Here is a 72089-nt window from a genome sequence, read left to right as displayed (position 1 = left end):
CGGACAGTTACACGGGAAACCCTACTGACGATTACTACTTATACAACGGCTTGCTAGGGGAACAGACGATAGATGGTACCACTCAGAGAGCCAGGAACTCTGCCAGTCAGTACACGGTTATTTTGTCGTGCAGGACAACTTTAATGTAGTCATGAACTTAAAACTTAACATACTCACGAGGTTTCGAGGAATTCATATTGTTTTCGGTCTAACCTTGGTTCCTGTTTCTGTCTTTCGCATTGTTATGGCTTCTACTCGGTTTCATTTATCACTTCTATTACAATCTGTACTATCTTTCGTTTCGCTCTCACTATAGTTTCTGTTATTTAATTTCAGTTTGGTAATTTCTCGGTCTTGCTTTGCCTACCGTGTTTCATGTGTCTCTAGTTTCAGTTGTTTTCGGTACGTCTAATATTCCAGTTGTTGCCCTCTTCTTTAGGTGCGATAAAGTGTTGTTAAAGGAAGCAAGCTGGACCCTTTTTCTCGGCTTGAAAGACTCAAACAAAAACTGCTTTGTCATTCATTATGACTTAAATCGTCTTAAAATTGAAATTGTATTAACGAGCAACGAACATTCATTTGTACAATAATTTCAGTGGTAGAGAAGACAACGAATTGAAATGAGACAATGAAGAATTTCAAATGAAGCTGAATGTCTACCGAATGAATAAAAACATTGGACCGGTATATGATGTGAAATCACTACTACTACATTCATATTACTTATAAAACACTGCAGTGTGAAGAATTTAGTCTGCTTGGGATACAAATGTTGGATATTTTTCACAGAAAACTTCTTTTTATTTGTTGGAACAATTTCTTTGGGTTGATAATGTCAGCAGAATAGAAGTTCTTGCAACACAACCCGTAGAACATTAGAATGTGACGTTTCGATGACTACCCTATGTATATCTATGACCAAGTGTCTATATCTGTTTACCATATCGTCACACTAGTTTCGACCCCAGTGTACATAGGATTATAGTACAGCCGAAAAAGTTGGTCGATTCCGTACCATCTTGTACACTACGTACATCAGTGCTAGTACGATCCACACTTGTCATTTGTCTGATGAAGGTGACCGGGTAGACATCGAAACGTCACACTCTAATCTTCTACTCTTTGTGTTATATATGAACTTCTATTCTCTTTTAACAAAGTAATAAATGTCAACACGCTTCTGTGTGTGTCTATTGTGTTGTCTAAATGCAATTTTTCCATTATATTTCTTTTCAGATATGTACTATGCATCCAAACTCAAGTATATCGGAATCCGTATCAATACCACCTTAAACGTGTACAAGCTAGGCTATCCTGAAGGGAAGCCTGTTTATCAGCGATGGGAGAAACTTATGGCAGAAGAGGTAAGTAGAAAAGAATGTTGATCCTATCGTTTATAAGAGATATAAGAAATAAAACGACGGCAAAATAGGGAGGTTTTCAAACAGACATCTTTGAAAAAGAGCAGTGTTCTGCAGGTGTAAGTATGTTCAGCTCAAACGATGACACACGCCATATAAAGGGTGACGTGAAGTTCCCAAAATGAGAATCTTATTTATAACAAAGAAAACAGCAGGCATACAAACTAACATCGAACACCTCTAACTTTGTATCACACAACGAAACCAGCAGGCCAACAAACGAGTAAAGAACACATCTAAATACAGCTCGAGTTTTACAGTTGCCTTTTTTCATGATTTCATGTTGGGGAATGTATATCCAACTGACATGGTCAAATCGAATTTTCTAAGAGTTTTCAAAGTATCATACTCTCTTTTCTACTGTCTATCACCCTTACGTACACCATTTACAATTCCGCCACCAAGAGCAACATTAAACTTGTTAGAAAGAAAGTCACTTTATGCTGAAACAATTAAGTAGATAATGTCTGGTTATCTATAATCGATTGTTCTTCAGGCATTCGCTAACGGTATATGCTAATTCAAAGTTGTTTTCTCATTCTTGCTGGTTTGCTACTGTTTTGTCTCTTTATCATATATTGCTCGGTTGTATACTATCAAGTAAGTTATCAATATAAAGACTTTGGGGGGTTTTTTTCGTCGATTAACAATATTATAAGTTAACGTCGTTGGTGAAAGTTGTTTTCGATGGACTTTCTCTTGGTTGTTGCCGATAATGGTTAAATAATAGAATCCTTTACATTTCATCTTACTTTGAAACTTTTTTATCTTCTAATTTACCTGATAATAGTTGATGAAAATGCCAGACACGATGAAGAACGGTTTCCAATGTACAAAAAATACATGGAATTGGATCAAGGTTCAGGAGGTAAGTGGTATCAGTTATTATAGTATTTTTATCATTTAAGTCAATGTATTCCCCCTTATTGCTGGATTGAAATACAAATACCGTGTGTATTGAATGTGCATTCATTGTAAATAGCATTAATAATCTATAGTACACTATCCTTGCTCGTTCTGTTGAAGTCGCTAGCGGATTCTGCCGTACAGGGGGTAATCGTCGGCCTCGGACTCGCCCTACCGATCCTCATCCTCACAACGCTTAACGTTGTTATAGGATTTCTTGCCACAGTTACCATAGGCCTGGTCACCGCTTGTGTCATCGGCATCATCCCTTTGGCGGGCTGGAAACTCGGGGTAGGTACTCTACAAGTGTTGTTGACACTCTCATGTCTCTGTGTCGCCGTTTACATGTTATCAAATTAGACAAAATAATACACACCAAACGAACTCCTTACGAAAGCATTGCATGCCTGATCCACTAAAATAGATGTTTTCGTTGAACCCAGATCAGAGTAAGAATACGGTAACAGTTAGGTACAAGTCTGCAATAACTCCAACAAGACGTCAAGACAAGAGAAACTTTTCCTATATTTTTCTGCGATTTTCTTTATCGTTCTTTTTATTTTACTGAACTCAGTTGAAGTGTCTGTGATTACACAGTACAGTTCACACAATGAATCAAGTACAAACGATTATTATTATTGTCAAAGTACGGAAAAACAGGTCAGTGTCCATTTTTGTATCAAAATAAGTAGGGAGACACGTATGGTTAACATGTCTGGTTTAATTAAAATGTAAATATAAGGGAACACGACATCATTTGTCAATGATAACAATAGCTGTTATTTAAATCTTGTTCGTATATTGAAGAAAAAAAATCATTTCCGTTATTGATGACAAAAGAAATTGCTAATATAAAGACGCTACGTCATGAATCTTGCTTCTCCTTGTCATAGAAACGTAAAATGGAGGAAACTACTAGAATCCCAAGGAAAATGATCCCATGTTATATTGATTGAAAAAGTCGAATTTCTTGTTTTCACTACAAATATCAAACATCAAAATAGAATACTTACGGAGTGCCTTTTTTACCTGTGATTTACCATGACAGAGATACTATTCAATCTTGTTAAAAGGTCACAACAACCTAAACCGGGACGCTATTTCTGTTTGTTGTTGCACTGTTATCTGACGTCTCGGCATTGGTGTAGAGTAAGACGTGTTCATGAACGAGCAGTAAATCTCCGCACTAAAAGGACGTTGTAAACAGCAGTTTCGAGTCCCATTGATGACTGCTACGCTTCTAGAGCGAGTACTACCGCGGTATATACTGCTCGAATTGGCGATACTTTACTTATTATCCCCATTTATCTACGGCTTCCTTCCGTTTAAAGAATATTGTGATGACGCAAGAAAGTGTTGGAGACTATTACGAAATGTCAAATATAATCTTTGCAAATCATTCCGAATGAGTGTATGACAATTAGGCAAATGGTTTACATGGGTTTTTTTTATTGAATTGTTTATGTATTTTTTATATTATCATCGCCTATAGAAACATGGATGAATGCAAAAATGCATGTGAAGGATTAGTCCCGACTCTAAGCCATGTCGCCGATTCTCATATGTTTTAATACTTTCAGGTGTTGGAATCGCTCAATATGTGTATGGTGGTTGGACTGTCGGTGGACTATGTGGTACACCTGGCCGAGGCCTATGCAACCTGTCCCTCCCCCGACCGGATGGACCGTGTCCGTAATATGTTAGAAAGCATGGGCCTGTCCGTACTATCAGGCGCTGTCACTACCTTCGGCGCTGCCTCCTTTATGCTGTTTTCACAGATCCAGTTCCAGTATCAATTCGGAATCTTTGTGATGAGCACAATCTCAATATCACTCTTCTTTTCATTCTTCGCTTTCACTACCTTTATGTCGCTGTGTGGACCACAGGGTAACACGGGAAGCCTGGTAGCTTTCGGTAAATGGTTAAAATCAAAGTGCAGCAGCAACAATGGTGAACAACCTTCTTCATCGAGTTTCGGAGATCAAAGCAAGTTTTATATTGTTGAATGCACACCGCGTTCTCCCTGTTTTGATGATACAGACATCCGACACCACTCGTTCAGCACACATTCTATAAGAAATAGTACTTGACAATATTCTACGTATCGTCTTCCCTATAACAGCTGATTGCAATCTTCACTTGCACTTATTTCTTGTTTGAATATTATCCTCGCCACTTCATCACCACATATTGTGCACCAAAAGTACATGTGCAAAAATGTAATTGTGTCCGTTACTATCATGAAATCATAATTCAGATTGTAACTTAGAGTTACAGGCAACAGATGTTGGTCGGTTATTGGACCGATAGAATGAAATGACAATCATTCAATCTATATATAATATTTATTTGTTTAACTGTGATTTGCTGTGTAATGTTTTTGTCTAAAATAAGACACACGTTGGAAATCGATGTCCTCTGTACTTGCTAACCATTTTGTTACACGTTTTACTACTTTGTTAGTATATTAGAAACATGATTAATTGCTGGCATATCTTGTGTTGAAGGGACCACCATAGCCATTGGAATTGACACTAAACCTGCTGTGGATCCAACAGAAATGTCGCGAAGTACATCCAGAGTCAACTCCTCCCACAATTCTGAACGTCTCAGACTTTAACTTCTGGTAAAAAGGAATGATTTGCGCGACACCCACCGAGGAACCATTCGCTTTTCTTAAGAGTTATCAATAAATTAGTGAAGCAAATACGTACACCACGACATGTTTGCACCTTTGCCGTGTTCCGTGCTGAAATTCCATGTCACCTTCGCTGACTTCAGCATATCAATTGATGTGACCGAATTCATTATAAAGACGCCTTAACTATTACGGGTTAAGAAAAGTATTATAATTTATTCACAGAAACTTGAATTTTGAAATGAACGTGATCACTGAAGTCTTTTGCATTGTATAGTCTTCGTATCGGAAATAGGACCAAGCGTGATGAACGCATTCAGTCTTAAGGAAGTTGGGCTGTTTTGTTGTGAATATTATACACGTATAGTGTAGTAATAATCCAGAACATAGTTATGACATTCCAATAAGTTAACACCGATATATAAGATGTCATTGTAACTCTGTACACGAGGGGAGATGACTGCAGTTATCAAAAGCACAATACACAATGGTAACCTCTACGTTTTCTGTAACTGCTTTGTGAACCAATTAGTATCATCAACTTTTAACGTATATATCTTCATATTATTTATTCGTTGTTGTTATTTAATTGATGATTCGTTTAATAAACTTTGTTACTCGGAAAGATGTTTTCGAATCATTACACAATACCTGTAATAGGGTCGTTAAGCGCCAAGTGGACAGGGCTAAGTCAAGCTACAAGTAAAATAACACTAGACAAAAAATACACTACCTTCATTTTGCTTAGGATCACAAATATTTTACTTTGTTTATGCTACTTTTATTTTTATCGCGCATGCCTCGAATAACATTGTATATCTGGTTTTGGGTTATCGTTGGTTATGTGGGATAGCGCTGGTTTTGTGGGATGATAGCGTTGGTTTTGTGGGATATCGTTGGTTTTGTGGGATAACGTTGGCTTTGTGGAATATCGTTGGTTTGTGGGATAGCGTTGGTTTTGTGGGATATCGTTGGTTTTGTGGGATAGCGTTAGTTTTGTGGGATAGCGTTGGTTATGTGGGATAGCGTTGGTTTTGTAGGATAGCGTTGGCTTTGGAGGATAGCGTTGGCTTTGTGGGATATCGTTGGTTTTGTGGGATATCGTTGGCTTTGTGGGATGATAGCGTTGGTTTTGTGGAATATCGTTGGCTTTGTGGGATAGCGTTAGTTTTCTGGGATAGCGTTAGTTCATCGAGTGTCTTTGGCCGAACATTTCCTGACCAAAAAAGCTGTCTGCAGCATGTCCCATACTTGCTCAATGGAATTAAGATCCAGCTAGTAGTTTGGCAAATCCACTTATTGAACAGTCGTTTGATCTAGATACTGATCTGTAAAAGTAGAATTTGATAGCACAGCCAATAAATGGATTAAACTGCACCACAGACAGATTTCTTGATAATTATTGATTCAAACCATTCGTCGGATAAACACAGTGATTGATTAAAACGCTCACGTAGTTTTTAAGATATCTTGATTGTCTGATTCAACCCACACCTAGTTGGTTAGATATGGCTATTGTCTGATTCAACCCAGACCTCGTCAGATAGGTATGGTGACTGTCTGATTCAACCCAAACCTAGTCAGATAGATATGGCGATTTTCTGATTCAACCAACACCTAGACGGATAGATATGGCGATTGTCTGATTCAACCCACACATAGTCGGATAGATATGGTGACTGTCTGATTTAACCCACACGTAGTCGGATAGTTATGGTGACTGTCTGATTCAAACCATAAGTAGTCTGATAGACATAGTGACTAATTCAAATCAGATAGTCGAAAAGTGATTGTCTATTTCAACCACAGGTAGTCGGTTAGATGTGATTGTCTATTTCAACCACAGGTAGTCGGTTAGATGTGATTGTCTATTTCAACCACAGGTAGTCGGTTAGATGTGATTGTCTACTTCAACCACAGGTAGTCGGTTAGATGTGATTGTCTATTTCAACCACAGGTAGTCGGTTAGATGTGATTGTCTATTTCAACCACAGGTAGTCGGTTAGATGTGATTGTCTATTTCAACCACAGGTAGTCGGTTAGATGTGATTGTCTATTTCAACCACAGGTAGTCGGTTAGAACCACAGGTAGTCGGTTAGATGTGATTGTCTATTTCAACCACAGGTAGTCGGTTAGATGTGATTGTCTACTTCAACCACAGGTAGTCGGTTAGATGTGATTGTCTACTTCAACCACAGGTAGTCGGTTAGATGTGATTGTCTATTTCAACCACAGGTAGTCGGTTAGATGTGATTGTCTATTTCAACCACAGGTAGTCGGTTAGATGTGATTGTCTATTTCAACCACAGGTAGTCGGTTAGATGTGATTGTCTATTTCAACCACAGGTAGTCGGTTAGATGTGATTGTCTATTTTAACCACAGGTAGTCGGTTAGATGTGATTGTCTATTTCAACCACAGGTAGTCGGTTAGATGTGATTGTCTATTTCAACCACAGGTAGTCGGTTAGATGTGATTGTCTATTTTAACCACAGGTAGTCGGTTAGATGTGATTGTCTTTTTCAACCACAGGTAGTCGGTTAGATGTGATTGTCTATTTTAACCACAGGTAGTCGGTTAGATGTGATTGTCTATTTCAACCACAGGTAGTCGGTTAGATGTGATTGTCTATTTCAACCTCACGTAGGCGTATGAATAGGATAATTGCTTGATTTAATCCACAAAAAGTAACTAGATATAGAGAATGCCTGGTTATAACTACACGTAGTTGGACAGACATATCATGACTGACTTATTCAAATCACACATTACCCGATAAACAGATTAATTATTTTCTTAAACTAAAACGCAACGCTACTAAATATACCATGACTTATTTAGTAGATCATAACTTATCGGTTCACACTCCACACGTACACATTTTTGCATTCTATAAAAATCCTAACTTTTCGGTGCACACTCCACACGTACACATTTGTTCAATAACGATCATAACTTATTGATAGACGCCCTATACAACAGCCAGTGTCGTTGTGAAGAGAGGTCTCCTTGTAGTAGATGGCTATGATGACCTACCCACTGAATACGATACAGGAATACCATCACATGCTGGTCGATTTCTCAGCTTCCTATCAGACAAAAACGACCAGTGGTAGGGGGCGTCAACCAAACGCAGGTTTTATAATCAGAAATAAATTGTCCAAACTATACCACACACACACACTGGTATGAGGTAATAACCATAGTCAGGGTGCCTCCATATCTCAGACACGATATCTTAATAAAATGGTCATCACAGAGAAACCCTCAAAATGTCACAAATAAGAGGCTTGGTTGATAAGTTGTGAGCCTTGTATTGAAGAAGTTAAGCAGAAATGTTCTTTTTCAGCTCTACTATTCCCCAACTATCTAAGACTGTGTACCCGCATACTGGTGTCATTTTGTCAGTTTATGTCGAAGAGGTAGCACTCTAAAGTAAACAAGGCAAATGACTTTTGCTTAATGAATAAAATCACTGAAAGAAAGCTCTAGCACCTAAGGATATCCATACTGATATGGTAGCAACCATGAGGGTACAGTGAAAAGGTGGATGGCGGAATTTAAGCGTAGCAGACGGGGCCTTTGGGATAACGCTCGCCCTGGATGACTTCTTGCAACTCCAGAAATGGCCAATGAAGTCCATTATTTGTTATGGCTGACAGGCGACTTATAGAGATATATATAGCCAGTACAGTTGGGATTTCACAGGAAAGAGTACATTCCATTCTTACAGAAGATCTTGCAATGGGAAAGCTTTCAGCCCTTTGGGTATTAAGAATCCTGAGAGTTGATAAGAAGCACATCAAGCGGACTTTGTCGCTTGGTAATCTGAACCTGTTAGAGGCAGATCCTTCTAACTTTATGCAGAGGTTTGTGATTATGGATGAAACATAGGTCCATCATTTCACCCCAAAGGCACTTTAATCAATGAAAACACCATGGTGTACCCTTGCCAAAGAAGTCATGGACTGTTCCATCAGCTGGAAAGGTTATGGATTCGGTTTTTATGGGATGTTGATGGTATTTTGATGGTAGATTATCTGCAAGAGGGACAAACAACCAATGGCACATATTATGTATCACTTCTTCGGCAGTTAAGAGAAAATATTAAACTCAAACACAACGGAAATCTCAGTAAAGGTGTGTTGTTCCACCAGGGCAAGGCCCCTGTTCACAAGTCTATCATTGCCATGGCTGCCATTAACTTTGAATTGATGAGCATCCGCCTTACTCGCTCCGTCAGACTTTCATCTATTTCCAAAATTGAAAAAGACCGGTACCTACTTTCGGTCAGATGATGACGTCATACATGCAGTGGAGGACTTTCTGAACGGTCAAGAAAAGGACTTCTTTAATTAAAAATGGCAACGAGGCCCCTTAACATCGCTGGCAAAAGTGTATAGACTTTGAAGGATATTATGTTGAAATGTAATGCAATATGTCTGCCAAAAGTAAAACTCTTAAATATGAGGCTCACAACTTTTCAATCAGTCGTCGTATGATATCAAGGTCATTGGATATGGTCAGTTGGAATACACTTCAGACAACTACTATATAGGTATCACAAAACAACTTTATTTCCTTGAGAGTGGCCATCTCAATCCAAATAGGCTACAACTGTCACAACAAATATACACTCAATATATTTATTAACTAGGATCATCAAAATGGACAGTGCCATCAATTTTATCAATAATTAGATTAAAAAAGGAAAAAAGGAAAAAAATCACAAAATTTCAAATAAATTTCACAATGAAAGTTACATTTTTGGTATGTTAAATTCATCCTTTTTAATATTTCATTTGTTTAATTCTAAAAATATATTTAAAAAGCTTTTGGAAAAATACAGAAAAAGCTTGTTCATGGACAAAAAACACGTACAGTGATGCATGTCATCATCAGGAGGCGGCCTGGAGGGTAAAGTTACTGTATCTCAGCCAGGATATCTCATACTGACCACTGGTCAGTCTGATTACTGTGTCTCAGCCAGGATATCTCATACTGACCACTGACGAGTCTGATTACTGCGTCTCAGCCAGGATATCTCATACTGACCACTGGCGAGTCTGATTACTGTGTCTCAGCCAGGATATCTCATACTGACCACTCGCAAGTCCGATTACTGTGTCCCAGCCAGGATATCTCATACTGACCACTTGCGAGTCTGATTACTGTGTCTCAGCCAGGATATCTCATACTGACCACTTGCGAGTCTGATTACTGTGTCTCAGCCAGGATATCTCATACTGACCACTGGCGAGTCTGATTACTGCGTCTCAGCCAGGATATCTCATACTAACCACAGGCTGTTCTGTTAGTTGTATTATGACAGGATACTTTATTCTGACCCCTTGAGGGTTTGTTAACCATGTCTCAGCCAGGATCACATTTGACCCATGCGCCTCGGATAACTGATATTATCTGTGTATAAAAGATAAACCCAACATCTGGATATTTGGGATGAATCAAAAGGTTGGACATCAAAAGACAAACCAATTGACTAAATTTCGAAAGACAAACCAAATATCTGGGTGCCCAATAAATCACATTGTCTAAATGGGTATTTTGACAAATTAAATAGACTGGATACCACTACTGGATTTGCAGGTAAACCAAATGTCTAGATATTGAGGAAACTTTATTATCAGACTGGGTATCACAGATAAACCAAATTTTCAGATATCATAAACTGGATACAAGAAATGAATGACAGTTCATCTCTCATGGAATATTGCTGATAAATAAAATGTCTGGATATGGAGTGGAATTTTATCAACAGAAAGGATCTCATCAATGACTGGATATAAGAGGTAAGTCAAAAGAAATGATATTCCTCAAGACATATTGGAGCAAAAGAGAATGTCTGGATATTAGTCACCAAACTGCTGATTTTTATTTTGATAACCATGGTAAACTAAATGACTGGATATCTAATCAATCCTAAGTAAAGTTCCGCAGTGAAATATTTCTATGGTTCTGTAAATGTTTTTACATTACAGCATTATTAGAATCTATAATTCAATATTGATAAATCTGATTTGGTCAGTCTTTCTATATCTCTCACGCAGATACTCTATACCTACCCATCTGTACTACCTCTCCAATCAAAGCCACAGACTCCAATACGATGAATGATTTGGTCAGTCTTTCTATATCTCTCACGCAGATACTCTATACCTACCCATCTGTACTACCTCTCCAATCAAAGCCACAGACTCCAATACGATGAATGACATAAATAGCTACAACTACAGACATTAAACATTGAATATATGATTTGGCTAACTCTACAACACAGGCTAAATAAATAACCAGTGAATATTGGCTAATGTTACAACATAGGCTAAATGAATTATAGCCATGGTAAGTTGGCTAATGATAAAACACGGGCTAGGTGAATTGATACAACTTGGGCTGTGAATAGCCACAATAAGTTGGTTAATGATACAACATGGGCTAGGTAAATTGATACAACTTGGGCTATGTGAATTGACAATAAACTGGCTATGGTACAACATGAGCTAGATGAATCATAGCCATGACAACTTGGCTAATGATATAATGAAGGCTAAGATCAACAGTTAAAACACACCAGATCCTAGTAACATACTTCATGCTTCTAATGCTCAAATTTTCATCTGTATTTGACATTCAATTCAATCAGAAGGATACTGATAATTATAAGTATTTAACACCTAAATTCTTCAAGATATTAATGCAAAATGGCAAGACTTATGTCATTTACTTTAAATTGTCAGAACCAGATTAGAAAGATATATGACCTCAAAAATAGTATTCATGCAATAAATGCATTTTAGTTTTAAATAAAAATTCAAACTGATGAATATTTGATGTATGAAATATGTTTCTATGATATAAATATACATGTATCAAATAAGAATATACAAAGTTTATATGTAAAATAGGAGTGTAATACACCATTGCAGGAAAAAGAATTGTAAATCTGTGGTAACGTGTGGACCTACCATGTGGACCTACTATGTCTGTTAGTGGTAACGTGTGGACCTACCACATATATCTGAGGTAACATGTGGACCTACCATGTCTGTTTGTGATAACATGTGGAACTACCATGTCTGTTTGTGGTAACATGTGGACCTACCATGTCTGTTAGTGGTAATGTGTAGACCTACCACATATAACTGAGGTAACATGTGGACCTACCATGTCTGTTTGTGGTAACATGTGGACCTACCATGTCTGTTTGTGGTAACGTGTGGACCTACCACATATATCTGAGATTACATAGGGAACTACCATGTCTGTTTGTGGTAACATGTGGACCTACCATGTCTGTTTGTGGTAACATGTGGACCTACTATGTCTGTTTGTGGTAACATGTGGACCTACCATGTCTGTTTGTGGTAACGTGTGGACCTACCACATATATCTGAGGTTACATGGGGAACTACCATGTCTGTCTCTGGTAACATGTGGACCTACCATGTGGACCTACCATGTCTGTTTGTGGTAACATGTGGACCTACCATGTCTGTTTGTGGTAACATGTGGACCTACCATGTCTGTTTGTGGTAACATGTGGACCTACCATGTCTGTTTGTGGTAACGTGTGGACCTACTCTGGTAGTGGTAATATGTGTAAGTGTATATAAAGTACTATACATGTATATGTATATAATGTATCTTTAAGGGTGAAAAATAGGCACACATTGTTCTATGTACATGAGTGTAGGTGAAGTGGTGAAGTGTCTGTGTCAGGTAGATTTACATATGATTATCATACACTGTATTTCAAACATGTGTTTGTACAGAGTATGTATTGATATGAGAATGTATAAACAGTGTACAATGTATATGTAAATGAATGCTTGTACAGTATATTATAAAGAAAGTTCCATACATATGTGTTGGTTATATATATTTCAGCAGTTACAGCATCTGGAGCAGTTTGCATCCAGTTGTCATGGTTACAAATTATATACAATGTCCTAATGTTACTTTATTATTAAAAATTCCAAAATCAAAATTTCCTGAAATCATATATATATATATATATATGTACATGTTTTTGATAGTCCACAGTCCCCGCCCCACCTCCCTCTCCCCACCCACCACCCCTCCCCCCCGCCCCACCCCAAAAAAAAAAAAAAAATAAAGTTGTATTCAACCAACTTGGTATATATGTTAAAATATTTAATCTTTCCAAAAGTCCTAATTCATTCTATTAAAACAAAACCTGGTCTTAATTTCAAATGTGGACATTATTTTGTATAATCACAGTCATAGAAATTAATCACATCCTGCGTATCAGTATAACCAAAATATCACCATATCAGTTGTACCATTGAGAAATAGTAACATGTGTTCAAATTGGATGGAATCATTGTATAATAAACACATCACAAAATATTTTTCTGTAAAAAGTTGGCTCGGATTTCTGTATGGCAGCATAGTAATTGTAACTTCAAAAAAAAATCTAAAATTATTACACCTCTAATACAAATGTATTAATAAGCATCAGAGAAAATATATCATTTTCCTCTGATTAAAAACAACAAGTTCTCAATGATCCAACCCCTAAAAAAAATATCATAATTCAAAATAGAGAAAGAAATAGCGAAAAAACCAATTTAAAGATACAGAAGAAAAAAATAGATCTTTGAAATATCAAAAAGATAATTACCTCTTCATTAAAAATCAAATCAAATTCTTATCTCAATTCTTAATAAAAAAAAAAAAAAAAACAGAAACAAAAACTTGTCTAAACCTTCAAAGTAGCGATAAATCAAAGTATCCTCCTGTGATCCAATGAAACCTTACATTGAATTAAAATTCCGTATTAATTTCCAATTTTAAGGAAAACCGAAAAACAAAATATTTCAGAAACTATATAATCATTATAGAGGAACAAAATGTAGTAGAGAGTCTATGGCAGCAAAGGTTTAGACAAGTTTTTGAAATAAAGAAAATGAAAAAATTATATCCAAAAAATTAAAGAAAAAAAAAAAAGAAATAGATAATGAATGAAATATGTTTCTGCCATAGACTTTTCCATTTTTGTTCACAGGAGGGTAGACAACTCTAGACAAAGGACAGCAATTATATTCTTTCAAATATTTAATATCTTTTCTAGCATTGATCTTAGAAAATGGGAGTGCATCTTTCACAAATCTTAAAATAAATCCAGTGATGATTTAAGATTGCATTGGTTTGGTTTAGATCTTCGGAATAATCCAAAATAATGTAATTTTCAGCTGTCTCTACACAATTTGTTCAATCTTAGTGCACTTATAATAGAACTCTTTGATTAAAACTCATTTGCAGTTTTAAATAAAAAAAACATTCAAATGAATTTTAACAGAAAAATGCAGCTGACACAAAAAGTGCCGAGCAAATCAAAGAGATGTAAAATTAATATAATATATACAAATGTATAGCAGCATAAGCCAGCCAGAAACAGGCCTTGTCAAATAATGTATAATTATCAAGTCTATAGATGTTCAAAGCTGCATTTCCTCACTGGTTAAAAGCATGACAAAGCTGATATACAATGTTAGTTTAAACCCAATTTGCCACAATTTTGCCAACAACTGGTTGAGTCTGGTCTCAGAAAGCTCAGCCAATCAAACTCAAGGTTTCAGTGATGTCAAGTTTTACTGGCTAAACAAGGTAAGCTTTAAGATAAGCTAGAGTCAAGTGGGTTGAGGTAAACTCAAGCACTGTCAGGGAAATTGTGGCAAAGAAGTTTCAGGAATGGACGGAATACAGACGAAAGTCTGTTGTCAAGATTAGTATGTCATTGCCATGGCAACACCAGAAAACAGCTCCTAGTCCCTCTATGTCAAACTACACCTCCATTTGTTCTTGGTCCTAATACCAAAATAGTTTTTGATGCTTTTAAAATTTTTAAGATTTTGGTTAATTTTCAAAACAAGGAAACAAACATCAAATACAAACTTAAAGAACACAAATTCAAAAATTTAGAATTAAAAAAAAAAAATATAAAAAAATAACGAGTAATGAAGAAATCTAACAAAAGAATTTAACAAGTGAGTGTCATATCAGAACTAGACACTGTTTCCTGCTGCCTGATATAAACAAGTAGATAATATTCTCTATATATAACAAATAAAAACAGACTTGCACCAACAGAAAACTTAACAACTGTGTATCACAGTCAAGCTATCAACAACAACCTCCACAATGTCTTATGTAGATATATAGGGTGTATCAGATCATAATGACCCTCATGTAAGATATAACATGTACAATGTGTATATTCATTTGTATTGATCATCACTTGGTTTTCCAACAGTCGTTACTGCTGACGTTGTCATATTATGCACATGTAAGACACTACATATATCATAACCTGAGTCTAACACTCGACTCAGAAAAAAAATCATAAATAATGGAAGAATCAAGTCACAAACTCGACTGACACTTTATCTAAAGGCCTGCATTTCTATGTCAAACAATAATTACAATATATAAAATGTATATAAAAAGTTGAATAACTTGGATCAACTAATATGATCCGGGTCATGAGAAGCTCAGAAATGGCAAATACATGTATAACATAAAAAGCATGGAAGAGATGCAGACTCTTTAGTCAAAAATAACAAGTCCTATAAACTTTACTCACACTCCAAGCTAGTCATCCATAAAAAAGCCTTGATGTTTGTCAAATAAACATCTCGTGTATATATATATCTATCTAGAGTCTTCACCTTCTGTAACAAGAAAATATGTATATGATGAAATGAATATGACCAATGGAATAACTAAATGAACTAGTAATTGCAATTCCATCTTGACTGTCAACAGACAGTCTGGAACTTGTCAAAGTCAAAGTTACAGGTGTATATCTGGCACCATGTAGGCCTGGGTAAGGGGTCGGCATTCTGAGAGATCAATCACAGTTGTCTCCCTTGGTGACAGGATGTCGCCTGCGTTGCTACCTCACATATCTCTGGTTTTCCTTCACAAAACAGGCTCAGCGTGATCTATTAAATCAAGAAAAATAACATCCAGATCAAAATCAATCAAAAAAATCACACCAATAGTTTTATAAATAGCAGAGGCAAGAATTCTACACCAAGATCAGAAATGAGAGACAAGAGTATTCAGAAGTTTACATGAACTTAACAGTTCACAAAAAATTGTACTTACCTGCTAAACCCATCTGTAGTGTTGGTGTAAGTAGTGTTTGGATGGAGTCTTGGCATAGTGTTGGGAAACTCTGCCTTGATGATAGCTGGGTACTGTTGGCAGTCAGTGTGTTGGACTGGCTCCTGTGGGGGAGGGGAATACTGGCAACTGCTGTGGGGAGAGTCAGGGTACATACAAGTAGAGGGGGGGCTGGGAGGATATTGGGCAGAGTGGACTGGGGAGCTGTGGAACTGTGGCCCACTGTAGTGTGGGGAGTTGGCTGGGGAACTCATGTACTGGGTAGTACTACCTGGAGATCCTGGGCAGAGGTTGGAGTTACTTGGGGAGGGACAATACTGGCTAGCACTGCCTGGGGAGTGAGGATAGATAGGACTATGGGAAGGAGAGTTCATCTGATATTGGGATGAATTGACTGGGGATTCTGAAAAATTTGGATTGTTTGGATATTGTACACTGGTGGAGGAGGGGTCATGGTATGATGGGGAGTTGTGGTCAGTACTTGTCTCCACAGGCAAGTGCTGTGGTGGCACTGGACATCCACTCCTATCCATTATACATGGGGAGCGTGCAGAGAAGTTGCTTGGGTAGTAGTTGAAGTTTGGATGGGGCTGTCTGGAGGTGGGACAGGGAGCTTTGTCCTGAGATTGGATGTTCTGCTCGGTCTGGAGGTAGTCCAGAATTTCATCCATTTCTTCCTCCATGAAGGAGAGGGCAGTGGGCTGCTGAGCTGCTGTCTGGGTTTGGCCCATGTTATTGGAAGTGATAGGTGTCACACTGGAGGTCTGAATGGAGGTGGAGGAGGTGGTAGAGCTATGCCAGCTATTGATGGAGGCTGAGCTGGACCAGCAAGAATTGGCCTGGCTACAGTGAGAGGTACGCAGAGTGTTACTGCCCATTGAGCAGTGGTCAGACATTGGGGTAAGTTGGGTATATAACAGATCTGTAGGCATAGGCATTCCCTTGGCCTCAGTCTGCTCACAGGTGGAGTCACTTGACTCAGTCTTGATCTTTTTGCTTGCCACCAGGAAACCAATGTAAGATGTATCATCCACAGACTTAGAGTCTGAGTCTGGCTGGGACATGGGTGAGCTTGCTCCACTGTCATAGGAGGAATGGGGTGACATTTCACTCAGGGAAGAGCGAGGGCTGTTGCTTTCCTCAGACAGATCTGAGAGGTCAGCTCCAGGAGAACAGGACAGAAGGCCGTCACTGTTGTCGGATTTCTTGGGACGACCCATCTTGATGGCTGCAACAATGATATCAGTATTGAATTCTTCTTTTCAAAAATGAGGTTTCTTAAGATTAAACTTCACCAGGGACATGCCCTTATATCCTTAGAGACCTGTACTGGGACAAATACAAATGTTCAAAGACAATAACAGAGGGCCACTTCAAAAGGCCCATTATCTGCCTGTCCCCCGAATTGAAATGCACTAAGAAACAATCATTTAAAATTTGAGATACATCAGCCCGACACCTTTGAGCTTGGAAAGCTATTCATCCAGACAATTTTTAGCATGAAATTGATTTCCTGAGACGTGAAACCACTGAACCCTCCAATCCACAAATCCCCTAACGACAAATTGTAGGTAAATTAGGCAATCCTTTAGATAAGACCAGTCATAAGTCTCAGTTTTGTTGTCATGAAAACCGGTTATTTTTATAGATATGTAAGCAATGATAAGACATTAATTTAACTTAAAACCAAAGTTTTGATAAAATCCAAGGAAAAGGTCAAGAGTTAATGGTAATGTTCTTGAAAGCCTGAGTAAAGTAAACAGTTGTCATGGAAACCAAATATTTTCAGATCTGACTCAGAATCAGACTACAATTAGACGAAATCAACGATATTTGGGTAAAGTATCATTTGGATCTGCCCTGCAGTTTCTAAGAAACTCTGTACAATTGAAAAAGCTGATGGAAAGACACACAGACGGTTGTACAATCAGATAGGACAGTGGATGATGTGATTATTCAAGAGCAATATTATTATACCCTGAATTCTGTCAAACCACTGTCCTGATAATTCTTCAATGTACATCACACAGACCATGTCACTGACCTTACGTTGTAGGAAATGTATATTCTGTAAAACAGACATGGAGGAAGATTTCAAGCAAGAGCTGCTACATGTACATTTGTATACAGTACAAGACAACAGGAGTCATAAAAATCACACTAATCACCTTCTCTGGACATTCCAACTGTGATACATTTCTGGTAGCGACAAAAGCGGCAGTTGTTGCGGTTCCGTGGATTGATGGTACATTTCTTATCTCCCTTGCATACATAGCTCTGGTTCTCAACCAAACCACGTCTGAAGAATTTCTACGAAAAAAAAAAGAAATTGTTTACTATTAAAGATTTGATTTTTAAACAAGAGACCAAAATAACTATTTATTTTCTCAGGAGTTTAAGGGGCTAATTAAAAGGATAAGAATCAGAGGATAAGGTGATGAAACTTAAATTCTAGTCAGAGGGATATACTGATCACTTCTATCATTATTTTCAAATTAACAAAATAAACCAGACTCGCTATCTATATTTTAGAACTGGACACATACCTTGCAACCTTCACAGGTGTTCACACCAAAGTGAATGCCATTGGCAATATCTCCACACACCTTACATAACACCTGGCCCTCAGCAGGCTGTACAGTCTCTGGTTTTTCTGTTATAACACAACAGTGAGAATTTCAATCACAAAGTATTATCCTAGTTACTCAGTAGTACTGGAAATCAAGCAAAATCTAAACATATATCCTTGGACCAAAGAAGAATTAGACCTTACTTGAAGACCCTTCAAAACAGCACCTTCTCGTTTTCACAAGAAATAAGCAGAGCACTGAAAGAATTAACAGTGCCTGTGCATTGAACTCACCTTTACGGCACATCCCAGCCATGAGGCATCGCTGGTAGCGACAGTACTGGCATCGAATGCGGCCCTGTTTGGCAATGTCACAGTTGCCATTGCACTGGCAGGTAAAGGTTGGCTCGCCCTCTTTGGTGCAGCGGATGTAAAAGCTCTGTGAACAAGCAAAAGTGCAGCTTATTAGCAGGGAATCAAATACCATTCAGACAAGAGATGTTTGCCCTGACTTTTGCTGGAAATTATATATATGTATATATATATTGATGACAACTACACATTGTTTTCATTAAGTTAATTTATTTCATAGTTATTTATGATGGTGAGTTTACATCAGGTGGCAACAAATCGTATTATGTTGTTGACTTCTCTAACCTGAAATTTACTGATTCAAACAAAGCATGACATGTACTTATATAAATGTCACAGCCATTTCTGGTTTATGTTGTATCGCAGCCTGGGCAATGTTGTAGTTGTAACAGTCATAGCTAAATACTTGTTTACATATGATTATGTTGTAATGATTACAGGCCAAATTCTTAAGGTGAACATAAATGGACCTGTGGTGCTATATAAAATCCAACAATTTACAGGCCATTCTTCATAAAGTATACCAACTACACATTAGAAGTGAACAATTGTACTGATGAGATTGGTCAGGTACTAAAAAAGACAGATCATGTGTTTGCATACTAATCAGGTGATGACAGTGTAAAACAAATAGTGCATTCATGTAATGGATGTGAAAAGTCACAGCTGTCTAAAAACATTGGAAGAACTCATGGAAACCCACACACATATGTACATGTAGCAGATGTGGATTGGGTGGATAGGGTGAAGATAAAGGAGAGAGGAATATAGTGAAACTGAACTGGGCCAATTGTTGGCCACCAGGTAGCTCAGTTGGTTGAGAACCTGTCTAGAATTCACAAGGTCCCAGGTTCAAACCCAGTCTGGCCGCAAAGTATCTACTCCTTTTGCATTTTTTACCAGACATAGGAGAATAGTACTTATACATTTTCACTCAAACTTTAAAACCTAATTACACTTGCAATGCAGAGAACTGTCTGTGAATATCACAGACACTGAACATTACAGTGGTGCTAACTTGCACCTAGACAATTTGTAAGAGATCTACCTGTGTGTAGATCCCAGTCAATACGGATCAATGTCACGGCTCTCCACACATAAATCAATCTGCTTTAGAAAGATTGTAATAATGAATATAAATAGCAATCCTAATGCCTTCCCCCCATGGTGTCAACACTGGTGTTAAGTATTATTGTAACCCATCAAGGGCAAATTCAGAAAAAAAAAAAGAAAGGATCATATAATTGCCTAGATTTGATAAACAACATGTTTACTATTTACACCAGAACTGCAGTCTGGGGATACCAATAGCTAGAGCAGACAAGTGTTGGAACATTCTTAGCTTATGAGTAACAGGTCTCCAGTCAAAGGCTTTACTGTCATGATCTAAGCTTGCTGTAGTATGGGGGGGGGCTCCTATGTTAAAAGAATGAGGTTAAATGTAGCATGTGAAAACTCCTAGCTATAACAGATATAGGTTTACTGCAGTGTGGGGAAACTCCTAGCTATAACAGATATAGGTTTACTGCAGTGTGGGGAAACTCCTAGCTATAACAGATATAGGTTTACTGCAGTGTGGGGAAACTCCTAGCTATAACAGATATAGGTTTACTGCAGTGTGGGGAAACTCCTAGCTATAACAGATATAGGTTTACTGCAGTGTGGGGAAACTCCTAGCTATAACAGATATAGGTTTACTGCAGTGTGGGGAAACTCCTAGCTATAACAGATATAGGTTTACTGCAGTGTGGGGAAACTCCTAGCTATAACAGATATAGGTTTACTGCAGTGTGGGGAAACTCCTAGCTATAATAGATATAGGTTTACTGCAGTGTGGGGAAACTCCTAGCTATAACAGATATAGGTTTACTGCAGTGTGGGGAAACTCCTAGTTACTGCATGTTAGGACAGCAGTAGATCTGTTGAAACTCCAGGCACATTAGACTGGCAGACGTAGCATACTGAGACCTCTCTAGATATAGGTATGAGTCAACATAGTTCATTAAGCTATTAGTGCTTCAATTAAAAAGAAACCGGATTGAACTTTTCTACACATCTGAGGTCTTTCACCTCTCTTGACATCATTATGTTTTCAGCAACCTTCACCTCAAGTAACAGTGTTTATGTTCAATCAATACCCACTAATCAATAAAGTAATTATACCCAGTAACAACCTTCAATCGGTTCACTTAATCCAGATCATTGTCACACTATGTATGCTTCTTTGATAGAAAAAATATTGATGTCACATCTTTATTATTATTTAGAAATCCTTTAAACATCTAGAACAGTTTAATTTTTGATAAAAACAAAGTCAGTTACATTGTAGAATTACATTCAGCTGATGAATTATAGTTTGATTAGCCAGACCACTCTAAAGCAGTCCAGAAGTGTGCCTAAAACCCACTCCAGAAATACAGAGAAACCAGTCAGTTCAAAAGTGTATGCCTAAAAACAGCAACTTATAAGTACTACAGAGAAACCAGCCTGTCTCAAAAATGGCAGCTCAGAATCGAAGCAAGTTCCTAAGTACAGTTTGCCGTTCTAGAAGTACACCTGAACCTTTCAGTTTAGTGGTTGATGTCTGTTTGGTGACTACAAGACCAACAGGAATCGTCCTCCTTTATTTCTTGGGTTTTCTCTTTGAAATTTGATTGTTGATAAGAGTTTATATATTGGTGTGGTTATGCCTTGTTGTTGCTCACACCTGAAGCCTGCAAGCATTCACAGAGATCTCCATGAGCCTTTAGAGTGCTAATGCTTTACCTATTTCCAATAGCCTGTACAAACCTAACAACTGGAACTGAAAAAAAAACCCAACAGTTTGTTCTATACCTGATCAAACGTCTGATCAATTTAATATGATAAAAATATTTGCAAACTCAATGTCTGGTTCACTGATTGAACACAAAAGCCAATAAGCTGAATGAAATTCTGTTAAGTGATTTTAATTCTACTGGGGAATTGTTAAAATCACCTCCATACAAATTATTATGGTTATAAAAACCCTCCAAGCCAGGCAATGGTTGAAAATCTTCTTGTTAATTATATCTAAACAAATGAGAATTATTTTAATGGGAACAAAACCTGCAATGCTACGGTATTGACTATGAGTTGTGACAGCATTATTCCTGAAGGCTCGGTCACCAATACACATCATAGCCAGCATGTTTACACATGCTTTTTTCAGCCATTTTTAATTTTTTAGTTGACATACACAGTCTGCGTTAACATGACAACATGAGCCTTCTGTTTTTATTCACACTGTGTAAATATATACATGGAAGTATGTGGGTGTTTATAGAGCTTACTCAAACAGCTATTGACGTTAATACACTAGAAACTAATTATTAAATTACAAATTTAAAATGACTGACAATTTCAATAGGACTATAACGTTTCACATAAAATATGCTTGTGTCACTTCCGAGAGTAATTCTATCTGTAGGAATAATGACTGATCAGTGATATGCAGGAAATCCATTTCATTTGAATAAAGCTGAGATTGAAAAGTAGATAAGTATGTCCTTGTATCCAAACAAACTTGTCCTTTACCTACAAAAGTGTTAATGTAGGTGTTCTTATTTTGTAAATTTGGAAGAGATTTATAGCTGACATTATCTCTTCTATACCTGGAGACACTAACAACTTTAAAAAACAAATTCCAAATCACCTAATTCTGCTGTTATATCACCATTAACCACCATGTTAGAACTCTTTCATCAATGATGATTATCTGTTATATTGGAAAATAATTCTTATCTAACCAATGTATATATAAAAGTACAAGGTAGAAAAACGACAGTGTCATCCTAGACCTATCCTGGCCTACACCTTACTCAAAACGACAGTGTCATCCTGGACCTATCCTGGCCTATACCTTACTCAAAACGACAGTGTCATCCTGGACCTATCCTGGCCTACACCTTACTCAAAACGACAGTGTCATCCTACACCTATCCTGGCCTACACCTTACTCAAAACGACAGTGTCATCCTGGACATATCCTGGCCTACACCTTACTCAAAACGACAGTGTCATTCTAGACCTATCCTGGCCTACACCTTACTCAAAACGACAGTGTCATCCTACACCTATCCTGGCCTAAACCTTACTCAAAACGACAGTGTCATCCTACACCTATCCTGGCCTACACCTTACTCAAAACGACAGTGTCATCCTACATCTATCCTGGCCTAAACCTTACTCAAAACGACAGTGTCATCCTACACCTATCCTGGCCTACATCTTACTCAAAACAACAGTGTCATCCTACACCTATCCTGGCCTACACCTTACTCAAAACAACAGTGTCATCCTACACCTATCCTGGCCTACACCTTACTCAAAACGACAGTGTCATCCTACACCTATCCTGGCCTACACCTTACTCAAAACGACAGTGTCATCCTACACCTATCCTGGCCTACACCTTACTCAAAACGACAGTGTCATCCTACACTTATCCTGGCCTACACCTTACTCAAAACGACAGTGTCATCCTACACCTATCCTGGCCTACACCTTACTCAAAACGACAATGTCATCCTAAAGCTATCCTGGCCTACACCTTACTCAAAACGACAGTGTCATCCTACACTTATCCTGGCCTACACCTTACTCAAAATGACAGTGTCATCCTACACCTATCCTGGCCTACACCTTACTCAAAACGACAGTGTCATCCTAAAGCTATCCTGGCCTACTCCTTACTCAAAACGACAGTGTCATCCTACATCTATCCTGGCCTACTCCTTACTCAAAACGACAGTGTCATCCTAAAGCTATCCTGGCCTACACCTTACTCAAAACGACAGTGTCATCCTAAAGCTATCCTGGCCTACACCTTACTCAAAACGACAGTGTCATCCTAAAGCTATCCTGGCCTACACCTTACTCAAAACGACAGTGTCATCCTAAAGCTATCCTGGCCTACACCTTACTCAAAATGACAGTGTCATCCTAAAGCAATCCTGGCCTACACCTTACTCAAAACAACAGTGTCATCCTAAAGCTTTCCTGGCCTACACCTTAACCAAGGTTCTTTCAGGTGTCTCAAATAACTTTTTAAGCAAGTTCAAAGAACTCTACAAAAAGTTTGTATTGATGCTGCTGTGCTTCATCTTATGATAAATATGTACAAATATTAGACATTCTTTCTGAATTCACCAACTATAAAGCCACATTCAACACAACCTACAAAACAACACATTACCATCACAACACTGTAACAACCATATCTGCTGGAAATGAGAATATTGGTCTAAGATGAAACAATGTTGGGATATTCATAAGACACAGAAGAGGTACAAGATATATATTGAATTGAAATTTATTACTGGTTTTGAGACAGGTCTGATGGAAGATCAGTTGTGAAACCAAACCTCATGTTTATCGATACATTGTATCACATTTACTCCTTAACTACATAAATGTGATCTTGTAAACAGGGTCTGTTGTTTACCAAGCTAGTAACAAGTAGGAAAGTCATGGGAAAAAGCACCAGTTGTCAGCTGACTTTAATACACTGATATTTGTTGACTTTTTACTTCAATTTTTTTTATCTTTTGATCTAGCAATAGGCAAATATGTAAATATTGACAACACACATATCTAATTAAATCAATATCTCTCTTAACCTCTGTCCAGGAAACATGCACTCATTCAAGAACAAAAGTTCAAAGTCATAAGTTAAAGGCAGCATGTTTAAACTCAGAGACAAGCAAACTCCAACAAAAACAGCTATGATGAGCAAGCATCAATAGAATTAAAACACAAAACGACAGTTAACACTAAAAAATAAATAAGGGATTTCAATACAGGTGACAGATTATTCCTATTTTCCTATAGGACAATAGCTTGAATGTAAAATTGTGGTGATTCCAATACAGCAGAATTCAAAAACAGTCATATATGATTGTGAAAAAAAATATCAAAGAAAAATATATGAAATAGAATCTTTACAATTATGAATTCGGTCAAGTATAGCTTTCAAAGAACAGCAGTCTTTTTTTCTATGTTAGCATTTCTCAATACTTTTCTGGATAATGACTGTCAATCGATTGTAAAATATTAGTCTTTAAACTTGAGAAGACTGAAGTAGACAAATATACACATATTTTCAATACTAAATCAACATTGCCATACAACAATTATATCAGACCTTTCCTTTAATATTGGCAAAACATGTCAAAACAGCCACCTCACCACATGCAGTCCAGTCCATACCTCCAGTTTAACATTGATTCACATAGATTTTCATTTTCTTAACACCTGCCAAAGCAATAATACCTCTAAGCAGGCTGGGGTAAACAACTCATCAATGCCCTGTTTATGATAATATCATACAGACAACTGCAAAACCGATCATCATGTGAAATAAGCCCACTTCTTACATTTTGTCAATATTTGTGACCTTGACAGAAACCTGTCAATATGTTAAGAACCTGTGACCTTCTCATGAATTATCAAAGTTAGAACCTGTGACCTTGATATGAATTTTTCCTTATGGTAAGAACCTGTGACCTTCACATGAATTATCAAAGTAAGAACCTATGACCTTGAGAGGAACACTACCGTAAGAACCTGTGACCTTGACAGGAACTCTATTGTAAGAACCTGTGACCTTGACAGGGACACCATGGTAAGAACCTGTGACCTTTACAGGAACACTATGGTAAGAACCTGTGATCTTGACAGGGACACCATGGTAAGAACCTGTGACCTTGACAGGAACACTACAGTAAGAACCTGTGACTTTACCAGGAACTTGTCAATATGGTAAGAACACCTGACCTTGAAACTTGAAAGTTGATGCATGTATGTTAAAGCACCTGTTGACTGTGTGTAATGAATTTTGAATAAAATTTGATTTTGGGAAAAAAAATAGTCTTGACAGGAACTTTATAATCTAAGTAAGAATTTGTGACTCATCCAGACAGGAAATTGTGACCATGATATGAACTTAACATCATGAAAAAAAAATTATTGATTTGTTTCAAGAGATGAATGCCTTGAAAATGTGTTGAGGTCTGAACTACATTTTGTAAGCAGTATATTTCAATGTACACTTTGTGTAAAGGGGAGATATATAACAACTCATATTTCACCCATTCAGGTATATACAAAACTGTTCATTTCTATAGTTCACCAGGAAAGGTTACAAAATTGCCTGTAGTATAACAGATGATTGACAACGATCATCTGATTTTCTGTATTAAAGCCAGTCCTAGGACACTGGCCTTCACAAGCTAAATAATATAGAAACAGCTAGGGAATTCAAAATCAATCAATATCTGTAATTGAATCTTGGCTTCTATGAGAGTCGAGTGTGGTAACCTGTACAGTTTTGTTATCTGTTATATCATAAACAGGTCTATCACATCCTGTTGTCCAATGTTATCAATCTAACTATCCCAAAACCTCTAACCCCTTATCTCACAGCTACGTCATCCACTGTCAATGGAAGCTAGAGTATATCTAATTTGATATCAATTTTGATTGACATATCTGTATGCCTTCAGCACAGCAATATTTTAGTTAAATGATATTAATACCGAACAAAACTTGATATACTAGCTGTCCCATATGTCACACCCTAAATACAAAATGGTAGGGCTGTTGCTAGGAGAATATTTGGTTTAAACACTGGGCAGCATTAAATAACACAATTAATGTGAGGAACAGACATGATTCCAATACCTATATGGCATACATAGTTACTCACAGGAAGTCAAATTCATTTTGGCTGTATACCTGTACAAAAATATGTGGATAGTCTATGACAATATCATTCTTGTATAAGTGCTGTTGGTGTGTATATACAGGTGTTCTGAGTATGTATGTATGTACATACAGGTGTTGTATGTGTGGTTGTTCAGGTTTTGTAAGTGTACATGTACAGGTGTTGTAGGTGTGTACATATAGGTGTTATAAATGTGTATGTACAGGTGTTATAAATGTGTATGTACAAATGTTGTTGGTGTGTAAGTACAGGTGTTGTAGGTGTGTCTGCACAGGTGTTGTAGTTGTGTACATACAGGTGTTGTGGGTGTATACATACAGGGGTTGTGGGTGTGTACACACAAGTGATGTATGTGTGTACATACAGATTTTGTAGGTGTGTCTGCACAGGTGTGTATGTACAGGTGTTGTAGGTGTGTACGTACAGGAGTTGTAGGTGTGTATGTACAGGTGTTGTAGATGTGTATGAACAGGTGTAGTAGATGTATATGTACAGGTGTTGTAGGTGTGTATGTACAGGTGTTGTAGGTATGTACAGGTGTTGTAGGTGTGTACATACAGGTGTTGTAGATGTGTATGTACAGGTGTTGTAGGTGTGTATATACAGGTGTTGTAGGTGTGTACATACAGGTGTTGTAGATGTGTATGTACAGGTGTTGTAATTTGGATCCTACAGACATATGTTAACAGATAAAGGTAACTTTTCCAGGTGAACCACACATGGGTTTGAACCTTCTCAAAAAAGGTTAGCACAGACTGTTGTGATAATCAGAGGCCTGGGAAGCCAAGGTCTACTTATCTAACAGCTACCTCCGTTTGTCATAGATCAAATAAAAGTTGTCAGTTTTGTTTTTAAATGGTACAAGAAACCACCCACCTGCTGAATACAGACCCAGTCCCAATCTTATCAACAGCTCCAACAATGAATCACCTTTAATATTTAACTGAGGTTTATGGCTAAAGCTGTAATTTTGCCATATTTTCCCTTCAGTGTCCAATTAGAAACAAATGGTCATTTATTTTCTTCAGTTTTGGTCCTACACCTCCATTTGAGTGAACATTTCATACTCAAACTGTGTCCCTAATAATGGTGACACTACTCAGAACACGAAAGTTACTCAGAAAAATAAGGTTATTACTACTCAGCCACCCAGAATCTAAACAATCAGGAACAACTATAAACGATCTTATAGATTTCTAGAACCCTGTAGAATTCACTCAAGTATATGTCATTCACGTTGACCTGAATAGAGTAGTGTGTAATATTCAAAACATCCTGTAATGGATTACCTTTAGTGATACATTATCTGAGAATGACTTTTTGTGAGAGTCTCCTATAATGACTGGGTGTGCATGGTGAATTTGCCTATATTGACAGAGCAAATTGTACCATGATTGATCACTTTATTGGTGATATATTAAATTCTGTGAAAAAAGATTTTAATTTGTAGATAGCTAGGTAAATTGGAACCAAATTCTAGCTGGCACATGTCTTATAGATAGACTAAACAGAGACTGAAACACTTCAGATCATGTGTAAAATGGTTTTCTCTGTTAGATCTCTGTGTCAACATGTTTTTATGGTAGAAAGTTGAACTTGTAACTCCTCACATGAAGAAAATCTCTGAAAATTTGTTACCTATTTTAAATGTGATACCCTGACTTCAAAATTCATCATTGCTTTATGTGAACGAAGCAGATAACAAACAATATCATGATTTTCTTTTACATTTTTCTTACAATAAATTGAAAAATAAATTGTTCTTTAATGTCTCCAGCCCATTTCCTAGTAAGAAATCACTGACTTAATTCTGGTGTAATGTAAAAATGATCTAGTACCTAATTCATGTTTTTACTGCTTCTCCAAAAAAAGTTACTGAATGTCACTAGAATTGGAACTTTGCTCTACTTTATAAATATTTTATTTACAAGACAGTCAATCCCTAAATAATTTTGTTACAGTTGAATAACACATATTAACTATTTACTCTACCCCTTCAGTCACCACAAATTACTTCTGTATAATTAGCCCGAGCCTGGTATAATATCTTAGCCAGCATTTCTCTGATTAAACTTCATTATTTCAACAACAACATCATTGTTCATCATTATGATAATGAATATCAGAATTGAAATGTACAGTATGACATAAGCCTAATCAGTTGTGTGATTGGAATCTATGTTAATGACTTGTTCACAATACAAATAGTTTTAAAATTGATCATGTTACTTTTAATCAAAATATAACACACACACAAAAATTTTTTATTTCATATAAGATTAAAAGAGCCTAAAAGATGTTTCATTTCCTACTTCATACACCTCTTAGAGATTACAGAGTGAAATATTTGTGACATTTTCTGTGTCATGAAACTCTTTTGAATTCTTTTTTTATCACAGGCCTAGGATCCATTGGGTTTTTTTTTTTAACTGTCACTATTGTGATGTTATAGTGTAAACTACATGTGCCGGAAATGTTATTTCATCATATACTCCTGGCATTACAACAGGCGTAACATGAAAGCATGTCCAAGAGTAAAGCATGGGATAGCGTGACATTCACATGGTAAACTGATATCAACACATCAATTAGTATCTATCATAAATACAATGTGGTGTTCAAACAAAATAGTTGACTCTAACTTGAATAAAGAGTTTGTGGTCTTAGAATTCAGTCTGTTTATAAATACAGAGTTTGGGATCTCAGAATTCAGTCTGTTTATAAATACAGTGTTTGGGATCTCAGAATTCAGTCTGTTTATAAAGACAGTGTTTGGGATCTCAGAATTCAGTCTGTTTATAAAGACAGTGTTTGGGATCTCAGAATTCAGTCTGTTTATAAATACACAGTTTGGGATCTCAGAATTCAGTCTGTTTATAAAGACAGTGTTTGGGATCTCAGAATTCAGTCTGTTTATAAATACAGAGTTTGGGATCTCAGAATTCAGTCTGTTTATAAATACAGAGTTTGGGATCTCAGAATTCAGTCTGTTTATAAAGACAGTGTTTGGGATCTCAGAATTCAGTCTGTTTATAAAGACAGAGTTTGGGATCTCAGAATTCAGTCTGTTTCTACAGTGTGAGTTTTGTTTATAAGACAGTGTTTGGGATCTCAGAATTCAGTCTGTTTATAAATACAGTGTTTGGGATCTCAGAATTCAGTCTGTTTTCACAGTTTAGGATCTCAGAATTCAGTCTGTTTATAAATACACAGTTTGAGATCTTCTGGAATTCAGTCTGCTTACAAATACACAGTTTGGGATCTCAGAATTCAGTCTGTTTATAAATACACAGTTTGGGATCTCAGAATTCAGTCTGTTTTCACAGTTTGGGATCTCAGAATTCAGTCTGTTTATAAAGACAGAGTTTGGGATCTCAGAATTCAGTCTGTTTATAAAGACAGTGTTTAGGATCTCAGAATTCAGTCTGTTTATAAATACACAGTTTGTTTGGGATCTCAGAATTCAGTCTGTTTATAAATACAGAGTTTGGGATCTCAGAATTCAGTCTGTTTATAAATACACAGTTTGGGATCTCAGAATTCAGTCTGTTTATAAAGACAGTGTTTGGGATCTCAGAATTCAGTCTGTTTATAAAGACAGTGTTTGGGATCTCAGAATTCAGTCTGTTTATAAAGACAGTGTTTGGGATCTCAGAATTCAGTCTGTTTATTAATACACAGTTTGGGATCTCAGAATTCAGTCTGTTTATTAATACACAGTTTGGGATCTCAGAATTCAGTCTGTTTATAAATACAGTGTTTGGGATCTCAGAATTCAGTCTGTTTATAAATACACAGTTTACAGTTTCTGTTTATAAATACAGAGTTTGGGATCTCAGAATTCAGTCTTTTTATAAATACAGAGTTTGGGATCTCAGAATTCACTCAATTTACAGTTTGGGATCTCAGAATTCAGTCTTTTTATTAATACACAGTTTGGGATCTCAGAATTCAGTCAGTTATGAATATGTTTGAGATCTTCTGGAATTCAGTCTGCTTACAAATACACAGTTTGGGATCTCAGAATTCAGTCTGTTTATAAATACAGAGTTTGGGATCTCAGAATTCAGTCAGTTTATAAATACACAGTTTGGAATCTCAGAATTCAGTGTGCTTATAATGCCTATGATTGTAAAATGCTTATTGTCAGTGAAATTACCAGGATGAAAAATTCTGTGATCAAACATTTAAGGAAAGCTGATACTCTATAGATAAAATTCTATGATTAACAATTTATTCTTACTTTTCCTTAACCTGTTCAATATTTTAGTACATATACCTCCAACCTGCTGATTTTACTCAGCAAATTCAAACTGGTTTTGATCTTTTCATGTTTTTGTTTTTGGTTACCTTTGAATGGATTTTTGTGAAAATAATGATAACGCTTTATCTACTTTCATACACTGCTGAAATACTAATAAGTTGATATGTACTCTATATTTCTGCCTTATTATGTAAGCCTTAATTAGATTCCCAGCCATGTATATGACACAGCAGCTAAGTTTCTATATAAATACTTGATATAAACCTATATAGATTCAATGTTTTGAATTGCCTTCATCTATTTTTATCACAGTAATTCTTAGCCTTGACTAATTTCTTAATTTTCTGAAATGGGATAAGTTTGAAAAAAAAAACCCTTACAGTATATAAGTCAGGTTTAAAAATACCTTTTCTATGTTATTGAGATATTCTAAGATCAAAACATTTACTCTGTATATCCATATATATACTAGTAGATAAAACAAACATCAGACAAAGTGTCAACAGCAGGCTCTAGGATCAAACATCAGATGACAAAACATTCATTCAATACTGAAAAAAAATTTAATTGATGAATTTCTTTAATTTGAAAATCATTATCTGAGCATTTCATCATCAAAGTAAACTAAATATAGACATCTAGAAATTTCCTGGAAACACTACTATCACATAACACCTCCGAAACACAAACTAATAAACTCTATATGTCGGAAACCTTACACGAGGAAATGAGGATGGGAAAAAAGGCAAACTGCATCACATTACAAAAATACACATGATAAAACTCTAAACCATAAAGTATGATGTATTTACAACTTACCTTACAGGGCAAGCAGACCAGAGCACCGAAATAGTACCCAGATGCTTTTTCTCCACAAACTACGCAGATTTTCTCATCTTTGTCATCGTCAAGTAAACAATCTTCACTAGCTTCTACTTTGATATCAGCGGGGAAACCCACATCGTTGTCGAGTTTAGATGGAAAGTTGTATGAGGATGCTGAAATAAAATAGAAATAAAATGTATTATTAAAATTCAATCAGTGTCAGAGGCACTCAAAATTCCAAGAATCAAGCACTCTTCAATAGTTCAAAGTCTTTCAAAGAAAATCTCTCTTTTGACCTCTGAATCTGGAATTAAACATTCCAGCCGATCACGGGTAAGTGATGAAACAAACACTGAGTATTCCCACATTCTTATTTACCAAAATTTTTGGGTTATTGTTTGGTAGACTAATTTAGTGTATTAGGAGTTAAGAGAATCCTATTTTTTATCTAAAATGCAAAAACACCATGATTCAATGGTAGTTAAAATATAACTGTAAACATTCTTATATGAATGTTCACATTGAATTAGATCAATCAATTTCCTCGTTTATCTGATATGGAAACACTTTAAAAGCCATTAAAATTCAACCAAAAGCCAGGTATCACAATATTTAGTTAAAATATCTAAAGAATAAATTTGAATTCACTGCTGTTATAAGTAGTAACACTGCATAAATTAACCCCCAAAAAATATCAGTTCCTGTTTTTGTACAAAACATACACTGAAAATTCTCATACAAAACACATACAAAATGGAAAAAATGTCCTTGGAGTAATTCTATCCTGGTGTGCAAGATTTGCAATGCTCTAAGATAATTCCACAGCATCAAAAATCAAGTGAATATAGGCTTATCTCAAAACTTTAAACAACACATATTTAAACAGTATGGTGATATTTTTTGTTATAACCAAAACTGGTAATGACCGAATGTTGTGTTTTGATTTGATTACGGGTATGACGTGTTCATTCTGATATACTATTAAAACATCAGCTGTATTTATTAGTGGTGGTGAAAGGATATTGACATAAAAATATTGTATAATGTATCTTCAAATTTATGTGAAATTTGAATTAGACATAACTTAAAGGGTAAAAGCAGATTTTGAAGCAAGAAAATGTTTAGTAACCTAATTGGGATTTGAATCTAAAACTTCCAAACCTGAGAAAGTAAAACTTTCAAACTTTATGGTTCAAATCTGGCCAACATGATTTTTCAAAACATGAAAATATACTTTAAACACAAATGATAAAAGAAATTAGGCATAGAAATGTTCCCTTCAGTTCCTTCTAACCAACTGGCATTATCATATACTTTTAAATAAATGAATATAACTATGTTCTTTCAGTCCTTGTAAGTTGTTAATTTGATAGATCAATGGCTAACAGCGTTTATGTGTACCTGAGTGGCATTTGAACACCATCAGAACAAAATACTAGTTATGTCAGAAATCTGGCACCATCCCAGTGACCAGCTCCACTGGACTATCAACCTAGGACCAAAATGTCTCAAGAGCATTATTCCTTGAGTAGGTTTGGACAACAGAGTACACATTATTCCTATAGCGGGCTTTACACTCAATAGCATAAGCCCTATCAATCCAGATTACAATGGGCAAACACAGCGAGATTACATCAGGTAAAAATAGCACGGAATGGTAAACCCGTGAATCATACACCCAACTAGAGGCATACAGAAATCAAAGTAATACTAAACGTGAATGTTATTATTCAAATACAAAACAAAACCAGGCATAACCTTTTATCATGAAAGCATGAAATTTTAAATAGAAAGTCACTGTTTCTGATAGGTATGTTGTAAGTGAGATTTTGGAAGAAGTTGAGCACCTGTGAGGACTCTGAGACAGGACATGGATGGTCCACCCACGTATCCCACAGCGGATAAAAACCCAATCAGTGAACGCTTGTAGGAAGTCATCAAGTCTATACGTAACTTGATACAATTATTTACACAGTGTGAAGACCAACTTGGTTTTTCCTATACCTATAGATTTCTTCGAACAGGCGATAGTTTCAGGACAAAGAATTACATCAACAACATGTAAAATATACATTAAACAAAACATAGAAAAAGGCTAACCATTCCAAATATAGACTAAAAAATTACTAAACATTGACTAAAAATTGTCCTCCCATACAAAACATTCACTCAAGATTGACCTCTCATACAAAACATTCACTGACGATTGACCTCTCATACAAAACATTCACTGAAGATTCACTCTGGTCAGTCTGGATAGCGATATAGGGATGTACTACCCTGACCCTAACACTCCGGTCAGTCTGGTGGTGATGCAGGGGTGTACTACCCTGATGTACTTCCCTGACCCTAACACTCCAGTCAGTCTGGTGGTGATGTAGGGATGTACTACCCTGACCTTAACACTCCAGTCAGTCTGGTGGTGATGTAGGGATGTACTACCCTGATGTACTTCCCTGACCCTAACACTCCGGTCAGTCTGGTGGTGATGTAGGGATGTACTACCCTGTCCCTAACACTCCAGTCAGTCTGGTGGTGATGTAGGGGTGTACTACCCTGTCCCTAACACTCCGGTCAGTCTGGTGGTGATGCAGGGATGTACTACCCTGTCCCTAACACTCAGGTCAGTCTGGTGGTGATGTAGGGATGTACAACACTCCGTCAGTCTGGTGGTGATGTAGGGATGTACTACCCTATCCCTAACACTCCGGTCAGTCTGGTGGTGATGTAGGGACCCTACACTCCGGTCAGTCTGGTGGTGATGTAGGGATGTACTACCCTGTCCCTAACACTCCGGTCAGTCTGGTGGTGATGTAGGGATGTACTACCCTGTCCCTAACACTCCGGTCAGTCTGGTGGTGATGTAGGGATGTACAACCCTGATGTACTTCCCTGACCCTAACACTCCAGTCAGTCTGGTGGTGATGTAGGGATGTACTACCCTGACCCTAACACTCCAGTCAGTCTGGTGGTGATGTAGGGATGTACTACCCTGATGTACTACCCTGACCCTAACACTCCGGTCAGTCTGGTGGTGATGCAGGGATGTACTACCCTGTCCCTAACACTCCGGTCAGTCTGGTGGTGATGTAGGGATGTACTACCCTGACCCTAACACTCAGGTCAGTCTGGTGGTGATGTAGGGATGTACTACCCTGTCCCTAACACTCCAGTCAGTCTGGTGATGTAGGGATGTACTACCCTGATGTACTTCCCTGACCCTAACACTCCAGTCAGTCTGGTGGTGATGTAGGGATGTACTACCCTGACCCTAACACTCCGGTCAGTCTGGTGGTGATGTAGGGATGTACTACCCTGTCCCTAACACTCCGGTCAGTCTGGTGGTGATGCAGGGGTGTACTACCCTGATGTACTTCCCTGACCCTAACACTCCAGTCAGTCTGGTGGTGATGTAGGGATGTACTACCCTGACCTTAACACTCCAGTCAGTCTGGTGGTGATGTAGGGATGTACTACCCTGATGTACTTCCCTGACCCTAACACTCCAGTCAGTCTGGTGGTGATGTAGGGATGTACTACCCTGACCTTAACACTCCAGTCAGTCTGGTGGTGATGTAGGGATGTACTACCCTGATGTACTTCCCTGACCCTAACACTCCGGTCAGTCTGGTGGTGATGTAGGGATGTACTACCCTGTCCCTAACACTCCAGTCAGTCTGGTGGTGATGTAGGGGTGTACTACCCTGTCCCTAACACTCCGGTCAGTCTGGTGGTGATGCAGGGATGTACTACCCTGTCCCTAACACTCAGGTCAGTCTGGTGGTGATGTAGGGATGTACTACCCTGTCCCTAACACTCCGGTCAGTCTGGTGGTGATGTAGGGATGTACTACCCTATCCCTAACACTCCGGTCAGTCTGGTGGTGATGTAGGGACCCTACACTCCGGTCAGTCTGGTGGTGATGTAGGGATGTACTACCCTGTCCCTAACACTTCGGTCAGTCTGGTGGTGATGTAGGGATGTACTACCCTGTCCCTAACACTCCGGTCAGTCTGGTGGTGATGTAGGGATGTACTACCCTGTCCCTAACACTCCGGTCAGTCTGGTGGTGATGTAGGGATGTACTACCCTGATGTACTTCCCTGACCCTAACACTCCAGTCAGTCTGGTGGTGATGTAGGGATGTACTACCCTGACCCTAACACACCAGTCAGTCTGGTGGTAATGTAGGGATGTACTACCCTGATGTACTACCCTGACCCTAACACTCCGGTCAGTCTGGTGGTGATGCAGGGATGTACTACCCTGTCCCTAACACTCCGGTCAGTCTGGTGGTGATGTAGGGATGTACTACCCTGACCCTAACACTCTGGTCAGTCTGGTGGTGATGTAGGGATGTACTACCCTGACCCTAACACTCCGGTCAGTCTGGTGGTGATGTAGGGATGTACTACCCTGACCCTAACACACCAGTCAGTCTGGTGGTAATGTAGGGATGTACTACCCTGATGTACTACCCTGACCCTAACACTCCGGTCAGTCTGGTGGTGATGTAGGGATGTACTACCCTGACCCTAACACTCCGGTCAGTCTGGTGGTGATGTAGGGATGTACTACCCTGACCCTAACACTCCGGTCAGTCTGGTGGTGATGTAGGGATGTACTACCCTATGTCTATTTATACCCAATAGCAGTAAAAGATGGCATGCCACAATCACATGAAACAGGGTTGTGAAAAACAAACTGTGTGATGTTACTGTTCCATGCTGTTACTTGTACAATAGTAATCACACAAACTTAGTAAAAAGTTTTGAACAATAAGTTAGATTAGTGTGACCACTTGTGTCAAGCACTTGTTGCCGTCTCTATACAGTAAACTCATTAGACCCTGATGTCAGAAAGTAATATATTCAGTCAAGAGTATGAAGTTATGGTTAAATATCTCAAAACCAAATTATTAAGTATTGGTGTATCGATTTAGCTGTGGTCTAATACTACAACAGCTTTTTATTTTCCTTCAGGACTTTTTACTGATTTGATATTTATATTTCTAAGTGATGTAGATTTTAAGACAAAAGGTTTAATTGTAAAGGAGGCCATATTGTCCTGATACTTCCTTTATCTCTAACTGTGAAATATATTTGCTTAAATTTCAAAATAGAGGATTTACTTTAAATGATGAGAAACACCTTTATCAAGGAAAGAGAAAATATATGTATGTACATATTATAAATCCATAAATACTTACCACACAGAAAGAACAAAGATATATAAAAAATATATAAAAAGGAGTCCTACAATAAAGTGTTATAGGGGTCAGTGAAATCTGATCAGGGTGGAACAACTCTCACTTACATGTGATTTAACAATAAAACATAATCACCAATTCAACTGGAAAGAGAAACCGAATACTGTAACGACCTCAGAATTAGACTTGTATCAACTGTGAGATTTCACCAGAGATTTCACGAGAGAACAGGACCTTAAACAGGTCACCGATATCTGAAGCATTACCGACTAAGGGTTCCCCAATATACCAGGAATGTTTCGTTGGCACCTCGCAGTATTTAGAGACACTTTGAGAAGGGAACCACGTCCAGAGGAACAATGGAATAGACTTCAGGGTTCATCAATCTGTCTCTCCCACATGGCAAAAATATAGGAAGGCTGAAGGTCAACCGTTAAATACACTAGCACTTAAAGTCATATTAATGGCAGACACTTTAATGCGTGATATCAGTTGGGTACAGTGTCAAAATCAGTGTTAACTGCACCACGACTGTTATAATTCCACGGCCTCATTATTGTAATGCTATTAACAATCTGAAGTTGTTAACCACCTAAACATTTATCTATCATATAGATATCCACAATTGGTTTGTTTGAATTATTAAGTGTTTGTTTTATGTTTGAAAAATCCTTTTTGAAAATTTGTGTCAAGAAGATAGGAGACTGACACTGAAACTTAAGGATTATGCAACTAAAAACCAAAATTATTTTTCTTGAATTTATTTCTAATTTCACTACAGCTTCATTGCCATACCAGTGTTTCCTTTGAAATGTTTAAAGCTTGAATCAGTAATCAAAGTACTAAACACAAGCACATATCTCTACCTACATTTTTATGTTTAAAGTACAGCTGTGATACTTAATCCTAATATCTTACTGAGCAGGATAATACAGTCTTAAATGAATCCTCTTTTAAAGCCAAATGCCAGTAAGACATTAATTAAGACAAGTGAAAAGGACTTTGTATAGTTCAACTTTTCGTGGTCGCTGTATCCCATCAAATTTAAAACCCATAATTAGCATCTAAAATCACTGTATTTCTAGTTGTGAATACTTCCCTAATACAATACTAATAATATTTATTTGATGTTTCACCTATGGTTGTCATGGCAACCATCCCAAAATTTGCTTGAATTGGAGTGATTTTACTAGTTTGTCAATTTCGACTACCGGTAGTTCTCGCATAAGTTGAAAATTCAGCGGTTGGAAACTACATAGTGCATTTTAAGAGGAAAGCTAAATTGAAAGTTAAAATTTCCCTGATTCATGCTAAATTTATTCATGCAAAATTTAAGTGGTTACCATTGCTAAAATTAAATGAGAAATATTCGTAAATTAGCATCAGGAAAGAATAAATTTAAATTACAGTGATTTGAGAGTAGTTATGAGCTTAAAATTTTAAGAATTTGGTGGTCAGAAACAAAGGCAACATAAGAGCATGTGAAAGTTGCTTCCATTGTGAGGAAACAGATAAACCATGTGTACATGGGAAGGGTGTCTCCATTGTGAGGAAACAGATAAACCATGGGTACATGAGAAGGGTGTCTCCATTGTGAGGAAACAGATACACCATGGGTACATGAGAAGGGTGTCTCCATTGTGAGGAAACAGATAAACCATGGGTACATGGGAAGGGTGTCTCCATTGTGAGGAAACAGATACACCATGGGTACATGAGAAGGGTGTCTCCATTGTGAGGAAACAGATAAACCATGGGTACATGGGAAGGGTATCTCCATTGTGAGGAAACAGATACACCATGGGTACATGAGAAGGGTGTCTCCATTGTGAGGAAACAGATAAACCATGGGTACATGAGAAGAGTGTCTCCATTGTGAGGAAACAGATACACCATGGGTACATGAGAAGGGTGTCTCCATTGTGAGGAAACAGATAAACCATGGGTACATGAGAAGAGTGTCTCCATTGTGAGGAAACAGATACACCATGGGTACATGAGAAGGGTGTCTCCATTGTGAGGAAACAGACAAAAAGATAGGTAGGGGTACCTGCACTATTTTTGGAAGTCAGACTAAACCATGGGAATATGTAAAATTCAATGTGCCTGCACTTGAGAAAAAGACCCAAAATTAAAGTTATCGAATAATTTCATAACAATTATCACAAAGTTTCATTTGTTGTGTGATCAATATAATATACAGAACAGACTGATATCAAAATGAATTAAATTAAGTGGAAACCCCTATTTACCCTCTTTAATTAACTGACAATTAATTAGTCTAGCTTTTGACATGATTAAATTGAGTGTAATGCACCCCCTATACCTGTGCAGACCTTAGTGATCCTGTTCTTTGAGACAGTATCACTCACTGTTTAATAACGTACATATCCTTGATTAAATGATAACTGATTTTTTTATTTAATACGCACTGATTCACCTAATTCTGAAACACTACAAAATTACAGGTGTATACAAACTATTGAATATTGTAAATTTTAGAATTTTGAAAATCTACCAGACTTTAACTATATGATGACATTCCTTTTACCTATTCCAGCACTATAAACAAATTATACCTCACATATCTATTATACCACACCTGTGAAACAACCAGTACACTACACATTCAGGTGTGTACGTTCTATACAGGTGAGATACATAGGTATGGTAATGAGTACAGGTACATAAGTGATGTAAGGTAGAATTTACAAGTATGTACAGGTACTATCAGATGCACAAGTACATGTAAGGTATGCACAATTTATAAATGTACAGAAAAATTTCAAAGCTTTTATGTAGAGGTAAGGTTCACCAGAATAGGTAATAGCTGAGGGTGATTAATCTATCATGAAAATTTACTATCCAAAAACATGAAGGATTATATATGCACAATCAATATAAGACCAGTACTTGGTGCTGCCCAGTATGAAGCTGGCCTCTAGAAACAAAGAAATACAAGTCAGGCCACACAACGTTACACTTATTGCAGGTTAGAAATGATACCAGATACCTAGTTCTGGATACAGAAATTTATCATTGAAAATATATCTGGTGTTGAAAACACATAGATAACCCAGGTTATCTGGTGCTAGGGACGAAAACTTCAATAATCAATAATACCAGACATGTGTCTTATAAAAGACATAGGTATTGATCAGCGACATCAGTAGAGCCTTTGTATATCCTGTCCAATATCTAGTTCAACTTTTCATGAAAATGAGTTGGATAACAAGAGCTATGTTTGTATATCTGTCATCACCATCTGAATAAGAAACATTAAAAGGGAAGAAACAATACAAGAATGTTAAAATCTAAAGGAGAGAGAAAATCAATGGCCACTTTTTCTCCTTGGAAGATTTTAAAAGGTAACAGAATAGTTTGTCAATATTCATGTTGTCTTACAGCATTCAGTGTCTCCCACTGCAAACCTAAAACAAATCACTGATTGCTTGACTAAAGCTGTCAGGTCAATGTTGGCATGATTCTAAATACAACAACAGAAAAGGTGCTCTGAATCAAAGTGTTGAGCTGAGTCATCTGACAACCCACCACACCTCTATAGAAGTTCAATAACAAAGACATGAATTGCAAAGTAAATGTATCCGATGATGTATCATTAATAACCATTGTCTTTTATCTGATAATGGTATTCCACTGTATTCTCCATCCAGCAAAACCTTTATATACCAACTTTCAGATCGGGAAATTCATTAATTTCAACCAATCAGAACTCTCCTTTGAGTTGGCATGGTAACAGTTTTGCAAAAACTTAAATTGTCAAATCATAATTTTGTTTAGTTCAACAATTTGGCCAAGTTAAATAAAATTAATTAACAGGTTGAGGACTTATGGCCTTTAATAGGAGAACTTGTTTATAGTGATCAAGTTACCATGGCAACTAAGTATTTTAGACTATGTATGGTCCTTAATTGATGTTCTTGAGAAGTTTCATCAAAATTGGTTCCCAAATTCAGGAGTTTCCGAGGAAGAGAGGTTAATAATTTTAGGTGTTATGATTAATTTGAGTGTAACGTGTTTCAAAATAAAAGAATGGAAAAAGTTTGTAAGAATGAACAGCAACCTGGCCGTCTACATGTGTTCAGTTTCAATTAAAATACTCTTTCTTAGACAGATCAATTTGAAATCCTATTCATTCAATCCTAAGCTAATATTGTAAATATTATTTTAAATCATACTGAATTGATAATCAGTGTTCTTGTTGAAACTTGAATACTTATGATAACAAATGGTACGTCATCGCCCACACCAGCAGGACACAAATCAATAAATGTAAGCTGGAAATGAATTAAAGTCATCAATGGACTCCATTTGTATCTGATACTAACATGATAGAATACAGACAGGTGTGGACTACAACACCAAACACATCTAAAAACCTGAGTCCTTACATCAGGATCTAGGATTCAAACTGGCCGTAGTCAAGCAAGATTGAAGGTCAGCAGACACATGCTTAATAGAGACAGGAAGCAAGATTTAATTCCACAAATTTACAATTTAATTCTTGAGTTGTCAAATGGACCAAGTTAAATGACTTTATAATACACATTTGTAAAATTCCACAGGAAGTAAGCATGCTTGTGTAAATATTGGAACACAGCTACAGAGATCCAGGTGAGGGACAGGTAATTCACAATCCTACACAGATAAGGTTGTGGAGTGGTAATAGAAACAGCACAGGCATCTATACAGATACAGGTACACACAATATAACTCAGGTACAGGTACAGATACAGGTACACACTATATAACTCAGGTACAGGTACACAATATATAACTCAGGTACAGATACAGGTACACACTATATAACTCAGGTACAGGTACACACTATATAACTCAGGTACAGGTACACACTATATAACTCAGGTACAGGTACACAATATATAACTCTGGTACATGTACAGGTACACACTATATAACTCAGGTACAGATACAGGTACACACTATATAACTCAGGTACAGGTACAGGTACACACTATATAACTCAGGTACAGGTACAGGTACACACTATATAACTCAGGTACAGGTACACACTATATAACTCAGGTACAGGTACACACTATATAACTCAGGTACAGGTACACACTATATAACTCAGGTACAGGTACACACTATATAACTCAGGTACAGGTACACATTATATAACTCTGGTACAGGTACAGGTACACACTATATAACTCAGGTACAGATACAGGTACACACTATATAACTCAGGTACAGGTATACACTATAAAACTCAGGTACATGTACAGGTACACACTATATAACTCAGGTACAGGTACAGGTACACACTATATAACTCAGGTATAGGTACAGGTACACAATATATAACTCAGGTACAGGTACACATTATATAACTCAGGTACAGGTATACACTATATAACTCAGGTACAGGTACAGGTACACACTATATAACTCAGGAACAGGTACAGGTACACACTATATAACTCAGGTACAGGTACAGGTACACACTATATAACTCAGGAACAGGTACAGGTACACACTATATAACTCAGGTACAGGTACAGGTACACACTATATAACTCAGGTACAGGTACATGTACACACTATAAAACTCAGGTACAGGTACACACTATATAACTCAGGTACAGGTACAGGTACACACTATATAACTCAGGAACAGGTACAGGTACACACTATATAACTCAGGTACAGGTACAGATACAGGTACACACTATATAACTCAGGTACAGGTACAGGTACACACTATATAACTCAGGTACAGGTACACACTATATAACTCAGGTACAGGTACACACTATATAACTCAGGTACAGGTACACAATATATAACTTAGGTACAGGTACAGGTACACAATATATAACTTAGGTACAGGTACACAATATATAACTTAGGTACAGGTACACAATATATAACTTAGGTACAGGTACACAATAGATAACTCAGGTACAGGTACACAATATATTACTTCAGTTATATATATATATATATATATAACATGTACAGATACTGTATTACTCATGTGCAGTTATACAATTTAAACAAACAATACCATAAACTTGACACTGTAGTCTAAAACTCTGACAATAAAAACAAACAACCTAAAACAATAATTAAGTACCAACATGGCAACAAAACACATAAATGATTGATGGTTTTTCCCCTTCAGTGACTTTTTGGATTCTTTTTAATTACTTAATACGCAGGTTGTAATAACCTTCTCCAGTCTTTATCACAACTAATTTCTGTAACTTGGAATGAGTAACAAATGCCTATAATGAAGTTAAAACCACCAATTAGTAACAAATGCCTATAGCAAAGTTAAAACCACCAATTAGTAACAAATGCCTATAGCAAAGTTAAAACCACCAATTAGTAACAAATGCCTATCATAAAGTTAAAACCACCAATTAGTAACAAATGCCTATAGCAAAGTTAAAACCACCAATTAGTAACAAATGCCTATAGCAAAGTTAAAACCACCAATTAGTAACAAATGCCTATAACAAAGTTAAAACCACCAATTAGTAACAAATGCCTATCATAAAGTTAAAACCACCAATTAGTAACAAATGCCTATAGCAAAGTTAAAACCACCAATTAGTAACAAATGCCTATAGCAAAGTTAAAACCACCAATTAGTAACAAATGCCTATAACAAAGTTAAAACCACCAATTAGTAACAAATGCCTATAGCAAAGTTAAAACCACCAATTAGTAACAAATGCCTATAGCAAAGTTAAAACCACCAATTAGTAACAAATGCCTATAACAAAGTTAAAACCACCAATTAGTAACAAATGCCTATAGCAAAGTTAAAACCACCAATTAGTTACAAATGCCTATAACAAAGTTAAAACCACCAATTAGTTACAAATGCCTATAACAAAGTTAAAACCACCAATTAGTAACAAATGCCTATAACAAAGTTAAAACCACCAATTAGTAACAAATGCCTATAGCAAAGTTAAAACCACCAATTAGTAACAAATGCCTATAGCAAAGTTAAAACCACCAATTAGTAACAAATGCCTATAACAAAGTTAAAACCACCAATTAGTAACAAATGCCTATAGCAAAGTTAAAACCACCAATTAGTAACAAATGCCTATAACAAAGTTAAAACCACCAATTAGTAACAAATGCCTATAACAAAGTTAAAACCACCAATTCGTAACAAATGCCTATCATAAAGTTAAAACCAAAGAGTTCAAACCAATAGAAATTGCTATGATCCACTGTAACACACTATTTTGTTTTAAATTTAATTCATGTAAATGAAGACAAGAAACATCCCATGTAAAGTGAGGGAATAACATCAAAAAGTTCACTTTAAAAGTCTGCTGTATCTCATGACTCCAAAACTCACTAATCTAATATCAAGTTTACTTCCTTGTCTCAAAGTTCACCAATGTTGTCTAAGTATGAAAAGTCTAGAGTATCTCCTGGTCTCAAAGTTCACCAACATAAAGTCTTTTGTATCTCCTGGTCTCAAAGCTCACCAATGTTGTCTAAGTATGAAAAGTCTAGAGTATCTCCTGGTCTCAAAGCTCACCAATGTTGTCTAAGTATGAAAAGTCTAGAGTATCTCCTGGTCTCAAAGTTCACCAAAGTAAAACCTATTGTATCTCCTGTAACTAACCAATATACAATCAATGTATCATGTGTGGAGTTAAAACCATATATACCTGTATATATAAGGCATTGGTAACAGATATATAAACAAATTATAGATTTGTACACTGTGCCAGTGTAAAACAAAAATCTCTGTCTTATATTATAAGCCGGGTCAGTACTTGTGTAAAACAAAAATCTCTGTCTTATATCATAAACCTGGTCAGTACCTGTGTAAAACAAAAATCTCTGTCTTATATCATAAACCTGGTCAGTACCGGTGTAAAACAAAAATCTCAGTCTTTATATCATAAACCTTGTCAGTGTCTTTATAAAACAAAAATCTCAGTCTTTATATCATAAACCTTGTCAGTGTCTTTATAAAACAAAAATCTCAGTCTTAATATCATAAACTTTGCCAGTACCTGTGTAAAACAAAAATCTCTGTCTTATATCATAAACCTGGTCAGTACCGGTGTAAAACAAAAATCTCAGTCTTATATCATAAACCTGGTCAGTACCGGTGTAAAACAAAAATCTCTGTCTTATATCATAAACCTGGTCAGTACCGGTGTAAAACAAAAATCTCTGTCTTATATCATAAACCTGGTCAGTACTGGTGTAAAACAAAAATCTCAGTCTTAATATCATAAACTTTGCCAGTACCTGTGTAAAACAAAAGTCTCTGTCCTATATCATAAACCTGGTCAGTACCGGTGTAAAACAAAAATCTCAGTCTTTATATCATAAACCTTGTCAGTGTCTTTATAAAACAAAAATCTCAGTCTTGATATCATAAACTTTGCCAGTACTTGTGTAAAACAAAAATCTCTGTCTTATATCATAAACCTGGTCAGTACCGGTGTAAAACAAAAATCTCTGTCTTATATCATAAACCTGGTCAGTACCCGTGTAAAACAAAAATCTCAGTCTTTATATCATAAACCTTGTCAGTGTCTTTATAAAACAAAAATCTCAGTCTTAATATCATAAACTTTGCCAGTACTTGTGTAAAACAAAAATCTCTGTCTTATATCATAAACCTGGTCAGTATTTGTGTAAGACAAAAGTCTCTGTCCTATATCATAACCCTGGTCAGTACCTGTGTAAAACAAAATCTCTGTCCTATATCATAACCCTGGTCAGTACCTGTGTAAAACAAAATCTCTGTCCTATATCATAACCCTGGTCAGTACTTGTGTCAAACAAAAATCTCTGTCCTATATCATAACCCTGGTCAGTACTTGTGTCAAACAAAAATCTCTGTCTTTATATCATAACCCTGGTCAGTGTCTTTGTAAACAAATTACTACACTCATTTACAATTACTCCAACTTTTGTTTACCAACTTTTTGTCAAGTATCCCGAGTAAGTCAGATTTAAAATCCTAACTTGTTTCAGGATTCTGTTCCTCTGTATTGGTGTAATAACATAAACTTGGAATGAAAATCCAGCTAAAAATAATATCAAGTCATAAAGAAAGTAGTTTGTTTTCATTCGTTTCAAAACTTAATTATTTCTTTATCAAATCACTGGCTAGTAAAATGTGAGTCTTTCAGATGTCTGTTTGATTAATCCTTCAACAGGAGATGAAAAATTAATCTGATAGAACAAGGACTAATTATTTTTTGTGAGAAATTGAAATCAGTGTAATTTCTTTCCCTTTTTTATGTGATTTCCAAATCAAAATCAGTAAATATATTCATGTAATTGTGTCTGTTAGTGGTAGAGTTTTTATCAAAAGTTTAACAAATTAGAAATGATAAACTTATTTGTGACATCGAGTTGACCAGCTAGTGGAAGACTTTTTTTACTCAAAAAAGAAAACTTATTTAGAGTATTGTGTTGGTCAGTATGAGATCTGTTGAAGACTTTATAACCAAACTAATTTACGACCAAACTCAGTGTACATATCTTATTGTATGTTTACAGTCAAAAACTCAAACAAGAAATAAGCAGCAGCTTTCAACAAATAGATCTGAGAACTCTGTAACGATCGTCACTATAATATGCCTTACCTGGGTAGTATGGAGAAACAGATGACCTCTTCTTAGGGAAGTAGTAAGGAGAGAAGAAATGATGATGGTGGTGAGAAAGGGGAAGAGGTCTGTGGTGGTAGGCCCCTGTCCATACCGGCTGCTGTACCAGACAGTCCATGGTTCAGGTGAGAATGATGAAGGAACGAAAATATAACAGTCGTTACAGGTGAGGTGAAGTATCTTGGATCCGGCCAGCGATTATAATAAGGACAAATGCATGGCCACCGTCGTGTAGTCTGGGTGTGTGTTTCTACTCTTGTTGAGAGCTCGTCAATACTAACCAATCTACCTGTCTACCTCACCTTACCTACCTGGGGAAATCCAATAATACACCTGGTCACGTGATCACCTAAAGTCTCTGGCAGGCACAACACCTATTTACCTACCGTTATTGGGTATTTGAATAGACATTGGTGCGTTTAGTGATTGGGACAATACACAGTCTGTTCTCTGTACAGGCGTCACCAATCAACCATTACCTCGTTGTTTTGGCACCTAGTCAAAATTAACCAATATTTCAAGTAGATGACTAGTGTAATAGTGATCTGCATGAATGAACACTCTAAGTATAAATGATATTAATTGTTAAGCCCTGACAGCTCTCCTTTCATTATACCCATTCTTATCAGTGGAGTGTTTCAAAAGAAGATCAAAGATTTGGGGATTATGTTCAAGAGATGGGCAACACTCCTTCATTATGTTTACAAATTAGGTAACAGAACTGTAATCCTTAGCCTGATAGGGACAACAAGGTCATTACTTCACAGGTCCTACAGCTGATGTCCTGTAACACACTGGTCCTACAGCTGTCATCCTGTACTACACAGGTCCTACAGCTGATGTCCTGTAACACACTGGTCCTTCACCAAGTATACTGCCCTTCAAAGGTCCTACAGCTGTCATCCTCTACTACACAGGTCCTACAGCTGTCATCCTGTACTACACAGGTCCTACAGCTGATGTCCTGTAACACACTGGTCCTACAGCTGTCATCCTGTACTACCAGGTCCTACAGCTGATGTCCTGTACTACACAGGTCCAACAACTGATGTCCTGTAACACACTGGTCCTTCACCAAGTATACTGCCCTTCAAAGGTCCTACAGCTGTCATCCTCTACTACACAGGTCCTACAGCTGTCATCCTGTACTACACAGGTCCAACAACTGATGTCCTGTAACACACTGGTCCTTCACCAAGTATACTGCCCTTCAAAGGTCCTGCAGCTGTCATTCTGTACTACACAGGTCCTACAGCTGATGTCCTGTAACACACTGGTCCTACACCAAGTATCCTGCCCTTCAAAGGTCCTGCAGCTGTCATTCTGTACTACACAGGTCCTACAGCTGTCATTCTGTACTACACAGGTCCTACAGCTGTCATCCTGTACTACACAGGTCCTACAGCTGTCGTCCTGTACTACACAGGTCCTACAACTGTCGTCCTGTATTCCATTGGTCCTACACCTGTCTTCCTGTATTACACTGGTCCTACACCTGTCTTCCTGTATTACATTGGTCCTACACCTGTCTTCCTGTATTACATTGGTCCTACACCTGTCTTCCTGTATTACACTAGTCCTACACCTGTCTTCCTGTATTACATTGGTCCTACACCTGTCTTCCTGTATTACACTAGTCCTACACCTGTCTTCCTGTATTACACAGGTCCTACACCTGTCTTCCTGTATTACACAGGTCCTACACCTGTCTTCCTGTATTACACTAGTCCTACACCTGTCTTCCTGTATTACATTGGTCCTACACCTGTCTTCCTGTATCACATTGGTTCTACACCTGTCTTCCTGTATTACACTAGTCCTACACCTGTCTTCCTGTATTACATTGGTCCTACACCTGTCTTCCTGTATTACACAGGTCCTACACCTGTCTTCCTGTATTACATTGGTCCTACACCTGTCTTCATGTATTACAATAGTCCTACACCTGTCTTCCTGTATTACACAGGTCCTACACCTGTCTTCCTGTATTACATTGGTCCTACACCTGTCTTCCTGTATTACATTGGTCCTACACCTGTCTTCCTGTATTACACTAGTCCTACACCTGTCTTCCTGTATTACACAGGTCCTACACCTGTCTTCCTGTATTACACTAGTCCTACACCTGTCTTCCTGTATTACACAGGTCCTACACCTGTCTTCCTGTATTACACTAGTCCTACACCTGTCTTCCTGTATTACATTGGTCCTACACCTGTCTTCCTGTATTACATTGGTCCTACACCTGTCTTCCTGTATTACATTGGTCCTACACCTGTCTTCATGTATTACATTGGTCCATCATCTGATATCCTAATCTACACCGGTCCTATACCTACATACACCTGTATTATACAGGACACAACAGTTCATTTGAGAAATAACCTATTATCTGTTTCAAATTACTGTAACTGTGGAAATGCCTTCAGACATTTTGGAGATGCAGGTTTACTACACATCTTATATAGATATATTACAGATCAAATTTTCATGATTATATGAATGTCATGTCTATACTTAAGTAGCAAAGTTACACATCTAAAACGAACATTTTTTCTTGCCTCTTAAATTTCACATTTTTCAGCTACGAACATTTTTCAAGTAATGAATCCTTTAATAAAACAAGTGTAAAAATACGTTCTAAAAAAGAATTCTCATTTAACAAATATATTTCTTCCAAACAGAGTTCTCTAAAAGTAAATTTGTCCCAAGCAAGATAGTAAAGTATACTTCTGTCTCATGGAGCAGGTTTATAGTGTTCCATTACAGACTACTAATGGTTTTATTCAATGTTTCCCATACAAAAATGTTCATTAATCTGTTTAATGTCTTCCAAGCAATATTGTTCATTAATTGCTCAATGTTTCTTTTACAAGCTAAAATTGTTTTTATTTTTTTCAAAATTCCCATACAAGGTGGTTAAATGTTTTGTTCAAAGGCTCCTACCAAAAACATTTGTTCAACATTTTATTCACCTTCTTCCAGAAGAAATCTTCATTGTTTTGTTCACTGCCGCCTATAAACAGGTTTTGTTTTATCTATGATATATTAAGGACAGATAGGTCAGTGAGTTTCATGCCATTGTGGGTAAATAACAATTAACGGTTCATTGAGTGTGATCCAATGTATTATCAATGGTTCAAATATGGTTGCATACCAATTTGTGGAAATGAAAGTTAACATCCCAGTTGTGTTCAATGTAACCCAAACAAGACTAGAATCAGCCATGTGGTGTAGCTACCTGGTGATCTCTATCACGATTAAATATGTAAGGAAAATTTCCAACCAATTAGTGCTAAAACTGACTTACTCTAATGTAATATAGAGGAGACACCAAACGATCTCAATATATTTACCACTGAAATATTGCTCCTTAATTACACTTTTCTCCAGGTAAATACACCCAATAACAGTAAGTCAATTGTACTTTTCAATTTTCCTCTAAAGTGCAAATCCATCCAGCTTATTCTCTGACATACCAGATATTTCGTACAGACACCTTTGTCCAATATTATCTTGAGCTGAATGTTGTACTATTCCGTACCTTGATCTGAAGCTGGTGACAAAAGTTCTGAAATAAAATGGAAGACAGTGATCATAGGAATATACTCACATTACTGTGTGTTAATTTTACTCTTTATACCCATAGATCACTGTAACCTCCGTGTTCAAGTTTACTCTTTATACTCACAGTTCACACTAACCTCTGTGTTCACTTTTACTCTTTATACTCACAGTTCACACTAACCTCAGTGTTCAAGTTTACTCTTTATACTCACAGTTCACACTAACCTCTGTGTTCACTTTTACTCTTTATACTCACAGTTCACACTAACCTCAGTGTTCAAGTTTACTCTTTATACTCACAGTTCACACTAACCTCAGTGTTCAAGTTTACTCTTTATACTCACAGTTCACACTAACCTTTGTGTTCACTTTTACTCTTTATACTCACAGTTCACACTAACATCTGTGTTCACTTTTACTCTTTATACTCACAGTTCACACTAACCTCTGTGTTCACTTTTACTCTTTATACTCACAGTTCACACTAACCTCTGTGTTCACTTTTACTCTTTATACTCACAGTTCACACTAACCTTTGTGTTCACTTTTACTCTTTATACTCACAGTTCACACTAACCTCTGTGTTCACTTTTACTCTTTATACTCACAGTTCACACTAACATCTGTGTTCACTTTTACTCTTTATACTCACAGTTCACACTAACCTCTGTGTTCACTTTTACTCTTTATACTCACAGTTCACACTAACCTTTGTGTTCACTTTTACTCTTTATACTCACAGTTCACACTAACATCTGTGTTCACTTTTACTCTTTATACTCACAGTTCACACTAACCTCTGTGTTCACTTTTACTCTTTATACTCACAGTTCACACTAACCTCTGTGTTCACTTTTACTCTTTATACTCACAGTTCACACTAACCTCTGTGTTCACTTTTACTCTTTATACTCACAGTTCACACTAACCTCTGTGTTCACTTTTACTCTTTATACTCACAGTTCACTGTAACCTCTGTCTTCACTTTTACTCTTTATACTCACAGTTCACTGTAACCTCTGTGTTCACTTTTACTCTTTATACTCACAGTTCACTGTAACCTCTGTGTTCACTTTTACTCTTTATACTCACAGTTCACTGTAACCTCTGTGTTCACTTTTACTCTTTATACTCACAGTTCACACTAACCTCTGTGTTCACTTTTACTCTTTATACTCACAGTTCACACTAACCTCTGTGTTCACTTTTACTCTTTATACTGTTCACACTAACCTCTGTGTTCACTTTTACTCTTTATACTCACAGTTCACACTAACCTCTGTGTTCACTTTTACTCTTTATACTCACAGTTCACTGTAACCTCTGTGTTCACTTTTACTCTTTATACTCACAGTTCACACTAACCTCTGTGTTCACTTTTACTCTTTATACTCACAGTTCACACTAACCTCTGTGTTCACTTTTACTCTTTATACTCACAGTTCACACTAACCTTTGTGTTCACTTTTACTCTTTATACTCACAGTTCACACTAACCTCTGTGTTCACTTTTACTCTTTATACTCACAGTTCACACTAACCTCTGTGTTCACTTTTACTCTTTATACTCACAGTTCACACTAACCTCTGTGTTCACTTTTACTCTTTATACTCACAGTTCACACTAACCTCTGTGTTCACTTTTACTCTTTATTTCACACTAACCTTGTGTTCACTTTTACTCTTTATACTCACAGTTCACACTAACCTCTGTGTTCACTTTTACTCTTTATACTCACAGTTCACACTAACCTCTGTGTTCACTTTTACTCTTTATACTCACAGTTCACTCTAACCTCTGTGTTCACTTTTACTCTTTATACTCACAGTTCACTGTAACCTCTGTATTCACTTTTACTCTTTATACTCACAGTTCACACTAACCTTGTGTTCACTTTTACACTTTTACTCTGTTTCACTTTTACTCTTTACAGTTCACACTAACCTCTGTGTTCACTTTTACTCTTTATACTCACAGTTCACACTAACCTCTGTGTTCACTTTTACTCTTTATACTCACAGTTCACACTAACCTCTGTGTTCACTTTTACTCTTTATACTCACAGTTCACTGTAACCTTTGTATCCACTTTTACTCTTTATACTCACAGTTCACTGTAACCTTTGTATCCACTTTTACTCTTTATACTCACAGTTCACACTAACCTTTGTCTTCACGTTTACTCTTTATACTCACAGTTCACACTAACCTTTGTGTTCACTTTTACTCTTTATACTCACAGTTCACTGTAACCTCTGTGTTCACTTTTACTCTTTATACTCACAGTTCACACTAACCTCTGTGTTCACTTTTACTCTTTATACTCACAGTTCACTGTAACCTCTGTGTTCACTTTTACTCTTTATACTCACAGTTCACACTAACCTTTGTGTTCAACTCTGTGTTCACTTTTACTTTTACTTTATACTCACAGTTCACACTAACCTTGTGTTCTCTTTACTTTTACTCTTTATACTCACAGTTCACACTAACCTCTGTGTTCACTTTTACTCTTTATACTCACAGTTCACACTAACCTCTGTGTTCACTTTTACTCTTTATACTCACAGTTCACACTAACCTTTGTCTTCACTTTTACTCTTTATACTCACAGTTCACTGTAACCTCTGTGTTCACTTTTACTCTTTATACTCACAGTTCACTGTTACCTCTGTGTTCACTTTTACTCTTTATACTCACAGTTCACTGTTACCTCTGTGTTCACTTTTACTCTTTATACTCACAGTTCACTGTAACCTCTGTGTTCACTTTTACTCTTTATACTCACAGTTCACTGTAACCTCTGTGTTCACTTTTACTCTTTATACTCACAGTTCACTGTAACCTCTGTGTTCACTTTTACTCTTTATACTCACAGTTCACACTAACATCTGTGTTCACTTTTACTCTTTATACTCACAGTTCACTGTAACATCTGTGTTCACTTTTACTCTTTATACTCACAGTTCACTGTAACCTCTGTGTTCACTTTTACTCTTTATACTCACAGTTCACTGTAACCTCTGTGTTCACTTTTACTCTTTATACTCACAGTTCACACTAACCTCTGTGTTCACTTTTACTCTTTATACTCACAGTTCACACTAACCTCTGTGTTCACTTTTACTCTTTATACTCACAGTTCACTGTTACCTCTGTGTTCACTTTTACTCTTTATACTCACAGTTCACTGTTACTCTTTATACTCACAGTTCACTGTAACCTCTATGTTCACTTTTACTCTTTATACTCACAGTTCACACTAACCTCTGTGTTCACTTTTACTCTTTATACTCACAGTTCACTGTAACCTCTGTGTTCACTTTTACTCTTTATACTCACAGTTCACACTAACCTCTGTGTTCACTTTTACTCTTTATACTCACAGTTCACACTAACCTTTGTCTTCACGTTTACTCTTTATACTCACAGTTCACACTAACCTTTGTGTTCACTTTTACTCTTTATACTCACAGTTCACACTAACCTTTGTATTCACTTTTACTCTTTATACTCACAGTTCACTGTAACCTCTGTGTTCACTTTTACTCTTTATACTCACAGTTCACTGTTACCTCTGTGTTCACTTTTACTCTTTATACTCACAGTTCACTGTAACCTCTGTGTTCACTTTTACTCTTTAAATTCATCCTCTTGAAGTGACACAGATCTCTCAGACAGCTCATTTTGCTACATAACCAGTCGGAGATGTCCTTTCTTTCAAGTCTTGTTTTGTTCTATTTTTACTTGATAATTGTGTATTATCTATGTTTTTATTGTGCTGTTTACTATATGATACAAAATCATTCAATTCAAATTTTTAGCTGATTAGAATTTTAATTGTTTATCAGGTATAAAGCATGTGATAGAATTTAAAAGACCAATACATAATGCTGCTAGCACATGGTTTCAAATGACTCAACAATATTTATGACTGTGAAGTAATTGTAGCATTATTGTTCCATGTTACCGTACAGTGTCCCCAGTACCTAGGATTGGTGTATCAATGGATGTCCAAAGTAAACAGCCAGTACACCAACCTTCACCTCATAATTCTGTTAAGTACTTCTAAAATGTTATTATTGATGAAATGTGTACTTCTTTTGGACCTTGTATTGAATCCTTACAATGAAATTCCTATTTCAGATTACAATGGTATGGATCTATAATGGAAAATACGTATTTACAGTATACTTCTCTGGTAGCTACGTGACAACCATCAACTATGTGTTAACACAATTGTTTTGTTAAAATAACAGATCACAATGGTGCTATGAAAACATAATAATCTATAACTCATTTTAAGTAACCTGAAAAACATTCACATATAACAGACTTTATTTTTAAGTTAAAAATCAATTTTACATAATTAAATGGAGTAATAATAGGCTGTTATTCTGGAAACAAACAAAACAATACAATATCAGGTGAGAAAATTTTGCAGGTGGAACCAGCATGTTGGTACCTGTCCACAGAACATACCTAGATGCTTAGTAGCATCAAATGGAACCTATAAATTGGTACTGATGGAGGTACAGACCTGTAGTGCAAGGTAGTACATAGAACCTCTAGGTTACTCTTGTCTCTATGCAAACTTGCCTAACAGTGTCAGGTGGAACCTGTAAGCAGTTACTTGTCCACGGAAGACACCTGCCTAGCAGTAACAGGTGGAACCAGTAAGCTGTTACCTTTTCCATGGAAGACACCTGCCTAGCAGTAACAGGTGGAACCAGTAAGCTGTTACCTTTTCCATGGAAGACACCTGCCTAGTAGTAACAGGTGGAACCAGTAAGTTGGTACCTGTCTGAGAAGGTGACCTGCCCAGCAGTAACAGGTGGAACCAGTAACTTGTACCTGACTGAGGACTTACAGCTTACCATTGTCCCATAGTACCTGTACAATGGTACCTATCTGCAGTGCAGACTTGGCTAAGTGCAAGGCATAACAGTACAAACGTGTCTGTCTGCACATGTCTGGCAGTGTCAGGTGGAACATGTAAGCTATTACCTCTCCATGGAAGAGACCTGCCTAGCAGTGTCATTTAGAACCTTTAAGCTATTGCCTGTCCACAGAAAAGACCTCTCTCCATAGAGTGTCAGGTAGACCCTGTAGGCTATTACCTATCAGTGAAGAGACCTGTCTAGCAGTGTCAGGTGGAACCTGATACTGGTACCTGTCTGAGAAGCAGACCTGCCTAATAGTGTCAGGTGGAACCTGATACTGGTACCTGTCCAAGGAGCAGGTCAGTCTAGTAGTGTCAGGTAGTACAGCTAACGGCAACGTGCCACTTCTAATTAATGATCCAGTATAATGCCAGTAACATTCCACACCAACAATATACACCTCCTAACCTTGTAACACTTAGTATATGGGGAAATACATAATGTCTTCATACACTACTTATATGTAAAAAATACCATTCTAATGATAAAGTGATTTGTATATCTTGCCAGTAGTTTGGCCATGACTAACAAGGTCTGGAGAAAGTATTGATATACACAGGATTCCTGCTTTAACATTCGACCTGTCCTGATTCCAGCAGGGTATTGTCATTTCTTACACTAGTTTCAAAGGAAATAACACAATAGATATTGTCAGGTAATTTTTTTGTAATTTAGACATAACAAAACTTTTCGTTTCTTCTTTTAAATGTTTTTGTTAGTTTCTTTTTAACTATTTCTTTATTTCATGTTGTAAGCCTTGCAACATTACCATTCATCAATGACAAATAGCTTTTTCAACCCTTGACCCATTTCTTTTATCATTATTATCCTTACCCCTGGATCACACTCGTCAAAGGGATGACCTTTGACCTTTAACTTTGACCTATGAGTGCCAAAAGGTTTACCTTGGTTGGAGATATGTGGTATGATGCTATAGTGTGAATATGAACCATATATCTGTTCAATATGTTGTACACCAGATTACCATGAATGCACACACTCACATACACACAAACCTACAATGTATACTCAAACCCCTTTTTGTAAAGGGAGGGTGAGGGATAAAAACAAAAAAAGATATTAACTTTCTATTATTATAATTCTTGGTAAATTCTGATGGATGATTTATGGAAGTTACGAAAAATTTCAGTGTTAAATTGTCACAGTCTATATCACCTTCTGATCTCAATATCAGAGGCTGAAAGTTAAATCAACACATCAGCAAACACAAAGGCCAAGAGTGCAGGCAACATGTCAACAAACACAAAGGCCAAGAGTGCAGGCAACATGTCAGTGCAGGCAACATGTCAACAAACACAAAGGCTGTGAATGCAGGCAACATGTCAACATATACAAAGGCTGTGAGTGCAGGCAACATGTCAACATACACAAAGGCTGTGAGTGCAGGCAACATGTCAACATACACAAAGGCCAAGAGTGCAGGCAACATGTCAACATATACAAAGGCCAAGAGTGCAGGCAACTTGTCAACATACACAAAGGCCAAGAGTGCAAACAACATGTCAACATACACAAAGACTGAGAGTGCAGACAACATGTCAACATACACAAAGGCCAAGAGTGCGACAACACGTCAACATACACAAAGGCTGAGAGTGCAGGCAACATGTCAACATATACAAAGGCTGAGAGTGCAGGCAACTTGTCAACATACACAAAGGCCAAGAGTGCAGGCAACATGTCAACATACACAAAGGCTGAGAGTGAAGCCAACATGTCAACATACACAAAGGCTGAGAGAGCAGACAACATGTCAACATACACAAAGGCTGAGAGAGCAGACAACATCAAGAGTGCAGACAACTTGTCAACATACACAAAGGCCAAGAGTGCAGGCAACATGTCAACATACACAAAGGCTGAGAGTGTAGGCAACATGTCACAAAGGCAACAACATTTCTACACAAAGGCCAAGAGTGTCAACATACACAAAGGCCAAGAGTGCAGGCAACATGTCGACATACACAAAGACTGAGAGTGCAGACAACATGACAAAATACACAAAGGCCAAGAGTGCAGGCAACATGTCAACATACACAAAGGCTGAGAGTGTAGGCAACATGTCAACATATACAAAGGCCAAGAGTGCAGGCAACTTGTCAACATACACAAAGGTCAAGAGTGCAGGCAACATGTCAACATACACAAAGGCTGAGAGTGCAGGCAACTTGTCAACATATACAAAGGCTGCAGGCAACTTGTCAACATACACAAAGGCCAAGAGTGCATGTCAACATACACAAAGGCTAAGAGAGCAGACAACATGTCAACATACACAAAGGCTGAGAGAGCAGACAACATGTCAACATACACAAAGGCTGAGAGTGAAGCCAACATGTCAACATAAACAAAGGCTGAGAGTGAAGCCAACATGTCAACATACACAAAGGGTGGGAGAGCAGGCAACACATCTAGATAAACAAAGGCTTATAATGGAGATAATACGTAAACAAACACATAGGCTCATAATAGAAGCAACACATAAATATACACTAAAGCTCATAATGGAGATAAACATACACATACACTAAAGCTCATAATGGAGGGAACACATAAACATACACTAAGACTCATAATGGAGGCAATACATCAACTTACACTTAATTGAATTTCAAGCATTCATTGTGTATGCAATATGTAAATCACAGCAACAGCTATAGACTCATATAAGGAAAAGGGTCTAAATTCAATGGCTACTAAACAACAGTTTTTAATATAGAAATGAATATTAATTAACAACTCACTTTCTTCTCAATTTAATATTTAGGTTTCAATGTTTCTTAAAAGTCAAAATGAGCATATTAACATGTGTTATGATAAATATTTGATAGCCCGAAAAACTAATATCTGAAAATATTTACTTGTAAAACAGTGATTACCTTAAAATTCACAGAAGGACAACGATAGACTGATTACATACTAAAAAGGAAAAAACAAATTAACATTACTATGTTATCAAATTATCTATGCATTTTGATTATTACCATAATCATTATCATGACCTGTTGCCGTCTGATATATATTTAAATCTGGGATCACATAGGTACAATTTCTAATAACTCTCACCAATTTTTTTTATCGTTCCATGTATTATTTTTATTTCCTCTGCATTTTCTCTTTAAAAATCAAATCAAAATCCATTAGCTATTATCGGTGGATACAACTTTCCTATATCCACCAATACACATTTTATAAGGTTTCAAATTCGTAAAAGCAATGAATATTAGTGTTGTGGTTATTACCTGATGAGGTGCATTACTCAAAATTCTGAAACCGAGTCCCCTTGTCTTTCACTTGACAGGCCATCCTCTGAATCCGGAACTTCTTTTACCGATAATTGGACTCCATATTATAATATCTAACCGGAAGTACTCCACACGTTGTCGGTGTAATTCTCTTTTCAGCTACCTTTTGTGATTTTCTATTATGCATGCAAAAAGTTAGGACTTCCACTGTAAAAATATGAGACCAGACGAACATAAAAAGAAGAGGAGCGCCCAATACAAAAAGAAGCATGGCATGAATAAAGATGACCAGTCGAGAGATTCGCGCCAACCAAAATCAAAGAGTAGTGGAAAGGGCAAAGTGAAAGTAGATCAGAAACCAGGCGGGAAACATTCTGAGGGTCACGTTACTGGTGCTACAAAACTTCCACAGTCTTCTTCTGGTAGTGATGTAAGACTTGTTTCTGTAGCATGATTAATATAGCAAAAGATTGTGTTACTAACAACGGTAGAGGCAGCTATTGGCAGCATTGCATACAACGTATGTTTCTATAAAAAAAATCTGCATCTTTTTCTAGTACAGTTCTTCTTCTCTACCTCGTATATGACCGTGTTAATACAAAAACAAAGCCTATGTATATGCAGAGTATGTTTGTGTGTGTTCTGTTTGCTTCACGAGATCATGTTCACAATGACATCATTCACAAAACAGAAACTGTAATGCCAAACATAATCTAGACCTATTATACTCAATTCCATGCTGCTGGAGTGAGTAACCCAGACCATATTATACTCCATTCCATGCTGCTGGAGTGAGTAGACTATATTGTACTCCATTCCATGCTGCTGGAGTGAGTAACCCAGACCATGTTATACTCCATTCCATGCTGCTGGAGTGAGTAACCCAAACCTTATTATACTCCATTCCATGCTGCTGGAGTGAGTAACCGTGACCATATTATACCACTTCAAACCAAAACTAGTTTCCACCACAGAAAATTTGTCAACAACATTAGACTTAGTAATATTGTATATAAATATAAAATGCAAGTTCACTAAAACAGTGTACAATTTAATGATGCACTGTACATCAAACTTGTTTATAGCATTAAGGAAACTTACCAAAAACTTGCTACAATCTTCAGATAACAGGAGTTACTCAATTAACGTACGATTATTTGTTTATCCAAGTTACTCCAATTGCCAATTAATCAAGTCACAAATTACTGCTGTTTTGAGAGTGTAGTTTTTCCTATACTAATAGCACAATTTTGATGCAACAAATTTCCGAGACAGTGAAACAGATCAAGACTGATTGACTTCACATTACTTATAAGTTTCAATAAACGTGACAAAAAGACTTTAATCTAAATATACATGATTTAACAAAACAGAGTTGATCAATGTTTTTCAAGAGATTGACAGTTCTTAGTAAAACCTGCTCATTGATAAAAGTACAAAATGTATGTGTTATTTGTATCATCTGTAACTCAAGGTTTTATGCTATATATTACAATAATTACATGTCATAAAATGTCCCTGATACATATTATCTACTGTCCCTGATATATATCATCTACTGTCCCTGATACATATTATCTACTGTCCTTGATGCATATTATCTACTGTCCCTGATATATATCATCTACTGTCCCTGATATATATCATCTACTGTCCCTGATACATATTATCTACTGTCCTTGATGCATATTATCTACTGTCCCTGATATATATATCATACATATTATCTACTGTCCCTGATACATATCACTGTCCCTGATATATATCATCTACTGTCCCTGATACATATCATCTACTGTCCCTGATACATATCATCTACTGTCCCTGATACATATCATCTACTGTCCCTGATACATATCATCTACTGTCCCTGATATATATCATCTACTGTCCCTGATATATATCATCTACTGTCCCTGATATATATCATCTACTGGCCCTGATACATATCATCTACTCTCCCTGATATATATCATCTACTGGCCCTGATATATATCATCTACTGTCCCTGATACATATCATATTATCATCTACTCCCTGCATATCATCTACTGTCTCTGATACCTGATATATATATCATCTACTGTCCCTGATACATATCATCTACTGTCCCTGATACATATCATCTACTGTCCCTGATATATATCATCTACTGTCCCTGATATATATCTTTTACTGTCCCTGATATATATCATCTACTGTCCTTGATGCATATTATCTACTGTCCCTGATATATATCATCTACTGTCCCTGATATATATCATATATTATCTACTGTGTTCCTGATATATATCATACATATATATCATCTACTGGCCCTGATACATATCATCTTCCCTGATATATATCCTTCATATATATCCAATATATATCATATAGATACAAAATGTGTTCCAGTTTACATATGCTGTCCACACAAAATCCTGTTTTTTTTTTATATATCTTTCATGTATTCTTCTTACATAATCAGTCCAGTAATTGGTCCAGTAAGACCTTCATAATTTGGCTATAAACTCTGTGTTCTTCATGGTATAATTACAGCTGTCAAAAGAGAACAATGTATAGGCACTGGTAGGCATTAATTTACTAAGGAAACATGAAATCTCTGATAAACTGTGAACACTTTTACTTTTACAGACTAGTGACAATGATCAGGACTCTGCACCAGTCCGTCCGGCATTCAGACGTAGAGAAGTTGTCAGCAACTGGACACGATATGAAATACTTCCCTCAGAGACAGAGGCAACACAGAGAAAAGGAGAGGATTTCCTCAACCTTTTAAACACAGCTGGTATGTAGGTTATTTTACACTATCATATGAGCATATCAACTGCTGACTTTGTGGCAAAATTAGTTTATAGTGAATACTCAAATGTTTAAATACATAAATTGGAGTAGAGGGTTAAAGAATTTTCATCATGAATTTTTTGTGATACTGAACAGTTTAGCTGATCTGTTTAGTTTATAGTCGCTTTAGGTTCAGTTGACAGTCGGCGTCATTTAAGTACAAGCCAGGTTTGGGTGGTTGAGGAAAGCTGAAATTCCTGAAGAATATCACCAACATGCAGCCAGTACTTGGCAACTGCATCATACAGACCTAAAACCAGCAACCAAGTGGTGGAGGGCTAGTGATGAAAATGGTCATGATGTGACATACGCCTTAACCGCTAGCTGAACTGCAACATGGTTATGGGATGTAAAAAACATATGAAAGAAGATGTATATATATTCATAATCCTGTTTTTCAACATTAAGTTATATGTTAGTGTTTGGCCCCTGTTCACAGGTGTCACAAGTTCCCAGTTTCGCTTTAAGGAAGAAGAGGCCTGGGATGAAGGGGAGAGTGTGTCCACAGATACTAAATTGTTGGCTGTAGACCTGTCAGATTTGGCTGCCAGTCTCCAGTGTATACCTCTGTACAACCGACTAGGGCTGGAGCAGGATCTCTTTAGTGTATGTGCAAATTTTGATATAACACATCTTTTTAAATCACAGATTTCACTGAATGCCTAAGTCATCATTTCAATATTTAAACATTAGAAACTTACAAGGCCTTATATCTCGATATTTCGTCCTACCCTATGGGGTATTAATATACTAAAAAGATTGATTTGACCTATCAATTACAGTGTGGTTTTCCTTACAATATTTGAAGTATGAAAATGTCAAGATTTAAACTAAAAATCTATGAATAGTGTTGGTACACAGTTTAAGTAATGGTCCAAGGGGAGACAATTCTTATTTTGGGAAGAACTGGACACTGTTGAATCACCAAGGAAAGAATACATATTTCTGGTTGAGCTTGATGCTGATACATGTACAATGGTGTGGTTTCTCACTGATGGGGAGAATTTCATTTTCTTATTTTGATAAAATGCTCAATTACTTTGAATTGTTGCATGCATTGTGACTAGCTTGAGAAATAAACCTATGGATTCTCATCTTACATATAATGTATACTGTATACCTGTATCCAAGTTCATCTTTAAAATCAATGACAGAAACCTGAAGATTTATCATAGCTGAAACATTCCTTATTTAACATTTGAAGTATAAAGTTTGTATTTTTCACTGGAATTATTAAAACTGATCATGATTTTCTGATGAGCTTTATTTTGGTGATACATATATCTAGTTTTCCTTAATTCTTCATTTTTTGTATCCTTGAAAAAAGCAAGAACACTTGAGAATAACATTGAATTTTCATGGTCTATACTTTCCTTTTTCTAGTCTGAGCAGATCCAGGAAATGGAAACAGCTGCCAAAGAGCATACACAGGAATACAAACCAAAATCTTATCCTGTCGACCCTACACACAAGTACAAACCAAAATCTTATCCTGTCGACCCTACACACGAGTACAAACCAAAATCTCTTGTTTCGGACCTAACACAAAAGTACAAACCAGGTTCTCAGGCTGTGGACATTTCAGAACAGAACAAACCAGTTGGAAGTGACAGTGCTATTGACTCCACACTGCCTACAAAGGACAATGATAAAGTAACAAGAGTAGTAGAAACAGGAAAAACAAAGACTGAGCCTGATGAGACAGGTTCAATCAAACAGGAAGCAGGTGAACATTTAATTAAAGCTGAGTCTGACTGTCAGAAATCTGCAGATGATGTGTCAATTTACAATCAACCATCACATAACCTTGGTGCCTCTGGATGTGTGGACAGTGCACCTGTGGTTAGAACACCTGTAATTAATACAAATATATGTGAGAAGACAGGGGAAGTGACTAGTAACAATCTAGATGATGATTTGGACTTTCTTCTGTCACTCGACAATCCTTCAGATGCCACTAGTCTAGGGGAGACAACTCAACAAAATAGTAAGTGTAAACCATAACGTGCCCTACAACATGTCATCCTCTTAAGGGAAGTGTTGTCTCCGCTAAAGGAACAATCAGTGAATTAACTTATTTGAAACCAGTCAATTACTTTGATCTATATCACTCCTTATGAAAGTTACTAGAGTAGATTATTAGATAAGCCAGCATCTCCTGTGTGTTTTATTACTTAACAAGATAAACTTTAGGTACACTAGAAACATCCAAGCCTGAATCCATGATGAGATGAATGAGAATTTTAAGAAGTGAACTAACATATAGATAACACATGTAATATTTTCAGATGTCAAAAACATGTACTTGTAATTCAATTGTGCCAAGACCAGACTTTGCTCAGAAACTGTTTTTTTAATTTGATTCCTGAAAAGAGAAGTTAAATGGCAAATGTTACAACAACATCATTTAATCAGGCAATTTTTTTTAATTTTTTTTTGTAAACGGACAGGAAATGTCCTACCAGACATTTAAAGATGTCAATATTTCTACACAATTTGTTCATATGGGAGAATCTTTTAAGAAAGACATGTACATTTTGAAATATGCTAAAACTTAACTACTTTTTTCTTATTGAATTAAGGATTATTGTGTATATGTGCTGTATCTGCAAAGGGTTACATTGTTTCAGTATAGAATAAGGACTGATTTTTTTTCTTTATCGTTATGCACCCCATCATTTTGTGGGGGAGACAGAGTGTTGTCCACAATCCTCGTGTCCCTTTCTGATTCAATGTCATATTTTGATACAAAACGTTTTGTTTATTTTCAAGTTTTAGTATCATAACATGAAGTTATACTTCCTATCATGATCTGTTTTACGTAGTAACAGGATCCATCTCTTTAATTGGATATTTTCTTGTTTAAAGCCCCAATATTATCATCATTTGATGAGTTCACATCATTCAGAAATCTTCTGAGGAAATTTCCACTGGGGAGGGTTGTTTATGAAATAAAAGCAGACCTACTGACCTTATAAAGTGCCTAGAACGCATTTGTTTGCATAACTGAGCAGGTATTGGAGACATTGTTGTCTATCCTGAAAAGGACATATATGTCTTTACAGTAAATGAGGACGTCTAATGGAATTGTCTGAATGATTTTCAACCTTGCATTCGGCTTTTCTCTCCCATATTTTATTAAAGGTTGCATTCTGACTTCGGGATATTTCTGTTCACCTGAAAAATAGATACAACAATCAGTGTATATAAAGTAAGATTGTTACTTCTGTATTGTAGGTGTGAATGTAACAGTGAAGACCTCACCTGACAAAAAAGCACTTACTTCATCTAACACAGGTAATAATTAAACAGATATTTTAACAAAATACAAACAATAAAACACAAACACTTACACACAAACAACACTCAACACAAACAACACTCAACAAAAACAACACTCAACACAAATAACACTCAACACACAAACAACACTCAACACAAACAACACTCAACACAAATAACACTCAGCACACAAACAACACTCAACACAAACAACACTCAGCACACAAACAACACTCAACACAAACAACATTTAACACAAACAAGACTCAGCACAAACAACACTCAACACAAACAACACTCAGCACGCAAACAACTCAACACAAACAACACTCAGCACACAAACAACACTCAACACAAACAACACTCAACACACAAACAACACTCAACACAAACAACACTCAACACAAAAACAACACAAACAACACTCAGCACAAACAACACTCAACACAAACAACACTCAGCACACAAACAACACTCAACACAAACAACACTCAGTACACAGTTTACACTCAAAACACAAACACACAGCATGCAAACATTCAGCACACAAAGAACACACGAAAACATAAAAACTCAAATCCATAAAAATACAAACACACATAACACAACTTAGCACTTAACACATCAAATAAAGCAGTACACATAACACAACATACATAACACAACATACATAACACAACATACATAACACAACATACATAACACAACAAACATAACACAACATATATAACACAACCTACATAACACAACATACATAACACAACAAACATAACACAACATATATAACACAACCTACATAACACAACATACATAACACAACAAACATAACACAACATATATAACACAACATACATAACACAACCTACATAACACAACCTACATAACACAACATACATAACACAACAAACATAACACAACATATATAACACAACCTACATAACACAACATACATAACACAACAAACATAACACAACATATATAACACAACATACATAACACAACCTACATAACACAACATACATAACACAACAAACATAACACAACATATATAACACAACCTACATAACACAACCTACATAACAAAACATAACACAACATACATAACACAACATACATAACACAACATACATAACACAACAAACATAACACAACATATATAACACAACCTACATAACACAACATACATAACACAACCTACATAACAAAACATAACACAACAAACATAACACAACATATATAACACAACCTACATAACACAACATACATAACGCAACATACATAACACAACCTACATAACACAACATACATAACACAACAAACATAACACAACATATATAACACAACCTACATAACACAACATACATAACACAACATACATAACACAACATACATAACACAACCTACATAACACAACATACATAACACAACAAACATAACACAACATATATAACACAACCTACATAACACAACATACATAACACAACATACAAAACAAAACATACATAACACAACATACATAACACAAGATGCATAACACAATACACAAACAAACAGAGCACAAAGTATTTCACTCATAACACAACATACACAACAACAGATAATACAATACACACAACACATAGTACACAAAACAAAACTCCCATAACACAATACTCTCACACAAAACACTATACATATAACAATAAACAACACATTACACAAAAAACACATTTTACTCAACACATTTTACACAAAAACAATGCTAATTACACAAAACATAATACAATACATACATAGCACAAAACAACACATAACATAATACACATACACACATTACACATAACACATATACATATTACACAAAATAGCAGACAGCACAATACAAAAACATACATTACACATAACACATATACATATTACACAAAATATAACACATTACACAAAATAGCAGACAGCACAATACAAAAACATACATTACACAAAACACAACACCTTACACAAAACAACACAAATTACGCAAAAAACACAAATTACACATAAAAACATAACTACACAAAAAGCAATAAACATAACACAATTCAACTACACACAACGCCATTAAACAAAACACAGCAAGCACAATACACAATATAACACAAAAAACAAAACACACATAGCACATTAACAAAACACACATTAAGCAATACATAATGCACAACACATAACACATACACACACTACATGAAACACACCACACATCAAACATAAACATAACACTTATTAACACATCCATTAATTTGTCTGACACTATCTGAACAGAATATATTCCCTTTTGTATGACTTTTACACAATAATTTTTTTTTATGTCAGGATTGGAGAAAGAAACCGAGAACTTAGAAGACTGGTTAGACAGCGTTTTAGACTGAGAAGAGGAAATTGTACGGTCTCCCATCTCTCGACCACCTGGAATAATTGTCTGTCAGTGCCCTGCGATCTCAATCCTTGTCCTGAGAAGTGTACCCTAGCAAATCTACCTTTGTCCTGAGAACTGTGCCCTTCAAGTCTACCTTAGTCCTGAGAAATGTACCTTAGAAAACTACATTTGTCCTTAGAACTGTGCCCTGGAAAGTCTACCTCTGTCCTGAGATATGTACCCTGGTGAATCTAAATTGACAGGTCTTCCCTTCTCCTGTGATTTGTGCCCCAACAGGCCTGCCATTGTTCTGAGAAGTGTGGCCTACCTTGACAGGGCTGCCATTGCCTGAGAAGTATGCCCTACCCTGACAGGGCTGCCATTGCCTGAGAAGTATGGCCTACCCTGACAGGGCTGCCGTTGCCTGAGAAGTATGGCCTACCCTGACAGGGCTACCGTTGCCTGAGAAGTGTGGCCTTCACTGACAGGGCTGCCATTGCCTGAGAAGTATGGCCTACCCTGACAGGGCTGCCGTTGCCTGAGAAGTATGGCCTACCCTGACAGGGCTGCTGTTGCCTGAGAAGTATGGCCTACCCTGACAGGGCTGCCGTTGCCTGAGAAGTTTAGCCTACCCTGACAGGGCTGCCGTTGCCTGAGAATTGTGCCTTGGCAGGTATGCTTCTTTTTGCCCTAACCAGTGATTATGAGACAACAAACCAGGAATCACAATATTTAAATCCAATACATGTTTTTGTGTTGTTAATTGCATTAAAGGCTAAATGTTAACTTCTAAGCCATGTTGAACAATATTGAAATAAATGAAATGATGACTATGAAATGTTTTAAAGTTATATTTTTGTAGTGAGACAACATCGATTAATATCTGGAAAAAGTGTTCTTTCTTCAGCATAGATTATCTCCCTTACACCACAAAGCCGCTTATCTTCTCAGACAGACCTGTTTAGTTTGCCACTTCAATTTTGATTAAAATCTGGTTTTTTTTTATTCTTTTTTCTGAACTATGGATTTTATTTTTGGATGGAAAACAAGTACAAAATTTATAACACACAGCGAAGATTTATCAGAAATGTAAACTTGTGAAGTCATAGTAGAGATTAAGTGTTTTAAAATGAGGTATATTGTGAAAAATTAATGAGATGCCTTGCTTTGGTAGACTATCTGACCAGGATTATATGCTGGTCATCTTTGAAGTCGGCATCTGAATCAGACAATGTACCGACTTACACTGACAGTATCAGTTTTAGGTTTGGGTAGTACACCCGCATATCCAATATCACTGTCTACTCAGCCAAGGATTTTTGGCTTGGTGTGCTCAACATTGTTGTTTTTACTCCATAAATATTCCTCTCGGGAATTCATTCTTGGAGAGTTAAATACATTCTCATAAAAGAGTTAGTTTAACAACTATTTGTGTACATTTGTGTAATTAATCACAGTTGATGCAGGTCAGCTGGTTCACAGCACAGTTTGTCTACAGTAATGAAAAGGTATCGTGTTCGAGTTTGCAGTGTGATTGATGCAAGCCTCAGTGTCTGTACAAAACAGCCATCAAATTGTGTAGTGTGTTACAAAAACATTCAGTTCAATACCTGATATATAATGATATGGCCACAACTGAAAATGTTTAATCCCAAAAACAAGTTTTATCCCATACAAAAATAAAACAATGCATTCACAAAACCACAACATTGTGTTTAAATGTTTACATGTAGATGATAATACTCTGGCCATAGGGTCAAATGAGCTAATGATCATGTTCTGTTGCCATCTTTCCTTTAACTGACTTCTTAACTACCACTGTACAGCTGAATTCAGTAAGATGGACACAAAGGTGAGGTTGATTAAGATCTTGAAGGCATGTCGTAGGTACTAATTATCGAGGCAGTCATTGTGAACCAAGTTTAGCCATGGTCTAATGGCCAGAGCATGTGGTAAAATGTCGGAAAAGTTATCAGGTTGTGACGTTCAACAAATTCTATGGATGCTTTTGGTACTATGGTATCTTTTTCAGCCCACCATCACAAAATTTCTTATGTAGGTTCCACTTTGTCCCTAGATGTGCCCATTTGATTTTGAAAACGATCATAAATACAAAATGGCCGTTAGATGGCCATCTTGTACTTTCACTTTGAAACTTTGTTATTGCTATTTCTTGAGAACTCCTCTACTGGTTCCCCATTGTCCCTAGCTGTGCCTGTCTGATTCTGGGGTTGATCAGAAAAACAAAATGGCTTCCAGGCGACCATATTGGATTTGGTAGTTAAAGATTATTATCGCTATCTCTGCAAAGGAATATTTAAATTTATTATTAAGAGCAAAAAGAGAAGAGAAGGGAAAAGATTCAACTTTCAAAGAGCAAATAAATATAAAACAATGGTGGACACCAAGGTACCTCTGGGATCTTTTGTTTGTTTAATAGATTGGTGTACCCACCATCATCAGACGGTTGACAGTTCACATCACCTGTATACCGTCCGTCGTCTGTAAACAATTTTTATTATCGCTATTTATTGACAAATATTGCATAGATCTTTCTCAAATCTCATGTATAGGTTTATCTCGGTCCCTAGTTTGTGTTTGGTACTGATCAGAAAAACAAAATGGCCGACAGACAGCCATCTTGAATTTCGCTTAGTAAAGGTTGTTATCCCTATTTCCTAAGAAGTACTGATTGGATCTTTCTCAAACATACATATGTTCTCTTTAGTCTCTGCTTGTGTTCGTTTGATTTTGGGACTGATTAGATCAATTATAATGGCTTCCAGGCGATCATTTTGGATTTGGCAGGTAAAGATTATCATCGCTATTTCTGCAAAGGAATGTTCAAATTTCTTATCATTAAGAACACGAACAGAGAGGAGAAAAGAAGGGAAAAGATCCAACTTATAAAGATCAAACAATGGTGGGCGACAAGATCCGTCCGGGATCTCTTGTTTTGTTCCCTTCAGTCATAACCAATCTCGTGACGTGACCCTGTGTTGTGGCAATCATTCTATGATGGAACATATTTCCTCTGTACTGTAGAATATCTTTGATTTGAGGCCCGTTGTAATGATGTACTAGATGCACTCTTGGGACCACGCCTAAATCAAGGGTCAGCTGATTTGATATTGACACTTAAAGGTTAAACGGTTTCAGATGAACAATATAATGGCGGGTCTCGTACGTGTAGTGTAGTCCGAATTACTGTGACGTTCTATCGATTGAATTTGATACCCATGTGGAGTCGACGAACCCCAGACCGATCTATAAAGTTGATGCAATGTCATAATAACTCTGACAACTTAGTACGGAAATAGCACCTGTGTTGAATATATTTTTGCTGACCAGAAGAAAAAAATGTATATAATGATTAGTACACTGCCATTAATTGACCCTCGGCGAGCCTGTGATGGAGTAGCTTTATCCTGACTTGTATCAATAGTGGTAGTTTATAAGTGGTATAGTGTTGAGTCACATTCCGTACAATACTTTATCATAACATTCCCCATAAACCAGTGACATGTATATCTAGAACGTTAGAAATAAAAACAATCTATGTGAATATGGACCTTTCCTAGGAGGAAGGGGATTCGATCAATATATGGTGAAACTGTATATGTCACAAAGTGCGTCATGTGTAACAAATATTGACCTTTCCCCTAACTTTCACTCCCTCTCGAAAAAAACTTAACAATGTTGTAAATAAACGCCGGAATACATGGGTAGATCTAAATTCTGATACTTGTTGCAAGTTCCTGTACCCCTGTGATATATATCATAGTGGTATGTCACAGTGGTATATCATAGTGGTATATCACACTGGTATATATTACATTGGCATGTCCCTGTGGTATATATTACAGTGGCATGCCCCTGTGGTATATATTACAGTGGCATGCCCCTGTGGTATATATTACAGTGGTATGCCCCTGTGGTATATATTACAGTCGTATGCCCCTGTGGTATATATTACATTGGCATGTCCCTGTGGTATATATTACAGTTGCATGCCCCTGTGGTATATATTACAGTGGCATGCCTCTGTGGTATATTACAGTGGCATGCCCCTGTGATATATATTACAGTGGCATGCCTCTGTGGTATATTACAGTGATGTGCCCCTGTGGTATATATTCCAGTGGCATGCCTCTGTGGTATATTATAGTGGTATGCCCCTGTGGTATATTACAGTGGCATGCCTCTTATTTTCAGAATTATCCACCCCAACCCCCCATCCCCTCTTTTGTTTCAAATTTTATTCAAATTGTCGTTCAAATAAGATACATTTCGCACCATGAAAGATATTTCACACCATTCGCCTGATGCCTGATTTTGTGGTATATGCTAATACGATTTTTAAAAAATCTAGAGATAGAGTATTCCGGATCATTGAAATGGCGTCACTAATGGGATTCTTTCATAAAGCATTTTTACGACCAATGTACATACATTTGTTCTCGTACCTTCCAGTATTCTCGCATGTAGTACATTTTGCATGATATGTACACGAACCTTCCAAAACCAACACGTTGGAACGTGAGGTATTACTTTATCATCAAAGCCAATGTGGTTTTGGCATCGCATAGCTCGTTTTGCTAATATGTCTATAAAAGAGAATGTGTAGATATTTATTCTCATTTGCGCTCAAAGAACTTCAGTTTGGCTGTGGCAATTGGCCGATACGTCTTCTTCCAGTGTATTTGTAAATCGATCTGTGTACTTTCTTTCTTCGAATCTGAAATATCTTAATTCCCAATGGTTCGTGTTTCTGTATAAAAAGTATATTTCCCCTTATTAAACATCATTTGCCTGCACGTGACAACAACATGCTTTTCACCTGTACGTACTATACAGTAGTGATTCGGCTGTCACGGTCGACTGGCGATAAGATGCAGAACAACATCAGAAGCCAGCGATTGCGGTCTGATGCCAGGCAGTGTGCCAGATTGGGGCTTTTGATGTGCCAGGTCAGAGCTTTTGATGTTAGGGCCTGTTCGGCTCCTGTTTATTGAGTGCATGCAGTACTGAAACCAG

General features: G+C 36.9%; 3 protein-coding genes across 3 annotated transcripts in view; 2 read left to right on the top strand and 1 right to left on the bottom strand.

Annotated features, from left to right (window-relative positions):
* Nucleotides 1-4947, top strand: part of LOC132560908 (protein dispatched homolog 1-like) — a 13223-nt gene extending 8276 nt beyond the window's left edge. Inside the window, exons 6-11 of the mRNA XM_060225612.1 lie at nucleotides 1-105; nucleotides 1237-1364; nucleotides 2212-2289; nucleotides 2448-2618; nucleotides 3908-4313; nucleotides 4835-4947. The exon at nucleotides 1-105 is cut by the window's left edge and continues 22 nt beyond it. Of these exons, the coding sequence (XP_060081595.1) occupies nucleotides 1-105; nucleotides 1237-1364; nucleotides 2212-2289; nucleotides 2448-2618; nucleotides 3908-4313; nucleotides 4835-4947 (1001 nt within the window). The remainder of the gene's footprint in view (nucleotides 106-1236; nucleotides 1365-2211; nucleotides 2290-2447; nucleotides 2619-3907; nucleotides 4314-4834) is intronic.
* Nucleotides 4948-15943: 10996 nt separating this feature from the next.
* On the bottom strand, nucleotides 15944-46894 carry LOC132560914 (nuclear hormone receptor family member nhr-7-like). Its single transcript, XM_060225619.1, has 7 exons — nucleotides 46756-46894; nucleotides 31906-32084; nucleotides 19001-19145; nucleotides 18684-18790; nucleotides 18306-18447; nucleotides 16120-17365; nucleotides 15944-15953 (listed from the first exon to the last, which is right to left on the bottom strand). The coding sequence occupies exons 1-7, from the start codon at nucleotides 46892-46894 to the stop codon at nucleotides 15944-15946; spliced, it is 1968 nt and encodes a 655-aa protein (XP_060081602.1).
* Nucleotides 46895-58708: 11814 nt separating this feature from the next.
* LOC132560894 (uncharacterized) lies at nucleotides 58709-67890 on the top strand. The gene is made up of 6 exons (XM_060225597.1): nucleotides 58709-58982; nucleotides 61190-61343; nucleotides 61839-62005; nucleotides 62783-63386; nucleotides 64637-64696; nucleotides 67010-67890. The coding sequence occupies exons 1-6, from the start codon at nucleotides 58770-58772 to the stop codon at nucleotides 67063-67065; spliced, it is 1254 nt and encodes a 417-aa protein (XP_060081580.1). The 5' UTR covers nucleotides 58709-58769; the 3' UTR covers nucleotides 67066-67890.
* The last annotated feature ends 4199 nt before the right edge of the window (nucleotides 67891-72089 follow it).

Source organism: Ylistrum balloti, unplaced genomic scaffold (assembly GCF_031769215.1).
Source record: "Ylistrum balloti isolate Yb309-2 unplaced genomic scaffold, AGI_CSIRO_Ybal_v1 Utg371130, whole genome shotgun sequence".
NCBI classification, from domain to species: domain Eukaryota; kingdom Metazoa; phylum Mollusca; class Bivalvia; order Pectinida; family Pectinidae; genus Ylistrum; species Ylistrum balloti.
This window is presented reverse-complemented; position numbering and strand designations above follow the sequence as displayed.

Coding starts and splice junctions, on each gene's coding strand:
- LOC132560914 (XM_060225619.1), bottom strand. CDS start 46,894: ATGGACTGTCTGGTACAGCAGCCGGTATGGACAGGGGCCTACCACCAC. Junction 18,448..18,683: donor ACACCTGTGAAGGTTGCAAG/GTATGTGTCCAG, acceptor TTTTTTTCGTAG/AAATTCTTCAGACGTGGTTT. Junction 17,366..18,305: donor AGTTGGAATGTCCAGAGAAG/GTGATTAGTGTG, acceptor TCATTGTTGCAG/CCATCAAGATGGGTCGTCCC.
- LOC132560894 (XM_060225597.1), top strand. CDS start 58,770: ATGAGACCAGACGAACATAAAAAGAAGAGGAGCGCCCAATACAAAAAG. Junction 58,983..61,189: donor AGTCTTCTTCTGGTAGTGAT/GTAAGACTTGTT, acceptor TTACTTTTACAG/ACTAGTGACAATGATCAGGA. Junction 61,344..61,838: donor CAACCTTTTAAACACAGCTG/GTATGTAGGTTA, acceptor CCCTGTTCACAG/GTGTCACAAGTTCCCAGTTT.